At 37.1% G+C, this 72,089-nt stretch overlaps 3 pseudogenes; all 3 read left to right on the plus strand.

The window, feature by feature from the left end:
• Positions 1 to 5,315: 5,315 nt before the first annotated feature.
• On the plus strand, positions 5,316 to 6,273 carry LOC119509537 (annotated as a pseudogene).
• A 38,216-nt stretch (positions 6,274 to 44,489) lies between these two features.
• Positions 44,490 to 45,393, plus strand: LOC119509539 (annotated as a pseudogene).
• An 11,339-nt stretch (positions 45,394 to 56,732) lies between these two features.
• LOC119509540 lies at positions 56,733 to 57,689 on the plus strand (annotated as a pseudogene).
• The last annotated feature ends 14,400 nt before the right edge of the window (positions 57,690 to 72,089 follow it).

Below are 72,089 nucleotides of genomic sequence, written 5' to 3' on the forward strand. Positions count from 1 at the left end.
GTCATAGTATATAATTCTTTTAATGTGCTGCTGGATTTGATTTGCAAGTATTTTGTTGAGGATTTTTGCATCTATATTCATTAAAGAGTTTGGTTTATAATTTTCTTCTTTTGTAGTAACTTTGTCTGATTTTGATATTAGGGTGATATTAGCTTCATAGAATGAGTTGGGTAGCTTTCCATCCTCTTCAATTTTTTTTGAAGAGTTTGAGCAGGATTGTTATAAATTCTTTATTGAATGCTTGGTAGAATTCACATGTGAAGCCATCTGGTCCTGGGCTTTCATTTTTGGGAGATTTTGATGACTCACTCAATCACTTGTCATTGGTTTGCTGAGGCTGTCTATTTCTTCTTGAGTCAATGTTGGTTGTTTATGCTTTTCTAGGAAGTTGTTCATTTCATCAGAGTTGTTTATTTTATTAGCATATAGTTGCTTATAGTGTCCTTATAGTGTCTTCTCATTTTCTCCTTTATTTCTGTGGGGTCAGTAATTATGTTTCCTTTCCCATTTCTAATTGCATTCATGTGCAACCACTGTTTTTCCTTTCTTTCTTTTTTTTCTTTTCTTTTCTTTCCTTTTTTTTTTTTTTTTTTTTTTTTTGGTAGCCTAGCCAGAGGTCAATTATGTTGATTCTCTCAAAGAACCAACTTCTGGTTTTGTTGATTCTCCCTATTATTTTCCTTTTTACAATTTGATTTATTTTTGCTCTAATATTTGTTATTTCATTCCTTCTCTTTGCTTTGGGATTAGTTTGCTGTTCTTTCTCTAGTTCCTCCAGGTGGGCAGTTAATTCCTCAGTTTTTGCTCTCTCTTCTCTTTTAATATAGGCTTTTAGGGCAATAAATTTCCCTCTCAGCACCACCTTTGCTGCATCCCATAAATGTTTATATGTTGTGTTTTCATTGTCATTTGCCTTGAGGTATTTACTAATTTCTCTTATAATTTCTTCCTTTACATACTGATATTCTAAGACTGTGTTGTTTAGCCTCCATATAATTGTGAATTTTTAATCTTCTGCCTGTTATTGTTTCCGACTGCATTCCATTATGATCTCAGAAAGATATTTTTATAATATCAATTTTTTAAAATTTGTTGAGACTTGCTTTGTGACCTAACTTGTGGTGTATCCTAGAGAATGTTCCAAGAGCACATGAAAAGAATGTGCATCCTGCTGTTGTGGAGTGTAGTGTTCTATTAATGTCTGTAAAGTCTAGTACATTTTCCATATAATTCAGCATCTCCATTTCCTTGTTGAGCCTCTGGATAGATGTTCTATCCATTGATGAGAGCAGTGCATGGAAGTCTCCATCTATTATTGTAGAGGTATTTACTTCTCTTTTCAGTGTTTGCAGTGTTTGCCTCATGAATTTTATGGCACTCAGGCTTGGTTCATAAATATTTATGATTGTTATGTTTTCTTGATGAATTGACTGTCTCATTAATATATAGTGTCCTTCTTTGCCTCTTTTAATTGTTTTACATTGGAAGTCTATTTTGTCTGATATTAATAGAGCTACTCCCACTTTTTTCTGGTTGCTGTTTGCATGAAATATTTTTCCAACCTTTCACTTTCACCCTATTTTTGTCCTTGTGTCTAACATGAGTTTCTTGTAGACGGCGTATAGATGGGTCCTATTTTTTAATCCACTCTAACAGTCTGTGCCTTTTTAGTTTTATCCATTAACATTTAATGTTATTACTGCAAGGACAGTACTTTCTTCTACCATTTTGTCTTTAGGATTTTATATGTCATGTCTTATTTTTTCCTCTCTCTCCTTTTACCCTTCCTAATAATCTTCATTTCTACACTCTTCTCCAAACCTTTCTTTCCTGTCTTTTCCTATCAGCCTGTAGCACTCCCTTTAGTATCTCATGTAGCACTGGTCTCTAATTCACTATCTCTCTTACTGTCTGTTTGCCTGCAATTAATTTAGTCTTTCCCTCACTTTTGAAGGGCTGTTTAACTGGAAATAGAATTCCTGGTTGGAAGTTCTTCTCTTTCAGTATCTTAAATATATCATACCACTGTCTTCTCACTTCCATGGTTTCTGTGGAGAAATCTGTACATGGTCTTATCAAGCTTTCCTTGTATGTGATGGATTGCTTTCCTCTTGCTACTTTTAGAATTCTCTCTTTGTCTTTGACATTGGAAAATCTGATCAGTAAGAGTCTTGGAGCAGGTCTATTGGGACCTATTCTCTTTGGGGTAGTCTGTATTTCTTTAATCTGAAATTTTCTGTCTCTCATAAGAGTTGGGAAATTTTCATTGAGTATTCTTTCTATTATTCTTTCTGTTCATTTCCCCCTCTCTCTTCTGCCTCTGGGACACCCATAACATGTATGTATATTTCTGCTTTTCATGTTGACACTCAGCCCTCTAAGACCCTGCTTGTATTTTTCCATTCTTTTCACAATCTGTTCTTTTGTGTGTGTGAATTCAGATATCTGGTCTTACAATTCACTGCTCTTTACTTCTTCCTGTTCCCTCCATTGTCTTTTTCATCCCCTCCATTATGCTGTTTATTCCCATAACTTCTGCCATTTGTTTTTTCAAGTTTATGAATTCTTCCTTATGGTCATCCAGTGTCCTCCTTATATCCTTCATCTCTTTTGCTATGTCTTCCCTCAGTTCGTTGACTTGATTTTTGAATTGATTTTGATTTGTTTGAATATATCCAATTAATTCTTCCTTCAGTTCATTGAATTAATTTAGCAATAATTGCTTCAACTCCTGTATCTCAGTTGATCTATTAGTCTGCTCCTTTCGCTGGTCCATATTTTCTTGTTTCCTAGTATGGCTTGTTATCTTAAGCTGTCTAGACATCTGACTTCTTGATTAGTTTATTATGGCTTGTTTTCACTCTCTTACCTAGGGTTTTCTCATTGGTTTTCTTTGTTCTCTAACCTTTGGTGTTCAGTTCAGCTTATTCTAGACTTCCAACTTAGATTCTGTTGCGCTGATCAGGGTTTTTCATCTCTTGTGTTTCTGTTTCTTACCCTGCCTCTATGTAGCCTTTTTTGTGTGAAGTTATACTCAGTTATTGTCAACCCCAATCAGGTTTCCCCAGTCCAGAGAGGCCCAGGTCTCAGGTAGAGGTTATGGAGTATACAGTATGAGACCCTCCTGTGAGGCCTTTTGACTCTGTGCTTTTCCTACCCTGTGCAGCAGGTGGCACTTGCCAGCCTGCAGTTCCCCCACCAGTGTAAGGAGGTATGGAGCCTTTAGTTCTCCCAGTGACCCTGACCCTGTTGGGGGCTTGGCTGACTGAAGTTGGCTTATGAATTCCAGCTCCTGGGATCTGAGTTCCCCAAACGAGGGCTTTCACTCAAGCTGGACAATGCTCTGCTTTTCTTGGGGAAGTTATGGCCTTTAGTGAGTTGTCTCCCCCACTGGTCTTGTTGCTTTGTCTCTCAGAGATATCTTAGCTGTGCTCTTGCCTGGGCCCAAATTCCAAGTCTTTAAGGCTTTCTTTAATGGGCTCCATAGAATAGTTATTAAAAAAAAAAAAAAGATAAAAAATAGAAGAAAAAAGGTCCAATATAGACTATTTAAAGAAAAGTGCTTTAATTCCATCTTTGCAGTTCTGAGGGGCTATTGAAATGCAAAAAGACAAGGAGTTGAAGAGCAATTGAGGAGCAAACAAGAAATCAGAAAAAATGGCTTTTCAGAGAATGGGGCTGGCCCCCTGGGTTTGCATATGTGCCTGATTCTGTTTGAGCTTAGCCCTTCTCCAAATTATGCTTACCCCCAACTCTAAAAGTCTTCATTTTTGTTTTTGTTTGTTTTGCTGTTTTTGCTAGCCTTATCTCCTTTCTGCCAGGCTGATTGCTTCCAGATTCTCCAGTGTTTGGTCTCAGTTTATCTATGTTTGGGGTTTTTGTTCAGCAGTCTGGGTTTGTCAATCAGTTCTCCCTCCTGATTCCCATCACTGATGGCCCCTCCTTCCTCAGAAAAGATAAAATAAATATGTTCAATAAAAATGTTTCTCCATCTGCAAAACAGTCTGTTGTGCCTGGCAGGGAAGGTCACAGGCACCCTGGCCACAAGAACTTACAGATTTTTCTGATCTCAGCTGCTCCACACACTCAAGACTGTTGTATGATGCATGTCCAAACTCAGTTACCACAGTTCCTGGCTATCTACCAGCTGCCCCAGAGGAGTAACTAAAACCCATACGTCACCACTCTGCCATCTTCTGGTTGGTTTTCAGAAGTTAGTGTGAAGCCCCAATATATCACAGAATAATTGGAGCAGAGAATAAAAATTCCTTTGAGGGAGTGGGGAAATGTGGAAATACTAAACATCCCCACCTGGGGAATTCCTGATATTCTTGCAAGTATTGGGGACTAGAAGTTTAGTAGGCTGAGCCCCTGATCTTGGGGCTTGCCCTTTTGAAGTTTGTTACTGAAATGCTGAAGCTAAGCCTACTTAGAATTGTGCCTAGGAGTCACCCCTAGAGAACCTGTGTTTTTGGTGGAATTACTGCCCTCCCTCATATATGGAACATGACTCACAGGGGTGAAATCTCCCTGGCAATGTGGGACATGACTCCAGAGGATTAGTCTGAACCCATCATGAGATTGAGAAAGTCTTCTTGAGTAAACATGGAAAGAGAAATTAAACAAAATAAAGTTTTAAGGGCTGAGGGGTAGCAAATGGAGTTGAGAGGTCATTCTGTAGGTTATTCTTATGAATTATATAGATATCCCTTTTTAGTTTTTAATGTATTAGAATAGCTAGAAGGGAATACCAAAGCTGTTGAACTGCAATCCAATATCCTTGATTCTTGAAAATACTTATATAACTATATAGCTTACACAGTGTGACCATGTGATTGTGAAAATCTTGTGGATCAGACTCCCTTTATTGACTGTATGAGAAGATGAGTTGAAAAATGGGGACAAAAAAGTAAATTAATAAAAGGGGTGATGGAGGGTATGGGATGTTTTGGGTGCTCATTTTTTGCTTTTACTTTTATTTTTTGAGTAATAAAAATGTTCAAAAATTGATTCTTGTGTTGAATGCAAACTATTTGATGATACTGTGAACAATTGATTGTACGCTTTGGATGATTATTGAATATATCTCAATAAAATTGTGTTAAGAATGGTGAAGTAAGAGATTTGTGAGAATAAATGGGTAGTTGTGGGAGGACATTCCAAGGAATCATTTTCTAAAGAGCTACTATGTGTGAGGCCCTGTAGAGGAAACATTGTTGAGTAAGACATCACATTTTTCACATGGAGCTTGCAATATTCTCAAATTCATTATCGACTCTTTTTACTTTCTGGCTCTGACACCTTCACTGTAACTCATGCAAAATAGGAACAATTTGACTGAGTTCATCCTCCTGGGGCTCACACAGAATCCAGAAGAGCAAACCATTCTATTTGTCACATTCTTACTCATCTACTTTGTGACAATAGTGGGCAACTAGCTTATCATAGTGACAGTAATGGCCAGTCTCTGGGTTCTCCCATGTATTTTTTCCTGGAATATTTACCATTGATAGATACTGCCTATTCTACTGCCATTGCTTCCAAAATGATCATAGACTTGTGGTATGAGAAAAAGACCATTTCTTTTCAGGCTTGTATGTCTCAGGTGTTTATAGATCATTTATTGACTAGTGTCAAAGTCATTCTTCTGGTGGTGATGACCTATGACCAATTTGTGGCCATCTGTAAACTTCTTCGTTATTTGATCATCATGAATCTCCGAGATTGTGTTCTTTACTATACAATAGATGGTTTGGGTTGGAGACTTTCTGCATTCATTGGTTCTATTTATATTTATCAATCAGCTCCCTTTCTGTGGCCCCAATGTCATTGACAACTTTTTGTGTGATAAGTACTCCTTACTGAAACTGGCTTGTACTGTTAACTGTCTCCTTGAACTTTCTATGATAGTCAATGGAGGGAGGGGCAATTTGCACTGTCATCTTCTTCATCCTCCTTGGCTCCTTTGGAGTCATCTTATACTTCTTGAAGACTCATGGTTTGGAAGGAAAGCACAAAGCCTTCTACACCTGTGCATCCCATATCACTGTGGTCATTTTATCCTTTGCTCCTTGTGTCTTTTGGTATGTAAAGCCAAATTGTAACTTTCCCACTGATAAATCCATGGCTGTGTTTTTAACTTTCATAAGCTCCATTTTGAACCCCTTAATCTACTCCCTGAGAAATGCAGAAATGAAAAATGCTATGAGGAAACTTTGGAGTAAAGAAGTGAACCTAGTTGGAAGAGAGATGTATCCCTCACTCAAAATATGATATTCATTCTTTCACAGAAGTACGGAGTACTTTCACTGTCAGTAATCACATTATTATATTTTTATCATTCTATTTGGTTATTTAACCTATATTGAGACAGTTACAGCTTATAACATGTTAAATGTTAACTTTGTTATCTGTGGTACAGTGAAGACGATCAGACAGCATATGGTGGATTTTATGAACTTATGCTGACTGTCCTTTGGACAGAAAATTTTTCAACCCCATTCTGCAAATCTAGATCAATTGTCCTCCTCCAATTGTCCTCCTCCTCATTCATATTACAGTAGAGCCCTAGGATCTGCCTGCATTATATTAGACTTTTTGGGTATACTTTTTATAAAAATACAAGAATGTTAAACATTTTGGGAACAGATGGTTTTGTTTTGTTTTACACAAAAATATCCCTCTGATTCTTTGCAAACTATATGTTCTTAATGCCTTAAGTGATATATCAAAACCATCTTTCCCATTTATAATTTTATTGTAACAGTTTTGAGGATATAATGTATTACAAAGATTGTTTTTTTTTAAGGCTTTGGCCTTATATGTTTCCCTGTTGAGAAATCTATCCATAATATATGTAGTAAAGCATAAAATTGGAATTTTTCCCTCATCCTTTTCCTCTACTTACAATTGGATTCACTTAAGGGTACTTAGTGATATTAGTTCCTCTAATTTAAAGAATATATATTGAATGAATGTCAGCCGGTTAGTTTAATTTATCTTTTAGTGAAAGAAATCAAAGTTACTCTAGATATTATAATCAAAAAATAATGCAATAAAGGGAATTAGGAACTTAAGTAATTTTAGAAAGATTGAAACGGTTGGCATTTAAATGCTACAGTGGGTACAGACAGGATCAAGGATTCACTCCCTAAGCTGTGATCCAAAGATGAGAAGCATCCCCCAGTGGAGATGTCTTGGACATTGGGTTTTTGACACTGTATAGGACAGGTTCTTGTCACCCTCTGCCTCCAGTTCTGTGGCTCCAACATCATGGAATACTTCATGTGTGACATTTTCTCCTTGATACAACTTGCCTGCTTCAATACTTTCCTTGCTGATTTCTTGGTAGCTGCCACTGGAGGAGTAATCCCCGGGATCATCTTTGTAATAAAGTTGATATCCTAGGTTGTCATCTTGTATCCCTTCAAGACACACAGGTCTGCAGGGAGAGAAAAAGAAAAAGACCCTTACCTGTGGCTCCTACATCCCAGTTCTTGTCTTGCTCTTTGTGCCCTGTATTTCTATGTTTCTATAGCCAGTGGCCACCTTCTCCATGGATAAAGCCATAGTAGTATTCTATACCCTTGTCACTCCCATGTTAAACCTTGTTATCTATACAGTGAGAACATGGGGGGTGCCATTAGAATGTTATTAAACAAAAATATAATTTCAGATAGCAAATTATTCAATACACAGATTTTATTTCTATCAAAATCTTTACATGTTTACTACTTTAAAGCCCCTTCTTATTATTCATAGGAATAATCACTGTGATTATTCCTATTTTATAGATTAAGGAAAGTGAAGCTCAAAAAGATTAAACTGTTATCCCAATGTCAGAGGCAGAGCTACTACTCAGATAAGCATTTGTCAAATTCCAAATTCCATGTTCTTTCCACCATTTCAAAGGGTATTAGAAAAAAAGGCGGCATTTAGATCAGAGATTTTCTTGTATTGTAGCAAATTGATGGTTAAAATGGGAAATTTTGAGTTGAATAAATGGTACCACAATACATGTTTTAACAAAAATCTTTTTTTCTAACTGGGAGTCACATGACATATGTAATATAAAAGCAGCTGTCACTCACGAAGCCGTGTTGCCTACTGGTATCTAAGAGAATGTGTAATATAATGTAGAAAGAATACACATGCCAGTATTTGTTGAAACACCCTCTGTACACCTAATTTTTAAAATTATATTGGGCTGTTGTTCTGTTTGGTAAAAGATGTCGGTGATAATAAAAATGAATTATATTTAAACCAATCTGAAAAATTGTAAGGGCCTTCATATGGTCATAACAACCCTATAAAATTGAAATCTATTGCTTTTATTTTACAGAAAAAAAAAACAGAATGTCATGATGGTTACAAAACAAGATCATAGAACATGTAAGTCAGCCTTGAGCCCCAATATTCTTACTTCATATCCTGTGAACTTTTTATTATATAGAATTTCTCAGTGCTAGTATTTGATTATGGTTTGGTATACTAGAATATTTTTTGATTATCTGAAATAGGAAGTGATAATTTATTAGAATCAAAATCATTAGTAAAAAATAATGCAGATTTTTTTTCCAAAAATCACATGCCATTTAATGAGTCATTCTCAAATCACTGGAATAGATTTCAATCTTTTATGAGGTTGGGCAGATTAACCTTGTAAGTACATGTTAATTCTCTTATTTGACACTCTGTTTCATTCCACAGATTAAAGACGAGTTGAGACATTTTCACAGATGAAAATTTATATTCCTTATAATTCTTTGGATATTTTCACATCCCACGTAAGCCTTCTTTGGTACTTGCTATCACAAATATTATTATGGCCAGCACCATAATATTCAAATGTCTCATCAAAATAAGTTTCTTTACATGGTTTCAGACAGTTTTCTTGAGCTATTTTTCTGTCATGATATGTTGCTCAGAGTGATCACACTCTCTTGAGCAATCTAGCAGTTATCTTTCCCATTCCATAGGTGTATTGTGAGATCAAATTTAAATGGCTCCATGTATTTCAATAAGTGAAATTATTTTCATCATCATCAAATTAGTTTAACTCCACAATCAGAGCAATAAACAACTGCCCTGGGGCAGTACTGAATACTTTATCTGGTATGACATGCCTTTATTATAATAGGGTTCCTAACTGTCATTGCATGCATATCTGAATACAATATCTAAAAATTATGGTCAATATAAAGGATGGCTTGATAAAGAAACATAGTATTATGGTAAAAATTTTTAAATCAGATAGTTATCTACCAAAATGCCTACTTTTTACAATACCAAATATCCAGAAACTCTATACTAACCACATTTGTTACCAAATTTCCAAAATTATAGTGTCATTTGCTTAATTTGTAAGTGTTTGACTTTTTTTCTCTTGTTATTGTGATATGTCTTCAGATAGACTAAAAGATGGATTTGAAAATTAGAGATGAAATGCTGTTAAAGTTTTCCTCTGATGTTTGGTTAACTAACTTGAAATAATTGGATTGTTGGCAAGTTCTGCTAATAATGGTGAAATACCCCTGAGGTCTCATTAGCCACAGTTAAGAAACTTCACTTCAAACAGGATATGTGGTAGCACTTTTAAGTCTCAAGAAAAAGGTATTCTCCACAGGTGCCATTTATAAGTCAACAAAGAGACTTAGTGTAGCTGAGCTAGTTGACATTTTAAATCTTACAACTTGACTTCTTTCTGGGATAACTGACAGCTGCCTGGGGCCCTGGCATGGAGCGGTGTCAAACAAGTTCATAGGTTAGATTTTTTTGAGGATATCTTGTGATTATAGATGAATCCCAGATTTAAATGGACCTTAAAAATTAATATAACCATATCCTCACCAATTGCAGCCCCACCAATCTGAGGTTTGTATCTCTTTAGCATATCAAACATCAAGGAAAATAGAATCATCATAACCTCATCAACTTACAAGTAACATTTCAGGTTTTTTTCTCTTTTTTCCCCTATTGAGATATATATATGTGTATATATATATATATATAAACTTAGAATTACATTATATATTCAAGTTTACATCCATATTTTTCCTGCATAATATAACAAGATAAGAATTTTCTTACAATATTACACAATATTTGAAAACATCTCTTTCAAAAATTTCTCACTGTTGGAAGACATGCACTGTATTTTCACTTAACCATTTTTCCAATGTTGGACAATCCAGGCATTTTCTAACTTTCCACAACTATTAATAATTTTGTTGAATGTATTTGTCCATAATGATTTTCCCTTTTCAAAGCATTTTCCTTTATGGTGTATTCCTAGAATGAGGTTATTATTTTAAAAAAAAAAAAAAACAGAAAAGAAAAGAAAAAAATTATTTATATTGTTTCATGGCTATTTTTAAGTCACTTTCATAAATAATATCTTATTTCTACTTTTTGAACACCATGTTCTTTCCAGATGTTTTGGAGGTATCAACCCAGAATAAAATAATTTCAAAGAAGCAGCAGCACTTTGTTTTCACAACTGCATAAGATTTTCATCTTGGTTTATTAAAAATAAAACCTTTTTACCTCTTTTTTTTGGGAAGGGAAATAAATATTGTTTTCAGAATAACTTATATTATTTTTTGAAATTTTTCTTTTTTTTTCCTTTAGGGAATTTATGTCCCCAATTTGGAATAAGTTCTCACATTTGATAAATAATGTGATACCTTTAACCTGTGATGGATGATGGATGTGATGAGAAGATGGGAAGAGAAAGCATAAGAATGCATACAGCAAAAACTTAAAAGACTTAGGAAATTTATTTGGTAATAAATATGGGAGTGGAGATGTATTAACTAATAACAAGAACTTCTTGTGACTTTTTGTAGACAATCACATAAATTAAAATACATAGTGAGGATCCAATAAATATTTGTTGGATTAGTGAACATGTAAGTAATAGATAGATTATATAAATATGTGTGTTTGTGTGTATTTGCATATATAGTATTTTATCTATCATCTATTTATATATCATTTATTTTATCTAAAAACCTCCTTTTTTTTTCTCCAGGTTAACTTTGAAAATGAAGGCTCCCTTAGCTTGATAAGCCTTCATTGACTGCAGACCTTACCAAGAGTTATTTATTTTATTTGTGTAGTTCTTTTTTACCCCATTCCATTGAAGCTGTAAAGAGAATAATGATAAACAGAGTAGGAAGATGGGAACACTTGAGTGTTAGGTTGATGGGATGAGAAGCATTTATATTCTTATACATGGAGATGTAGGGAGTATGGCAATTCAACAAACATTTATTCATCAACTAATAAGTGCCAGACATTGCAGACACTACTGTGTGCACTCTACTCTGCACAGTGAGGAACAGACACAAATAGCATGTGCTGTGGTGGGGAGACAAGGTGTGTCTCCAAATACCTACAAACTTCCTTAATCTGCCTCTTATGATATTTCCTGAATAGTGGACAATGTCTTTCTTTCTAATTTAGAGCTATGAGTTCAAATGTCAGTTCTCCTGGAAGAGGGAATAACCCTTTCCTGTGTGCAACACTTTGGAGCTTACAAAATATATTGTGCAGTCACTATTAGTAGGCTCACAGAGGCAGAAGAGGGTTTGGAAGCTTATGTCACTGAAATGACTTAGCAAAGTCACAAAGAGGTAGAACATGGAGGAGGCTCCAGATCTTCTCACACATAAAGCCCCAAATTTTCTCAGTAGATTTTACATAATGTGGTGCCCTGTAGAAGATGTTTTACAGGTGACTAGTACTAGGTGTCTTAAGATAAGGAAACAGAACCATGGAGGAAGTGAGAATGAATAATTGAAGCAATTACTTGTGTGAAGGGTGCTAAAGATACACTCCACAATCATGATGACTACCCCATTTCTATACTATGAAATTCAGACTACAACCCTTCCACAGTTATCATTCTTTTTCTCTGTGTAGGTGATTCAGGCTTCAAGAAATTGTTGCTCCCTGAATGGATCACCTCATGCCTCCCAACAATGTGATTAAACTTATTTTGGGGACTCACACAGAATCCATTCTTGCAGAAAATACTTGTCATCATCTTTTTGTTCATTTTTCTATTTACTGTGCTGGCCAATCTGCTCATTGTCATCACTATCTTCCTCAGCCCCACACTTTCTGCTTCCAGGTTCTTTCTTCTTTCTCACCTACTTGTCTTTAACAGATGCGTCCTACACCTGTGTCACCATCCCCAAAATGATCACTGACCTGCTCTCACAGAGGACAAGCATCTCCTTGAGTGGCTGCCTGACTCAGCTCTTTATGGAGCACTTCCTGGGAGGATCCTAGATCATCCTCCTCATTGTCATGGCCTATGACCAGTATGTGGCAATCATCAATCCCCTGCACTATGTGACCGTCATGCAACAGGGGTTCTGTCACCTCCTAGTGGCTATGGACTGGATTGGGAGGCCCCTCCATGCCACTGTGCAGATTCTCTTCAGATCAACTTGCCCTTCTGTGGCCCCAGTGTCACTGACCACTTCATGTGTGAACTCTTCCCACTGCTGAATCTTGCCTGCACCAATGCCTACATGCTCAGAATGGCGGTGGCTACCAACAGTGGGGCCATGTGCTTGCTCATTTTGTCCATGTTACTCACCTCCTATGTCATCCCATGGCTCCAATGGATGGCACAAAGCTCTCTGCACATGTGGCTCCCACTTTACTGTAGTTGTACTCTTTTTTGTGCCCTGTATATTCACCTACATGCATCCAGGTTCCGATGTCTTTGTGGTTTGTTGAGAATAATCAACGGGTAACGAACATAGGTGAAATGGCTGAGAAAGCATTAGACTGTAAATCTAAAGGTAGGGGTAGAACCCCCTTTTTGCCACAGCCTCGTGGTGAATATATCATACTGAATTGCAAATTCAGAGAAGCAGCTTTAACTCTGCTGGGGCTTTTCCCGCCTTTTTTTTTTTTTTTTTTTTGCAGCAGGAGAAGTAGATTGAAGCCAGTATGTTAGGGTATTTAGCTATTAACTAAAATTTCATGGGATCGAAGCCCATCAATCTAGTGAGGACTTAGCTTAATTAAAGTGTTTGATTTGCATTCAATAGATGTAAGATGAGGTCTTGCAGTCCTCGTACAGGGGTTAAATATTTCATACTTGCTTAGGGCTTTGAAGGCTCTTGGTCTTTGCTATCCTAAACCCCTATTCTAGGATACAAAGTATTGGTGATAGGGGGATGATTGTTGCGGATAGGGTGATTAGAGTTGGTGTAAGGGATGATGGTGTGGTGGATTTAAATTGTCATTTGATTTTTGTGTTATTTGGCAGATGCAAATAGTGTGAATGATGTGGAGTAGATGAGGCATATGTAAAAGTGCAGGTTGAGTAGTGCCAGAATGGCTATTATTGTGGGTATGATAATTAGGTTGTTTTTTGTTATTTCTTGAATAATTATTCATTTGGGTAAGAATCCTGATAGGGGAGGGAGTCCTCCCATTGATAGAAGTACGGCTGCTATTAGGGTGGTTAGGAGTGGTATGGTGTTTCATGTGTGTGTGAGTGCTAGGGTGGTGGTTGATCATTGTTGGATGAATAGAAGGAATATTGAAGTTGTTATGAGTAGATAGATGATGAGATTTAGGGTTATTAGGGTAGGGTTGTATATGATAATGGCCGTTATTCATCCTATGTGAGCAATGGATGAATAGGCCATGATTTTTCGTAGTTGTGTTTGGTTTAGTCCTCCTCAGCCCCTGACTATAATGGAGAATTCGGCTATTGTAAGTAGGAGTGTAGGATTGATGGAGGTTGTGATTTGGCATAGGATTGAGATGGGGACTAGTTTTTGTCATGTTAGTAGAATTGTTCCGGAGAATAGTGGAGTTCCTTGGGATACTTCTGGTACTCAGAAGTGGAATGGGGTGGGTCCTAGTTTCATGGCAATGGAGATGGTGATAATGCATGATGCCAGTGGGTTGAAGATTTTTATGACTGTTCATTGGCTAGAGTATATGAGGTTGATTATCACGGCTATTATTAGAAGTATGGATGCTGTGGCTTGTGCGAGGAAGTATTTAGTGGCTGCTTCTGTTGATTGAGGGTTGTGTTTTAGTGTTAGGATGGGAATTATTGCGAATATGTTGATTTCTAGTCCTATTCAGATTAGAAGTCAGTGAGAGCTGAGTATTGTGATTATGGTTCCTGAGAGTAGTGTTAGTACAATGATGCTTAGGGTTATGGGGTTGATTAGTATGGGAAGGGTATAAACCAACATTTTCGGGGTATGGGCCCGATAGCTTAATTAGCTGACCTTACTATTAGAATATGGTGTAATGTGTAAACTACGGCTGAATCATCTGCTACCTCCATGCTAACGGAGCATCAATATTTTTCATCTGCCTATACCTACACATCGGCCACGGCCTCACCCGCATGTTAAATCCCATCATTTACACAGTGAGAAATGCAGAGGTGGAAAATGCCATGAGGAATCTGCTGAACAAGAGAGTAACTTAGGCTGTTCATAATTCCAAGAAAGTGATGACACGTAAAAACAGGGAGGATCATAACTTTGGTAAAATATGAAAGCAAATTATCAAATTCCACAGGTAATTGACCAAAGAGAGGATGGGAAACTAACATTTATGAGCATTTGTATGAGTATTTATGAGCTAGTGACTAGAAACTTTGCTAGCTGCTTTTGATTGCTTTTCAGTTACTTAACCAAGGCATCAATGTTCATGAATGATGTTCATATTCTAGGATATGCAATGGAAAGAACTGTAAATCCTTGTTTGATGATTCTAGGGTTTGTTTTGCTCCAGGGTTTCACTGATACTTTACCAAATTCTTCACAAATATGTTACTTGAGTGAAATGACTTTTCTACAAAACAGCCTCAGAACTTCTGTTATTTTGGCTCTGCCTTTGGTAAAGCAAAAAACGAAGTAATCCTAAAATGTATATGGGGTGAGAGGGGGAGGGAAGGGAATAGTTGAGGAGTGAAAGAACCACCAAATTATTTTTGTTGTTGTTACCATGAATCATTCAAAAGAAAAAGACTCAAACAATTTGGATTTACCTTTAATTTGGTTTACTTTCCTCAATATCATCGTGGTTCAGTTTTTCTAGAATATAAAATAATTTTTTTCCCTCTTACCAAGATCTGAGAAGCCATCTGAAGCAATAAGGGTAAACAATCCTATATTTAATCTCATCAAAAAATGGTAAGGTTCCAAAGCTATTGCTCCATAAATGTGATACATATATTTACATTAATTAAAATTTTTATCTATCTGGCATAAGCACATCAGTTAGCTGATTTATCCATGAACTAAATTTATAGTTCCAAAATTACTATCCCCAGTTACAGAGAAGCAATTTAAAGTCAAGTAATTTACTTGCCTCAGGTCACAAAACTTCCTAATTTCAGTCCTATTCTCTTTCAAACAAAACACATTTGTCTGTGGTATGTTTATGTCTACAGATAAGAAATTTATATTCATTCCTGATAATGTACTTTACCCTTCAAGAATGATGATGTCAAATTTGTTGCAGCCTTTTTTTCATATGTAGCAATATTTTTCAACAATAATATTTCTCTACACACCTAAAAAATATATGGTCATTCTACATTACCACATAGCAATTTATGAATCAAAACTTCTCTGATTATAACACTCTAATTTGTGTTACTTTTCACAAATATTCCCTTTCTCAAACTCTGTCATCCTTTGGGGCTATTTCCTCCATAACTTGTTCATATAGTAATGCTAGAACGAGATACAGCTGTTCTTTGGGGTGACTATGTGTCCTGGTTTATGCATGGCTATCTTCATAAAATAATAGAACCTGTTAAAAGTCTAGGCCTAGAGCTGGATATAATCAGCACTTAATCTATTCAAATCACCAGGGTTGCAATTGATTTTGAGAAATGTTTCAAGAGAATCTAGAGTAAAGGATTTGTGGTTCATTTTACCTTAAGACTGTTAGATGAGAGACGAGAGTAAGCCAGGGATAAGTATAGAAATTTGGAGCTAATGCCACCCTCAGACAAAAGGGAGAATTTGAAGAGGGAACCTAAGACCAATCATGCATCTTAGGGGAGAAAGTAAGTCCTGAATGAAGGAGTGAGAAGATTAATGAGACACAAATTATAAACTCTTAACAGCAAACTTGGAAGTATAGGAACTAAAGAAGGAAATGAAAGGCAATCTGGCATTCTCAATAGGTGGAATTTTACTGGGTTAGGAATAATGTTAAGGAGTTAGATATTTCTTTCCACACTTCATCAAACATCTCTCATGGGGAACAACTGTCATCTGTTTATACTTATTTCCTAAAAGTAAAACAACATAAAAGGAAGTCTGTATGCTTTCTCCTAAAGATGAATATGAGAAGCAATATTTGGATCTGACATGTGGATAATTTGTTTAATCTGCACATCCAATTCAGTCAAAAGAGCAGGGATTATTTAAGTGAGTGGAGTGAACTAACCATTATTGAAAGGCTAATTATGAGGAATGCACTTCGTTAGGTTCTTTGCATTCTTTAACACTCTTAATTCTAGCAGCAAGTATTATCAAAAAGGGCTTTAAAATGAGGCTTAAGGAAGTTATGGAACAATTTCAAGTCTTTTCAACTCTGCCCCTTCTACTCTTCCCACTTGACAATACTGTTATGTAGAATCATGAGAAAATATCAAAATACAGAAAAGATCCTTGGCTACATTTTAAAGAGTATCCTTGAGGCTTTCTTCCCTATTTTGGGGATTTCTACTGTTTTTTTTTTTTTTTGTTTTTTGTTTTTTTTTTCCCTTCAGATCTCCCTTGACCTCAGCTTCCCAGGTTATTCTTACTCTCTTGATTCCTCTTGTGTCCAGAAAAACCATCTGATATCTCATTCCCACAGATGTAATGCCTTTCATGAACATATGCATATTTGAAAAGTGGGATAAAATGGCTCAAAGAATGAATCCTTTATGGTTGAATTTCAGAGAAAGCAACACATGAATGAGAGTGGTGTTTGGAGGGTAAAAGGGTAATTCAACCATGGAAGTCATTGATCCTCTATTTGGGCATGAGAGTAGCACATTGAAGAGCTAAATAGTGTTTATTTAGGGATTTTCCCATTGTTATTCCATCCTGTTGTTTAGATATATTACTGGAATATGTAGTGAAAAAAATGGCTCCATGGTCAATTAAATTTCGGAAATTTTGAATAATTTCATTTATCAAAGAAATATTTTTCAGTGTGCTGAGTGATAGGAAGTTCTAGGGACTGGGTATACTATGTTGAAGAGTATGGAAAAGGGTCATGTTTTTATTTAACAAAGTCTGTGGGGAATAATGAACAAGTAAAAATATGATTAATATAATTTTGTTAGTAATAAGTATGATGAAAGAAAAAGACTGATGGAGAAAAGAAAAACTGGATTTTTGTGTAGTTGTTTGAAACAAAGCTAAAATTTTAATAAGGTGCATGTTTGCATGATGGTGTTACCTTTCCTTTTGTTCTACAAGTAAGTTAACTTAATACATGCATTTGTGATGGGGGTGATGTTTTCCACAAGAGGGTAAAATTGGGTCTTGGGGAATGAAAAAATCATACTGTTTTTACATATAAAGCACAAGTACACATAAACAGCATAGATAGGTATATAGCATATCTATGGTATTAAAATTTCTGACAGGGTTGATTAGAAAAAATGTCTAAAGGGATTACTTAGGGTGTGATAATGAAAAAATTGTTGAGAAAGACCAACCTGACTAGTGTCTAAATGGTTAGGCAACAAGGTGGAGTAACTTGAGAATGTTAGTAAATATGATCTGGTTGCGGAGGTCAGCACATCACCTATAAGGATTATATTCTGTAAAATTAAGAATCTTCCCTTTCCGGAGACTAGGATATAAGGTCATATATGTCAATGAACTGATTGTAATCTGTGAAATATATTGTAACTGTGGGATATTATTTTATTATTTAAGGTAGGGAAAGAATGAGGGATATAACCATCAATATTTCCAAATTGGAAAATCGTTACTTGAGAATATTATTTGTTGTGAATAAGAGAGAATGTAGTCTTATTTTTTCTTTCTGGCTGATATACATATTTTTAATCTTTATTAATGGTAGACAAGCTGTGCAGAGTGACATCACTTTTATAATTGTCTTAATCGGTGAAAAGAGCACTAGACTGGCTGATTGAAAAATTCAGTCTTGTTACTTTCTAAGTGGCCAAGAATAAGTTGCATTGCTTTTTCTTCATCTGTATTATCAGGTGGATGGAGCACTGTGTGACTATTCTGTTAGCAAAGAAAAAGGCTTATTCCTGGGGCAACTAACTGAATGGTTAATACCATGATTTGGTTTTGTGTTTGTGAAGCATCAGGTTGGCCTGGCTCCAGTGAAGCTGTACCCCTGGGAACAACCTGTCACTGCAGGGGTGGATGAGAATTCACTGAATGCTGATTAGCTCCTCAGTCAGTAGAGACCCAACCTCAGAGGTAAGCAATTGGAATGACGCAATCTGCACATTTTCACCACTTTTGAAACTGGCACTCTGCCCGCTTAGCCCAGGTCAAATAACCAGTGGAGAGCATCTTATTAATGATGTTTCTTCTAAGATGTGTATTGGAAACTTTTCAGATTAAGCTCAAAATATAGTTAAACAACAGACAATCTCATGAATGATTTTGTAAGTAAATTAGCTATCTTGCTTTTTTGGCAACCCAAGTTCTTTGGAAAATCAGGGCAGCTGTTTTAAATCTCTCTTTAAAATCACTAGAAATTCTAGTTCTATCAAACTAACTTCTGATTTAATGTCCTGATTTACTCACTTCCACACTTGGAATAACCAAATTAAAACCTAATGTGTCATGATTCCTAGTTCTTCTGTAAAAGAAGCTTCATGTGAGTAAATCCAAATGGGGCCAGACATTTAGTTACCTTGATATAATACTAGAAAATTTATTTGCACAATCTTCTACCTTCTACCTACTGATATCATTGGGTAACTGACTGGGTTTTTGGAGTTCACAGAAATAAGTCCAGACTGAGCTTTGGAGGTGGTCTTAAAAACTTATTCGAGTATTAAACAGGTTCCTATTAATTTGAGCTGATAATTTAAAATTGTTGAAATAATTGAATCAACTAAACTCATGCACAATTATATAATAATTGAAAAGTGCTGTTAATTGAACTCTTTTCTCTATTATACAAATTGTGGTCACATGACAGAGAGCCTTGAGCTATCAACAACTTTTAGTTTGAATTAATTTAATCTCTTTTGACAAATTATACCAAAGCAAGTGACTTTTGGCCTCTATTCATATCATTAAGTTGAGCAAATAAAAGTGTGTTTTATATTTCAGAAATGTCCTGTAAGGAAGGGGAGGCATGGAAATAGCTGGTGTTCTAGGATGGCTTCAGAGAGATGTTCTAATTTTCATTTCTCTCTCTCTCTCTCTATCACCTATCTTCTATCTGTTTATTGTTCATCTATGAATTTTCTACTTTCATTTTGTAGGAAGTTCCTTTAATTTTTATTTTTCTACCAAACACCTCTGAGAAAGAATTTATGCTGTATTTTTCTTCCTTTCTGTTTTAATTAGTTAATGATACTTTCTGGTTTTCATTTTTAATATAAAGGTGAGTTGAAATTTTTTATATACTGCTATACTGATATCTATACAAAAGCACATGTTTGTGAGGAGTTCTGCCTTTACAGGTAATGATGGTGATATTGGGGGTGATAGAGGTGATTTGCTTGGGAACAGCACGGTGAAATCAGGGAAGATTTTTTGGGACTAAGCTCCTTGCCCCAGAAGAATTCCAAGAAAACATAACACTTGTATCAACAATGACATAATAATTTCCATTCTACAAAAGTGCTATTGTAGATAATTCCATCACCACTAACCAGTTCTCATGCAAGATAAATTAGGAAAACTTACTGTGCCAGTTTGGATGTGTTATGTCCCCCAAAACACCATGATCTTTGATGCAATCTTGTGGAGACAGATGTATTAGTGTTGATTAGATTGGAATCCTTTGATTGAGTGTTTCCATGGAGATGTAACTCAACCAACTGTGGATGAGAACTTTGATTGGATAATTTCCATGGAGATGTTACTCCACTGATTCAGGATGGGTCTGAATTAAATCATGGGAGCCATATAAAAGAGCTGACAAATAGAAGGAACTCAGAGCAGCTGTGAGTGACATTTTGGAGAGCAACTGAGAGATGTTTTGGAGATGGCCATTGAAAGCAGACATATGCTAGCCCAGAGTTTGCTCTGGAGAAGCTAAGAGAGGAACAAACACCCCAAGAGCAACATTTTGAAGAACACACAGTTGCTGAGAGAAGAGCTGGAATACAGCACATGGAATCAGCAGACACCAGCCATGTGCCTTCCTGGCTAACAGGTTTTCCAGATGCCAATGGCCTTTCTCCAGTGAAGTTACCCTATTGTTGATGCCTTACCTTGGACACTTTATGGCCTCAAGACTGTAATTTTATAACCAATAAACCCTTTTATAAGAGCCAATCCATTTCTGGTATTTTGCATTCTGGCAACATTAGCAAACCAGAACACTTATCAACAGAAATAATCTGTTTAAAGCCCTTAATTAGAGACATGTATGATTGATGGCACATGTACTCATGGCATAGACTTTCCAAGGGACACAGGGCCACTGACTGTTCATTAATGATGACCCAAGGCACTCACGTATCATGTTGCTAGCACCATTTATTAGCCATGATTTACTGGAGAAATTATCTCCATAAGAAATTCAGACACAGGAAACACACATCAGCTATAAAGTCAAATCCCTGGATTCAAATCCCAGGTTTTGTTATGTATTAACTATATGGCCTTGAGGAAATAAAGTATTTCCCTCTTCCTTAGCAATACAGTGTGCTTCATTATAGCATTACAGCAAAAATGGGCCAATTAAGTGAACTGTGGTACAGCCATAAAATGGAATAGTATTCAGCAATTAAAATGGAAAATCCATAAATACTGAAGTAAAATTATGTACATGTAAATTACTAAATTAAAATGTCATGTAATAATACCACTTACTTATTATGATCATATTGCATATTTTATATAAAGTAAAATATATAAATGAATGTACATGTACAATACACCTTTATAAAAATGCATAAAACTATCATGCACTACAGTGTTTATGCAAGGTCAGTGAGTGCTTGTGGTTAGAAATGGTCCTTTGACTTTAAACTTTCTAACTTTCTATCCTTCTATCACTGATAAAATATTTTTCAAGGTTCATGCTTTACTTCTATAACTTATAAAAATAAAAATTTTAAAAACCTTCAGCTTTATTCAAACTATTCTTTTTTGATTAGAACTGCAGACTGTTTTAGAAAATGGTTTTTGAAGTTTTGACTTTTAAAATCAATTCAAATCTTGCATCTTGATAAGTGTTGAGGAGTCATGATACCCTGTTAGCATTGAATGGAAATGTACACATATTTGTTGGAAATCTAATGGAAAAGGATCTGTTTTAAAATAGCTGGTGATCAGCATCATTCTTCTTATTCTGGGAAAAGACTATGTGGTGCTTCTCTAAGCATCTAAAGGACTTAAGAATCATTAAATCCTTACAATCACCATTTCAGTTACATAATATTAATTTCCCAATTGCTTGAGAATAACTGAGGTAAAAAGAGGTTGTCAGGCATACATGGGTACTCAGAAGGAATAAATAACTATAGTGCAGAAAATCATGAACTTTACATAGAGTTAGTTAGGCACTGCTTCTCAAGGCACCCTGCACCTAGAAGTGTATGTGACTAAGTTTTATGATACACCCACAATATGGCAGTTAAGCTTACATTTTTGGTATAATTTAGTGTTTATAAGTTAAAACATTGTTTTAAACTATAATGCCAGACACTTTATCTGTGTGATGCCAAAACTCTGAATAAACAAGTGGGAATTCAAAGAATGTTTTATCTCCAGTCAATTCTATCCCTGGAAGGTCCAAGATGAAATCAGGTTTTTGTGATGTCAAAGTCCGTATTTTTTGACTATGCACAAGACATTTTCCCTTTCTCTCTTCATGCCTTGCTCATGCGGTTGCTCTTGATGTTTCCTTTCCCCTTTCTAAATTCTCATTGAAGGTTTAATCTTCCATCATCTTTGTTTTTTTTAACAAAACGTAGTCATTCCTGAGCATTCCCATATCATTAAGATTACCCTTATCTTCTAGACCAAACAGGGGATGTGACATGAAGTGAAATAAAGTTTCAGTGGCTGAGAGATTCCAAATAGAGTTGAGAGGTCACTCTGGTGGACATTCTTATGCACTATATAGATAACACATTTTAGGTTTTAGTGCATTGGAATAGCTAGAAGTAAATACTTGAAACTATCAAGCTGCAACCCAGTAGCATTCAATCTTGAAGAAAAGTGTATAACAACCTAGGTTACAAGGGGTGACAGTGTGATTGTGAAAGCCTTGTGGATCACACTCCCTTTATCCAGTGTGTGGATGGATTGGTAGAAAAATGGGGCAAAAACTAAATGAAAAATAGGGTGGGAGTGAGGGATGACTTGGGTATTCTTTTTTTACTTTTATTTTTTATTCTTATTTTTCTTCTTTCTGGTGTAAGGAAAATGTTCAAAAACAGATTAGGCTGATGAATGCACAACTATATGATGGTACAGTGAAAAGTTGATTGTGCAACATGGATGATTGTATGATATGTGAATATATCACAACAAAACTGAATTTAATTAAAAAAAAGAAAGATGGACAAAGCCATAGGGAGGCACTAGAAGCTGAAGTCAGCAAAAACCTGAAAGAGAGAGAGAGAGATCATAGCAATGTGACAGGAGGTAGAGATACAAGCCAAAGAACCCCAAGGATTGTGGCAAAGCAGCACCAGTGTGCCATGGACTTGAGAGTGAAAGTGTGGTTTTGCTGTTGCCTTGATTTGAGACTTCTGACCTCTAAAACTGCAAGCCAATAACTTCTTGTTTAAGCCAACCCATTGTGTGATATTTGTCATAGCAGTGTGGCAAACTAACATTATATTTAAGATTTTGATATTTTGTTCAACATGGATTTTAAAATTACTTTTGATGATTTAATGTATTATTAAAATATTTTAAATAATTAAAAAATATTACCCTCAATAACTTACAGGTTCTTATTAGATTATTGTTCCCCTTTTACTAGTTGTTGTCTATCTCTAGGTCCCATACATTCTACAATATAAAACGTTTATTTTACTTTTTTGCAGAGTTCACATTAGTGGTAATACAATATCTCTCCTTTTGTGTCTGGCTTATTTCACTCAGCATTATGTCTTCAAGGTTCATCCATGTTGTCATATGTCTCACTACCTCATTCCTTCTTACTGTCATACAGTATTCCATCGTGTGTATATACCACATTTTGCTTACCCACTCATCTGTTGAAGGACATTTGGATTGTTTCCATCTCTTGGTGATTGTGAACAATGCCACTATGAACACTGGTGTGCAAATATCTGTTTATGCCACTGCTTTCAGATCTTCTGGGTATATACCATGAAGTTAAATTGCTGGATCAAAGGGTAGCTTGATATCTAGTTTTCTAAGGAACTTCCAGACTGTCCTCCAGAGTGGCTGTATCATTATACAGTCCCACTCACAATGAAAAAGAGTTCCAATTTCTCCACATCCTCTCCAGCATTTGTAGTTTCCTGTTTGTTTAACAGCCACTCTTAATTGCTGTGAGATGATATCTTATTGTAATCATAATTTGCAACTCCCTAATACCTAGTGAAGATGAACATTTTTTTCATGTGTTTTTTAGCTATTTGCATTTCCACTTTAGAGAGATGTCTTTTTATAACCTTTGCCCATTATATAATTGGGTTGTTTGTACTACTGTCATTGAGTTGTAGGATTTCTTTTTATTGGTAAGATATCAGTCTTTTCTCAGATAAATTATTTCCAAATATTTTTCCCATTGAATTGGCTGCCTCTTCATCTTTTTTGACAAAATTCCTTTGAGTTACAGAAGCTTTTAATTTTGAGGCGTTCCCATTTATTTATTTTTTCTTTTGTTGTTTATGTTTTGAGTGTAAGATCTAAGAAGCAACCTCATAATACAAGATCTTAAAGATGTTTTTCTACCTTATCTTCTAGGAATTTTATGATAATGTATCTTATATAGAGGTCTTTGATCCATTTTGAGTTAATTTTTGTGTAGGGTGTGAGATAGGGGTCCTAATTCATTATTTTGAATATGGATATCCAGTTCTCCCAGCCACATTTGTTGAAGAGACTGTTATGTTCCAGTTCAGTGGATTTGGAGGCTGTTCTGGTTTACTAATGCAAAGCACCAGAAATTTGCTTTTATAAATGGGGTTTATTTGGTTACACAGTTACAGTCTTAAGGCCATACAGTGTCCAAGGTAAGGCATCAACAATCACGTACTTTCACTGGAGGATGGCCAATGATGTCCAGGAAACCTCTCTTAGCTGGGAAGGCATGTGGCTGGAATGTGCTCCATAGTTCTGGTTTCAAAATGGCTTTCTTCCAGGACATTCCTCTCTTGGTATCTGGGGGTGTTCTCTTAGTTTCTTCCAGGCAAACTCTGGACTAGCAAAAGTCTATCTTCAATGGCTGTCTACAAAATATGCCTCTCAGCAGTAGCAGCAAGCTCCTTCTGTCTGAGCTTTTATATAGGGCTCTAGTAAACTCATCAAGGCCCATGCTCTACGGGCAGGGCCACACCTCCATTGAAATTATCTAATCAGAGCTATCACCTACAGTTGTGTGGGTCACATCTCCATGGACTCTACCTAATACCAAAGATTCCAACTTAATCAAGATCAATATGTGTGCCTCCACAATACTGCATCAAAAAACATGGTGTTTTGAGGGGTGTAATTCATCCAAACCAGCACATTCCACCCCCTGGACACAAAAATGACATGATCTTTCCATATGCAGAATACATTCATGCAATCACAGTATCACAAAAACTTAAATCATTTCAGTAACAATAGGTAAGTATAAGATTCCACCAAAATCAGTTATAAGTATGGTCTGTCCTAAGGCATAATTCCCCTCTGGCTGTGGACCTGTGAAACTCAGAACAAGTTAGCTGCTTCCTATATAAAAAGGAGGAACATACATATGATAAACATTCCCATTGCCATAAGGAGAAATAGAAAGGAAAACAGGGTTTACGGGACCAAAACAGTTCCTAAAACCTCCAGGGCAAACTCCATTAGATTTCAAAGTCTGAAAGTCATTTACAGAATGATGTTTTATCCTTGCGGCTTGAAAGAGCAGGAGTCCAACCCTTTCCAAGGGCTTATATGGAAGCCTTTGTCCTCCAAATGCTGGGTGAGTGCTCCAACATATCCACACATTGGAGAGACCACGTTCTCAGCCCCACCCTCCTCAAACAGCGGGGTGCCATCTCAACTCTGCCTCTCCAGGGCAAGGCCTCTCCCCTCTCCAAACAGTGTGGTGGTGGTCAGGCTTTCCCCAATCCCTGGGGAATGTGCTCCACCCTCTCTGGGGTCTGGGGTGGCAGCACTCTTCCTGAACATCTAGGTGGAAGGCCCACCCTCTGCCTCCAGGGCAAACTCACCCTTTCCATGTGTATGGGCCTCTCCACTCTCCTTGGTGAGACTTCTTGAATCCAGACCTCAACCTCCATGGATCTGTCTTTGAAGAAATTTTTCCTTCAATTTATTCCTTCTTTGTTCCTTCCAGTCCAGACCAGCAGTGGTTTCATTTATATAGATATTGCAAAAATTTTGATGGCTTGGCATGAAGTATACAAGGGTCAAAACTGTCAGGCAATAGGACTTTCCACAAATCCTTTCTGGATAACTCTATCTCCAATCATGGCTTATATTGAAATGGCAGTTGAGTTCCATGTTTGGTTAAATCCTCATATGGGACTGTAGCTTCTGGGATCTTACTTTTTGGAAACCCAGAATTTTCCAAGCCATCAGTTTCTGGTTTCTTTAAGTCTCTCTCTCCTCTCACACTTTATTATAAGCTGCAAGTAGAAGGCAGGTTATGTCTTCCACACATAGTGTGGAGATCTCCTCAGCTAAGCATCCCAGATCATTGTTTTCAAATTCTGCCTTCCATTCACAAAGGACTCAATTTTGCCAAATTCTCTGCCACTTTAAAACAAGGATAGCCTTTTTTCCAGTTTGCAACATGTTCATCACCTCTGCTTAAGCCCTCATCACAAATATCTTAGGAGTCCAGCAGTCTCTTCAAAGCAGTCTAGGCCTTTTCTATCAAGCTCCTCACCATTCTTCCGGAATCTTCCCCTTGTCCATTTAAAAAGCCATTCCAACATGTTTGGTATTTTTAAGCTCAGCAGTACCCAACTTCTGGTGCCAAAATCTGCTCTGGTTTGCTAATGCTGCTGTTATACAAAACACCAGAAATGGATTGGATTTTATAAAGGGGGGTTATTTGGTTGCAAAGTTACAGTCTTAAGTCCATAAAGTGTCCGAGGCAAGGCATCAACAATCAGGTGCTTTCACTGGAGGAAGCCAAAGGCTTCCAGAAAACCTCTGCTAGCTGGGAAGGCACATGGCTGGCATATGCTCTGGAGTTCTGGTTTCAAAATGGCTTTCTCCCAGGACATTCCTCTCTAGGCATCTGGGGATGTTTTCTTAGTCTCTCCCAGGCAAACTCTAGACTAGTGAAAGTCTACCTCCAATGGCCATCTCCAAAACATGTCTCTCAGTAGTAGCAGCAAGCTCCTTCTGTCTGAGCTTTTATATAGGGCTCTAGTAAACTAATGAAGGCCCATGCTGAATGAGCAGGGCCACATCTCCATGGAAATTATCTAACCAGAGTTATCACCCTACAGTTGGGTGGGTCACGTCTCTATGGACACAACCTAATCCAAAGGTTCCAACTTATTAAATACTAATACATCTACCTCCACAAGACTGCATCAAAGGACATGGCATTTTGGGAGAAATAATACAACCAAACCAGCACAGGGGTCTTATCAAAGATCAGTCAACTGGAGGTCTAAGTGTCTATTTCCAAATTCTCAATTTGATTCTGTTGATAAATATGTCTACCTTTGTGCCAATACCATGTTGTTTTGACTGCTGCAGCTTTATATATGTTTCAAAGTCAGGAAATGCAAGTCTCAAACTTCGTTTTTCTTTTTTAGACTGTTTTTAACAAACCAAGGCATCTTTCTCTTCAAAATAAATTTGATAGCTAGCTTTTCCAAATCTACAAAGTAGGTTGTTGGAATTTCGATTGGAATTACATTGAATCTGTAGATGAGTTTGAGTAGAATTGACATCTTAACAACATTTGCCTTCCAATCCATGAACACAGAATATTTTTCCATCATTTTAGGTCCCCTTCTATTTCTTTTAGTAAGGTTATGTAATTTTCTGTCTCTGAGTCTTTTACATCCTTGGTTAAATTTATTCCTAGGTACTTGATTTTTTTTGTTGTTTTTTTGGTTTCTATTGAGAATAGGATGTTTTTCTTGAGTGTCTCTTCAGTTAGGTGATTTCTAAAGTATAGGAACACTACTGACTTATGTGCATTGATCTTGTATCCCACTATTTTGCTAAATTTGTTTATTACCTCAAATATCTGTGCCACTGATTTCTCAGAGTTTTCCAAATATGAGATCATATCATCTGCAAATAATGACAGTTTTACTTTCTCCTTTCCAAATTGGATGCCTTTGAATTCTTTACCTTCCTGGATTGCCCTGGCTAACTCTTCTAGCATGATGTTGAGTAACAGTAGTGACAGAAGACATCCTCGTTTCATTCCTGATCTTAGAGGGAAGGCTTTGAGACCCTCACCATTGAGTGCTATGCTGGTTATGGGTTTTCATACATGCCCTTTATCATACTGAGGAAGTTTCCTTCAATTCCTACCTTTTGAAGTGTCTTTATCAAAAAAGGATGCTGAATTTTCTCAAATGTACTTTAAGCATCCAATGAGAGAATCATTTGATTTTTCTCTTTTGATTTGTTAATGTGTTGTATTACATTAATTTATTTTCTTATATTGAACCATCTTTGTGTGCCTGGAATGAATCTGGGATGGTTAGGATCATGTGTCAACTTGGTCAGGTGATGGTGTCCAGGTGTCTGGTCAATCAAACACTGGCCTGACCATTACTGTAAGGACATTTGTGCCTGGTTACTACACCAGAAGGCTGGTTGCTAAACCAGAAGGCTGGTATATTAAATCTTCAGTCAATTGGCTGCAGCTGTGACTGATTGCATCAATGAAGGTCATGTCTTCAGCAATGAGAGAATTCAATAAGCTGGATTTAATCCAATCAGTTGAAGACTTTTAAGCAAGAAAGTTACAGGCCCTTCACTTCTTCAGCTAGCCAGTGAAGCATTTCCTGAGGAGTTCATTGAACACCTTCATTGAAGTTGCCAACTCACAACCTGATGAGTTCATCAAACACCTTCATTGGAGTTGTCAGTTTACTTCCAAGGAGCTCATCGAATACCTTCATCAGAGTTGCCAATTTGCCGCCTGGGGAGTCCATCAAATGCCTTCATCGGAGGTGCTAGTTCGCTGACTGAGGAGTTCATCATATGACTTCAATGCAGTTGCCAGTTTGCTGCCTGCTCTAGGGAATTTGGACTCATGCATACCCATAGCCTGGGACACTTATAAAATCTTATATTTATAGACACCTCTTGCTGATTCTGTTTACCTAGAAAACACTAACCAATATAACTTGATACCAGGAGTAATTCTTGAGAAATAGAAACTTAAAATGGGCTTTTACAATTGTTTTTCTACTCTGAATAAATTCAAAACACTAATGACTCCATTTTCAATAATCAAGATGACAGTGACAGTGCATGGCATGTGTTGGCAATGGAGATAAAAAAATCATCATTTGATTCTCCTAATCATACTCTTGTATGAAGCAAGGCTCTGAGTGATAGTGTTTTTGAGTTTTGCAGGGTTAAGAGGAACAGTGATGCTGGCTGGTTGCTCTTAGATATGCTGGATAAAGTTATAAGAGAAAGGGGTGAGCTGAAGACTTCAAATTTGAAATTTAAGTGCCAAATGATAGAAGTAAAGGTTTCTGTGTCTGCCCTGAAAGAAAATCTTATTTCCTGTGGCTGCAGACTTGAGATTTCTGAAAACCAGATGCAGAGACTTATTGTGCAAGTAGCAGATTTACAATGTAACTAAAATCTAAACCTTGAAGGGTGTTTTCTGTCAAAGTAAAGGCATTGATTGGAAAAGAATGGGATCCTGAAACTTGTACTGGGGACATATGGATTGATAATAACGGCAGTGAGGATATTGGAACCCTGGATTCTGTTGAGACTTTGTTAGATGTACCTGTAGTAGTCTGTCCTGAGGAAACAGCCCCCACACCTCCCATCTGCCCTGAAGAAACAGCTACTCATCCTCCAGCCTGCTTCCCAATATCCAGTCTTCCTTAAGGAGCCTGACATCCAACCTCTACCTAAAGAGATTAAAACTTCAGTGCCTGTTAATCCTGTAATCACCTCCCCAGGAAGCAGCCCTCACTCCTCTGTCTGGAGAGACTAATCCTGTTTCAGGAAATGAAACTGCAACAGAGTGTCCTGAGGTAAGTGGCTTGAGGGATACTTCTCATTCTTTTCATGACCCACCCTCAGCACCAGTCTTTGCTTCAAGACCTATAACTACAATAAAGTCCCAACAGGTCCCAAAAGGTGAGGTATGAAGTATGTCCCATGAGGAAGTATGCTATCCTCCAAAATAACTGTATGAGTTTTCCAATTTATACAGACAGAAATCAGGGGAATATGTGTAGATATGGATATTAAGGCTGTGGGATAATCATGAAAGGAATATAGAGTTGGATCAGGCTGAATTTATTGATATAGGCCCCCTAAGCGGAGATTTTGCATTCAACTTTGTAGTTTGAAGGGTTAGAAAGGATGTTAACAGTTTGGGTGGTTGGCTAAAACATGGATCAAAAGGTGGCTGATGTTACCTGAGGTCGAAATGCCACAACTGCCTTGCTGTAACATCCTGGGTGCAGGCTCATCTCCAGGAGTCATTTCCTTCATTGCTGGGGGATTCACACCCCTGGGTGTCATGTCCCACATGGGAGGAGGGCAGAGAGTTCACCTGCCAAGTGGGCTTAGAGAGAAGGGGCCACATCTGAGCACAAAAAGGCTCTCTGGGGGGGGGGGGGCATTCTTAGGCAGAATTATTAGAGGCTAGGTGGGCTTAGCCTCTCCCTTGCAGCAACTACCCTCAAAAGGGAAAGCCCCCAGATTGAGAGCTCATCCCACCAAATTGGCAGTCCTCAATATTTGTGGGAAAATCAGCAATAGCTCAGGTGGGGAAGTCCAACACTCCTGCATTTCTCCCCAGCACCTTGGTGGTGGTGGGGGGGCAAAAATACACTTGCAGTGTCTCCCCATATCAATCTGGGATGTGTCAGGATTTCACCCAAGCCTGTACAAACTCACCAAATTGCACTTATCATTCACTGCTCCCTGCACCTATGATGTTCAAACAAACTTATCATGCAAGTTAAATTATCTAGTGTGTTACAGAAAATGTAGATCCTGGACAGAAAAGTATCTCCTCCTTTGGTCTCACACTTAAGTTGTAGTTTTCAAGCCCAGTCAGTATCATCCTTTACCCTTGGGCCTGATTTGCCTTAGTCCTAACCATATCCTGTTCATTCCTATATCTAATTAAAGTCTGAGGTCTTTTTCAGCTCTTTCAACAGTTGCCATATGGGTAATACTGACATTCATAGCTGCCAGGATCTAGCTCCAAGCCTCAGATGCCAGACAGATACCCAAAATTCCAGAGACCAACCAGGTTATACACAAGGAGCTCATCATCTCAGGATTTAGAGATAACCTTGACAACTTAGGAATAGACATGACTGCTATAAGAGCTTATGTTCTAGGGACCATAACAATAAGCATTTCCCTGATAAGCTGTGCCCTAACTGTGTTCTCAGAGTTTACACATTATAGTTAGTCCATGTTAGTGAGGCTTTATACTGTTTGTCCTCTTGTTTATGGCATGCTTCACTCAAGATACTGTACTCAAGATCCATTCACCACATTGCATGTCTCACAGCTTCACTCCTTCTCACAGTTGCTCAATACTCAATTGTATGCATGGTATGCATTCATCACAGTTTACCATTCTCTTCATTAGCTGATGCACCCTTTGTCCACCTCCACCCATTGCAAATTGCGAATACTGCCTCCATAAATCCCAGTGTGCAAATGTCCAATCATGTCCCTGCACTCAGATCTTCCAATTATATACCACATAATGAGTTTGCAGGACCTCATATCCCCCACATATCTAGATTTTTGTGGGACCACCATCCTGTCCTCCACATAGGCTACCCATTCTATTTCCCCACAAACAGTGGATACATTACATCTCTGTCTCCAAATTCTCTGTAGCACTTGTGTCCATCTGTTTATTTTTTCCCTGCAATTTTATAGGGATATATTCAAATACCATACAATCATCGACAGTAAATATGCCAGTTTGGATGTATTATGTCCCCCAAAATTCCATGTTCTTTAATGCAACCTTGTGGGGCAGATATATTAGTGTTGATTAGGTTGGAATCTTCTGATTGTGTTTCCATGGAGATGTGTCCCATCCAACTGTGACACCTTTGATTAGGGTGTGACTTCTCGATTGAATGTTTCCATGGAAATGTGACTCCACCCCTTCAGGGAGGGTCTTGATTAGTGAGTCCTATAGAAAGAGCTCACAAACAGAAGGAATTCAGAGCAACTGAGAGTGACCTTTTTGAGAGGAGCTACAGCTAAGAGAGACATTTTGGAGATGACCAACAAAAGCAGACTTTTGCTGACACTTTGCTCTGCAGAAGCTAAGAGAGGACAAAAGCCCCAAGAGCAACATTTTCAAGAAGGCACAAGAGCTGATAGAGGAGTTGTAACAAAATATGGGATCAGCAGAGGCCAGCCACATGCCTCCCCAGCTAGTAGAGGTTTCCAGATGCCAATGGCCTTTCTCCAGCGAAGGTACCCTATTGATGATGCCTTACCTTGGACAGTTTATGGCCTTAAGACTGTAACTTTGTAACTGAATATAACCTGTTTACAAAAGCCAATCCATTTCTTGTGTTTTTAAAATGGCAGCAATAGCAAACCAGAACAGATTTTGGTATCAGAGCAGTAGGGTGCTGCTGAGTTTGCAAATACCAAACATGTTGGAATGGTTTTTTAAATGGATAAGGGGAAGATTCTGGAAGAATGGTGAGGAGCTTGATAGAAAGAGCCTACATTGCTTTTAAGAGACTGTTTTGGAAATATGGACTCTAAAGATCTTCTGATAAGACCTTGAGCAGAAATGATGAATTTCTCTTTGCCAACTGGAAAAAAAGATGAACCTTGTCTTAATGAGGCAACGAATTTGGCAAAATTGGGTCCTGGTGTCAAACGGAAGGCAGAATTTGAAAGTGATGTGCTGGGATACTTAGCTGAGAAGATCCCCAGACTATATATGGAGGATGTAGCCTAGGTTCTCCTTGCAGCTTATAGTAAAATGCAACAGGACAGAAATAAGCTGAGAAATGAATTCTTGGTCACAAAGAAACCAGAAACTGATAGCTTGGGAAAGTCTGGGCTTCCAGAAAATGAGACCCCAGAGACTACAGCCCCACATGAAGTGTTTTTTTTTTTGTTTTTTTTGTTTTTTTTTGGATTGATTGTATTTTCCCCCCAATTCCACCCTATTTTTAACACCTTGCAATGTTGATATCCATTTGTTCTACCTCATGTAAAAATGTATTTGTACCTTTTATTACAATCATTGGGCACCCTAGGTTTCCCTGAGTTACACAGTCCCAGTCTTCATCCTTCATCTTTTGTTCTGGTGTCCCACATGGTCCCAACCTTCCTCTTTCAATGATGCTCACAGTCATCTTTGTTCACTGTACTTACATTCCTTTGCTACTATTTCTCAAAATTGTTTTCCAAACCTCTCACTCCTGTCTTTTCCTTTCTGTCTGCAGTGCTTCCTTTAATGTTTCCTGTAGAGCAGGTAGCTTGTTCACAAAAGGTCATTGTCTGTCAGAGAATATTTTAAGCTTTCTCTCATATCTGAAGGATAGTTTTACTAGATATAGGATTCTTGGTTGGTGGTTTTTCTCTTTAAGTATCTTAAATGTATCACCCCACTTCCTTCTTGCCCCCATGGTTTCTGTTGAAAAATCCACACATAGTCTTATCAAGCTTCCTTTGTATGTGATAGATCACTTTTCTCTTGCTGCTTTCAGGATTCTCTCTTTATCTTTGACGTTTGATAATGTGATTATTAAGTGTCTTGGTGTAGGCCTATTCAGATCTATTCTGTTTGGGGTATGCTGAGCTTCTTGGATCCATAATTTTATGTCCTTTATAAGAGATGGGAAATTTTCATTGATTATTTTCTCTATTATTGCTTCTTCCTCTTTTCTCTTCTCTTCTCCTTCTGGGACACCAATGACACATAAATTCTTGCTTTTTGTTTTGTCTTTAAGTTCCCAGAGACATTGCTTATATTTTTCCATTCTTTTCTCTATCTGTTCTTTTGTGTGTAGGCTTTCAGGTGCCTTGTTCTCCAGTACCTGAGTGTTTCCTTGTGCCTCTTGAGATCAGCTGTTGCATGTTTCCATTGTGTCTTTCATCTCTCATGTTGTCCTTCATTTCCACAGATTCTGCCAGTTGGTTTTTTGAACTTTCTATTTCTACCTTATGTGTATCCTGTGTTTTCATTATATGGATCAGCTCTTTCACCATATCTTCCCTAAACTTTTTGCCTGGAATGAATCTGGGATGGTTAGGATCATGTGTCTAAACTTTTTGAATTGACTTATCAGTTATTTCAATTCCTGTATCACAGTTGAAGTGTAATTTTGTTCCTTTGGGCCATAACTTTGTTTTTCTTAGTGTAGTTTGTAGTTTTCTGTTGTCTAGGCATGGTTTCCTTGGTTACCCCATTCAGGTTTTCCCAGACCAGAAGGAAGAAATATTCAGTATCTGGTTTCCCTGAGGGTGTGTCTTAGCAAATTGGTACACTCTGTGATGCCTCATGTCTCTGTGCTTTTCTGCCCAGGAGGTGGTGCCTGTTAGCCTGTAATTCTTGACTAGTGTAAGGAGGTGTGGCTGTTTTCCCCAGGCTCTGGGATATGATTCTGGAAGGTGGGTAGTAGACGTGGGCCCCACCCTTTCCTCTTAGAGAGGACAGACCCTATAGGGAGAAGTCATTAGCATTTCAATGGTCTCTCTCTGCCTGTGCTGTCTCTAAGGTTGTCTGGGTTTCAGCACAGGAACTGAAAATGGCTGAGGCTTTCTCCACTGAGCTGAAAAAGAATCAGAAATTTTCCTTCAGAGCTAGTCTGAGGTGATCCTCTGTCTCTCAAAGGTCAGTCATCACCCAAAGCCTCTGTCTGCTTGTTGGGGTTCATAACTCATATTGAACAGTTCACCCTCACTAATTAAAACCCCAGTTGGAGCTCAGCTGAGCTATATTCACTTGCTGTGGGAAAGCTTCTCTCTGGCACCATGAGGCTTTGCAGCTCAGACTGTGGGGAAGGGGTCTCCTGATTTGAAACTGCAGTTTTTACTTACAGATTTTATGCTGTGGTCTCAGGCATTCTGCCTAATTCATGTTGGTGTATGATGAGCGGATGGTCTTGTTTGTCCCCCCATGGTTACTATGGATTATTTACTAGTTGTTTCTGTTTTTTTTTTTTTTTTTTTTCAGTTGTTCCAGGGGACTACTTAGCTTCCACTCCTCTCTATGCCACCATCTTAGCTGTTCCCTCCCACATGAAGATTTAACCAAACATTGAAGCCAACCACCATTTCAGTACAAGCCAGGATTGGAGATGGAGTTATCCAGCAAGGTTTTGTGGAAAGTCCTATTGCCTGATGGTTTTGACCCCTGTACATTGCATACCAAGCCTACAGAATTTTTGCCAGATCTTTATAAATGGAACCAGTGTTGGTCTGTACTGGAGGAGGTGGAGATGAAACAAATTGAATGAAAAATTTCTTCAAAGACAGATCCATGGAGATTGAGATCTGGAGTCAAGATATCTTGGGCAGGGAGAGCAGAGTGTCCCACAAACATGGAAAGGGTGAGTTTGCCCTGGAGGCAGAGGGTGGGCCTTCTGCCTTGATGCTCAAGAGGAGTGCTGCCACCCAAGGTCTCAGAGAGGTTGGAGCATATTCCCAAGGATTGGGGACATCCTGGCCACCACCCCTCTATTCAGAGATGGGAGATCCTTTGCCCCAGAAAGGCAGAGTCCAAGTGGTACCCTGATGTTTGAAGAGGGGTGGGGCTGAGCAAACGGTGGTCTCCCCAATGTGTGGATACATTGGAGCACTCATCTGTGTTTGGAGAAAAAAGGCTGCATCAAACGCCCTTGGAAAGGGTTGGACTTCTGCTCTCTCAAGCCCCAAGGATAAAACCTCATTCTATATAGGACTCAGACTTTGAAATCAAATGAAGATTTCCCTGCAGGTTTTAGAAACTGTTTTGGTTCTATGAACCCAGTCTTCCTTTCTGTTTCTCCCTATAACAATTGGAAAGTTTATCCTATGACTGTCCCTCCTTTGTATATTGGCAGCAGATAACTCATTCTAAATTTCACAGGTCTACAGCCAGAGAAGAAATTTGTCTTAGGACAGACCACATCTGTAACTGATTTTGATAAGATTTTGTACTTACCTATTGTTACTGAAATGATATCTTTTTAACATTGTGATGGGATGAATGTATTTTGTATATGGAAAGATAATATCTTATGGGGGCCTAAGGGGTGGAATGTGCCTGTTTGGATATATTATGTCCCTGAAAAGCCATAATTTAATCCAATCTTGTGGGATATTTGACTGACCCAACTATAGGTGATAATTTTGATTAGACTATTTCCATGGAGGTGTGCCCCACCCATTCAGTGTGGATCTTGATTAGTTTATTTGGAACTTTTAAAATAAGTGACACAGGCTCAGACTCTTGCTGATGCTTAGAGATGCTTGGAGATGCAGACAGAAGAACATTTGGAGATGCGTAGCTAAGGGATGCTAGCCCAGAGTTTGCTCCAAAGAGGCTAAGAGAGAGAAATCCAGAGACATTTAGAGAAAGCCATTTTGAAATGCAACCCAGGAGTAAAGGAACAGCCGATGCCAGCCATGTCCTTTCCAACTGACAGACGCATCCCAGACACCACTGGCCATTTCTTCAGTGAAGGTATCCTCTTGATGCCTCTTGATCCTCTGGATGCCTTAGTTGGGACATTTTTATGGCCATAGAACTATATATTTGTAGCCAAATAAATCCCCTCTTTCAGTGTCTGCCTGCCTGAAAATATTTTGATGTCTCCCTCATTTTTGAAGCACAGATATGCTGGGTATATAATTTTTTGCTGGCAGTTTTTCTCTTCCAGTATCTTAAATATATTATACAAGTGCCTTCTTGCCTCTGTGGTTTCTGCAGAGAAATCTGTACATAGTCTTACTGAGCTTCCTTTGTATGTGATGGATCACTTTTCTCTTGCTGCTTTCAGAAATCTCTCTGTCTTTGTCATTGGACAGTCTGATCAGTAAATGTCTTGGAGTAGGTTTGTTGGGATCTATTCTGTTTGGGGTACACTACACATTTGAAACTGTAATTTTATGCCTTTCATAAGAGTTGGGAGATTTTCAGTGATTATTCCCTCAATTATTCTTTATGCCACTTTTCCCTTCTCTTCCCCTTCTGGGATACCCATAACATGCCTATTTATGCACTTCATGTTGTCATTCAGTTCCCTAAGACCCTGCTCATAGTTTTCTATTATTTTCCCTATCTGTTCCTTTTGTGTAGGCTTTCAGATGTTTTGTATTCCAGGTCATTTATCCACTTATCCTATTACCCTTTTTTTTTGTCCTCTTCAAATCTGGTGTTGTAAGTCTCCATTGTGTTTTTAATCTCTTCTATTGGGCCTTTCATTCCCATAAGTTCTGCCATTTGCTTTTTCATACTTTGGATTCCTCCTTATGTTCACCCAATGTCTTCTTTATATTTTCCATCTCTGTTACCATATCTTCCCTCAGCTCATAGAATTGGTTTTTGACTTGATTTTTGAATTGATTTAGGAGACCTGTTTGGTTATTAATCAGTTGTTTCAATTCCCATATCTCAGTTGAAATGTTAGTTCATTCCTTAGGCTGATCCATATTTTCATGTTTCCTAGTGTGGCTTATTTTCTTAAGCTGTCTAAGCATCCAGTTTTCTTGATTAATTTATTCTGGAGCTCATTTTCACTCTTTTATCTTGATTTTTCTTGTTTGGCTTTGTTCTCTATCTCTTCTTTGGTATCCAGTTCAACTTATTCTAGACTTCTACTGTAACTTCGGTTTAGTTAATCAGTTTTTCAGCTCTTGATTTTCTGGTTCTTGCTCTACTTCTATGTAAACTTTTTGTGAGAGAGTCTCCTCAGATATGATTGTCCCCAATCAGATTTTCCCAGTCCAGCCAAGCCCTAGTCTCAGGAAGAGAGATGGAGTTTCCCTGAGAATAAAAATCTACACATTGTCAGATCCTCCTGTGAAGCCTGTAGACTCTGTGCTTTTCCTATTCTGTACATCAGGTGGCACTTGTCAACTTGCAGCTCCCTACCAGTGTAAAGAATTGTCATAGGTGCCTTTAATTCTCCACACACCTTTTCCCTCTCAGAGGTGTGGCTGAGTCAATCTGGTTTCATTTTCCAGGCCCTGGGAAATGAGTTCTCTGAAGGAGGGCTGGCCACCTGAGCTGGGGCCCCCTCCTGTTTTCTTGGGGAAGTTATGCCTTTAGGGAGTTGTCTCCCTCACTGAGCTCATTGCTCTGTCTCTCAGAGCTATCTTAACTCTGCTTTTGCATGGGTCCAGTGGCCAACTGCAAATCTTTGAGGCTTCCTGTAATGGGCTACTTGGAATAGTTATTTCAAAACAGACAAACAAAACCAAGAAAAAAATAGAGGGTAAAAAAGAAGGTAAAAGAAAAGAAAAAGAAAGGCTTTTCCTCAGCCCCCATACTTTGTCAGCCCCAGTATAGACTATTTAAAGATAAGCACTTTAGGCTAGTATCTCTTCCTACTGAATAGTTGCTGTGAGACAATTTTAATTCCACCTTTGCAGAGGCCAGGTTGATACAGAAGCTCTGATGTGCTATTGAAATGCAAAAAGATAAGGAGTTGGAGAGAAAGAGAAGAGAAGAGGAAACAAGAAACTAGAAAAACCTGCTTTTCAGAAAAGGACCCAAGCTTCCCAGATTTGCATATGAGCCTGATTCTGTTTGAGACCAGCCCTTCTCCATATTATGTTTACCCCCAACTCCAGAAGTCTGGTTTTTTGTTTGTTTGCTTGTTTTTGTTTTTCCTAGCCATATCTCCTTTTTGCCAGGGTGATTGCTCCCAGATCTTCTCATGTCTCATCTCAGTATATCTGTGGTTGGAGCTTTTATTCAGCAGTCTTAGTCTGTTAATTATTTATCAACAGGAGCCTTTGTGGGCCTCCCTCCTGGGTCTCAGTACAAACTGCTTCCTCTTCTCTCAAGAAACAGCTACAAAAATGTCTGCCATGCCTGATGGGGAGATGTGCCAGCCCCCTGACCAGGGGAACTTACAGGTTTCACTGCAATCTCAGCTGCTGCACCCATCCCAGACTATTGTGTGATGCATGACTGATCACAGATATCTCTGAGGTGGCTTTTCCACAGTTATTGGCTATATACCAGCTGCCCAGAGGAGTAACTAAAACCTGCACCTCACCACTCAGTCATCTTGCCCCACCCCTCTGCAAATACACTTTTACTCTCTGCCCATATCACTCTGGGATGTATCAAGATTTCACCCCAGCCTGTACAAACTCATCAAATCCCACTTCCCTTTCATAGCTCCATGCACTTGTGGTGTTCAACCTCATAATATAAGTTAAATTATATAATGTACTACAGAAAATATAGACCCTGCACCAAATAAACTTCTCCTTTCTTGGTCTCACACAGAAGTTGTAGTTTTAAAACCCAGTCAGTATCATCCTTCACCCTTGGGCCTGATTTGCCTTAGTCCTAAACGTATCTGCTTCATTTATATTTCTAAGCAAAGTCTGAATTCTTTAACAGCTCTTTCAATATTTGCCTTATGGGCTAATCCTGACATTCACAGCTGCCAAGCTCTAGCTCCAAGCCTCAGATGTCAGAGAGATACCCAAAGTTCCAGAGACTGACCAGGTTATACAAAGTAGCTCAGTGTCTCAGGATTTAGAGGTAACCATTACAACTCAGGAAAATATGTCACTGCTGTAAGAGCATATTGTCTAGGGACCATTACAATAAGCATTCCCCTGATAAGCTGTATCCTAAGTCAGTTCTCAAAGTTTACACATTATAGGTAGTCCATATTAGTGAGGCATTAAATGCTTACCCTCTTGTTTATGGCATGCCTCACTCAAAATGCTGTACTCAATATCCATTCACCTAGTTGTGTATCACAGCTTCATGCCTTCTTGAAACCATTCAGTAGTCTATTGTATGCCTAAACCACAGTTCACCATTCTTTTCATCAGTCAATGTACCCTTAGAGACCTCTGTCCATTGCAAATCATGAATACTGCCACCATATACACTGGTATGTAAATGTCCATTTATTTCCCTGTTCTCCAATATTCCAATATACATCCTACAGGGAGGTTGCAGGACCTTGTGACACCCACATATATAGCATCTTGTGGAGCCACTACACTCTTCTCCAGATAAGCTACACCATTCTACTTACCCACCAACAGTGAATACATACATCTCTAAGATCTCTTCAGCACTTGTGTCCCTCTGTTTATTTTTTCCCTGCAATTTTATAAGGATATATTCAAATACCATACAGTCATCCATAGTGTGCAATCAATTGTTTATGTATCATCATATAGTTGTGAATTCATCACAATTAACACTTAAATATATTCATTATTCCAAAAAAGAATTGAAAAAAAGAATAAAAAGGATAAAAGGAAAATTAAAAATAAGATAAAATATAGCCACAACAAAAGGGGAAGAGGCAAAAAAAGTAAAAAGATGAAAGAAAGAGAAAAAGAAAGAAAAAACGGCAACTAAAAAGCAGCAAAAGTTAAAATAAAGTAAAATAAAATAAAATAAATAACTTAAAATAAAATAGACAACAACACTAATACCAAGAATCCCATACCTTTCCCTTATGTCCCACTCATAGGCATTTAGCTTTGGTGTATTGCCTTTGATACAATTAAAGAAAGCACACTGCGATGTTACTGTTAACTATAGACTCTAGTTTGCATTGATTGTATTTTCCCACATTACCCACTTTTTAACAGCTTGTAAAATTCACATACATTTGTTCTCCCTCATGTAAAAAAAAATTTGTACATTTTATCCCAATGATTGACCACTTTAGGTTTCACTAAGCTATATAGTACTAGTCTTTATCTTCTATCTTTCCTTCTGTGGTCCTACATGCCCCTAAACTTTCTCTTTCAACCATACTCACAGTCACCTTTGTTCAGTGTACTTACATTATTGTGTTACCATCTCTCAAAACTGTATTCCAAACCTCTCTCTCCTGTATTTTGTTATCTGTCTGTAGTGCTACCTTTATTATTTCCTGTAGAGCAGGTGTCTTGTTCACAAACTCTCTCATTGTCTGTTTGTCTGAGAATATTTTAAACTCTCCCTCAGTTTTGAAGGACAGTTTTGCCAGACGTAAATTTCTTGGTTCATGTTTTTTTCTCTTTCAGTAAATTAAATATATCATACCACTGCCTTTTCACTTCCATAGTTTCTACTGAGAAATGTGCACATAGCCTTATTGATCTTTCCCTGTTTGTGATAGATTGCTTTTCTTTTGCTGCTTCCAGAATTCTCTCTTGTCTTTGACATTTGATAATCTGATTAAGTGTCTTTGCATAAGTCTATTCAGATCTATTCTGTTTGGGATTTGCTGAGCTTCTTGGATCTGTAATTTTATGCTGTTCATAAGAGATGGGAAATTTTCAGTGACTATTTCCTCCATTATTGTCTCTGCCCCTTTTCCTTTCTCTTTCCCTTCCAGGACACCCATGACATGAGTATTCATGTGCTTCATGTTGTCACTCATTTCCCTGATATGTTGCTCACATTTCTCCATTCTTTTCCCCATCTGTTCTTTTGTGTGTAGGGTTTCAGGTGTCCTGTTCTCCAGTTCATGAATCTTTCCTTCTGCCTCTTCAAATCTGCTGCTGTATGTCTCCATTGTTTCCTATATCTCTTGTGTTATGCCTTTCATTCCCATAAGTTCTGCCAATTATTTTTTCAAACTTTCAATTTATCGCTTATGTTCACCCAATGTCCTCTTTATAGCCTTCATCTCTTTTGCCATATCTTCTCTCAACTCACTGATTTGATTTTGGATTGATATTTTAATTAATTTAGGAAATTTATTTGACTAATAATATTAATAATTAGTTCTTTCCATTCTTGTGTCTCAGTTGAAGTGTAAGTTTGTTCCTTTGACTGGGCCATATCTTTGTATTTCTTAGTGTGAGTTTTCATTTTCTGTTGTCTAGGCATCTGGTTTCTTTGTCCCAAACAGATTTTCCCAGACCAGAGGGGATCAAGTCTCAGGAAGAGGTTGTATTCAGTATTGCATTGAGGATGGTTTTGAATCACAGGCTGATAAGTTTAGATGAATACTAGTAGTCAAAAGGGAATTATGATACAGTTATTGATTTTGAGACATGAGGGCATTAACATCCATTCCTGTGCATGTTGTTTAAACATACTTCATCAAGAGATGGCTCAAATAAATCTTACCTGGAAGTGTAAACATTCAATGCAGATAAGACCTGAGCTGCTGGGTTTGAAATGGAGCAGAACACTTGACATGGCTCTTTTGAACCCCTGATTTTACACTCAACCATAACTACCTCATACTCCCAAGAAGAGAACAAAGGTCCAAAGTGACAACTGATGTAACAAGGTATCTTAAGGAGATGGAGTGACAATATGGAATAAATTCAGTTATTCTGATTTCCAAGAATGTATTTCTTCTACTTAATGAAAATTGTATAAGAACTATTGAATTCTTGGACTCAAGATAGGAGAGGTTGGTGTTAGTCCACATTGGAGATTTGCAAAGAGTCCCTTAGAAATGGTTTACTTTGTATAACAATGAGGAGGATGTTAGGAATGAGCTTCTGAGTATTAAGATGAATCTTAGAGAACATGTAATTGATATCCCTATTTTAAAGCCATGTCCTCTAATATATTCCAACCAAGTGGCAGATAGTCTCTGCTTAAATACCACTGGTAAAGAGAAGTTTGGTACATATGGAATTATTTTTTTAAACAGTTTTGTGATAGTTCCCGCCTGGGATGATATGGAAAATGACATAATGCACATGATGGGCCAACCACATTGCTGTCACACAGTGAGCTGAAAAAATGGGTGTTTTATTGATATTTTATTGTTTAGAATCATTTGTTCCATTTGGAAACACTGCTTAACAAGGAAGATTGGAAAGCATGATTTGCATTGATTCAGTCACGTGCACAGATGTTATCAGTTAAGATGCAGATATAGGTCTTCCTAGAACAGAGAAAGAAACCCAAGGTTTTATTTTCTGTAATCAACAGCACATCTGGAAAAATGATTAGAAACATTTGGAAACAAAGTCAACAAATGGGATTTCTAAATTTATGTTTAGATTATTCATGTATATAATTAGAATATGTTAGAACTGTGCATTAGATCTGTATAATTTTCTTGTTAAATGAAATGAGCACAGGAAGCATAAATCTCTCATTGGATTGATAAGAAAATGAAATTATATAAGGAAAAATAGTGTTTCACACATATTGAGCACTCTACATTATCATAAGAGAAGCAATATAGCATGTTATTGATATTGAGTTTAGTGACCATGAAAAGATGGATTTGAATTTAGCTTTGGTTTTCTTAGCCACAGTATTTGTGCCAGTTTGGTTATATTATGCTCCCTCAAAAGCCATATTCTTTAATGAAATCTTGTGGGGGCAGATGTATTAGGTTGGAATCTTTTGAGAGTTTCCATGGAGAAGTGGCTTAATCAACTGTGAGCTAAATGTTAAATTATTTCCATGGATGTATGGACTTCATGCAATGAGGGTAGGTCTTGATTTAATCACTAGAGTCCTATAAAAGTGCTCACAAACAGAAAAAGCAGACATCAGCTGAGAGGGACACTTTGGAGTGGAGCTAAGAGCTGATACAGGTGCCAACACTTGGAGATACTTGGAGGTGTTTGGAGATGCTAGCCCAGCATTTGTTCCAGAGCAGCTAAGAGAAGGCCCTGGCACTTAGATACACAGGAACTGAAGAAGCTAAGAGAAACTCAGAGACATTTTGGAGAAAGACATTTTGAAATGCAACCTGGGAGCAAAGGATCAGCAGAATTGCCAGCCATGTGCCTTCCCAGCTATGAGAGGTGTTCTGGACTCCATTGGCCATTCTTCTGTAAAGATATCTTCTTGTTGATGTCTTAGTTTGGACACTTTTATGGCCTCAGGACTTTAAATTGGTAACCAAATAAATCCCCTTTTATAAAAGCCAATTCATTTCTGATATTTTGCATAACAGCAGCATTAGCAAACTGGAACAGTATCTTTTGTATAAAATTAGGAAAATATCTCACAGGACATTCCATTGCCTGAGACAGCACAGAGACCCATTGAATATTAGTAATATGTAATAATAATGATGATAATAATAATGATTTTAATAATAAGTCAATTTGGGAAGGGAGAAATGTAGTTGGGAAGAATAGAGAATAGTTCTTAATAAGTATAGAGCTCTTGGAATATTACCTATCATCTTGTAGGCTTTCAACTAGTATATTCTAGGTGCTCAAAAAGTATATGAAATAAATGAATGAAAAGTAGTACGAAATATGCAAGGCCTTAAGTGTGTCTGGTGATAACTGAAGGTCAGCAACCCACTTTGGATTTCCCCAAAAGCAGAAGCTGAGAGAAGCTGTTGTACGTAGCTGTTCCCTTTTGCAAAACCAATTGGAGGTGAAAGAGTGAAAAATGGAAGGAAAGAAAGTTAACCCAAGATTTTGTTCATCTGGTTAGCATTTATCCACTGGTTCTTATCTCCTAATGGTCAAGGGTTTCCTTAGGAGGTGTTAACTCCCTCATATTTCCAGGTATGCATATGCACTAGAATGATGAAGCAGGGTCTACAAAGTGTCTCAAAGAGCAAGTGCCAGGACAGAAAGCAAGAGATGATCTCATGAAAAGAGATGTTGTTGGGAGGATCTAGTAGAATTGAGCTGCTGCCAGGCTATAATTGTGGGTAGCTGTTTGCTGTAGTAATGGAGAAAAATGACAGGTCAGGAGGGTGTTAAATGGCACACCCACACAAAAATCTATCCAAGGCACTGAATGATTATTAATTAAAAATAGTATTGCTTTTGCAGATTTTCTAGCTCATAGCTATGTGCTTACAGGAAGCCACAGTAAATACACAAGACTCTGTGACATAATTCACTCTTTCGGGTATTACACAGAATCCAGAACCACAGAAAATATTAACCACTGTTTCTAATCATGTATGTGGCCACAGTCGTGGGAAACCTACTGATTGTGGTAACTATGATCATAAGTTGGGGTGTAAGATCACCCATGTATTTTTTCATTACCTCCTTGTTCCTCATGGATGTCATCTACTCTTCCATCATTGCCTCCAAGATGATTGTGGACTCCCTCTCTGAGAGCACTACCATCTCCCTGGAAGATTGCCTGACCCAGCTCTTTGCATAACATTTCTTTGGTGGTGTGGGGATCATCCTTCTCATTGCTATGGCCTATGACTGCTATGTGGTCATCTGTAAGCCCCTGCACTACCTGAACGTCATGAGTCCTTGGGTGTGCTGTCTGTTGCTGGGAGCAGCCTGGGTTGGGGGATCTATGCACACAACATTATAGCTTCTCTTTATGTACCAAATATCCTTCTGTGGCCCCAATGTCATTGATCACTTTATGCGTGATTTGTTTCCATTGTCGAAACTGGCCTGCATGGACACCCAGGTCCTGGGCCTCCTCCTCATCCTCAACACTGGGTTCCTCCTCTGCTCCCTGAGATCTTGCAGCTCTGAAGGGCAGCACAAAGCCCTCTCCACCTGTGGCTCTCACCTCACAGTGGTTATCTTGTTCTTTGTGCCCTGTATCTTCTTGTACATGAGGTTTGTGGCCACTTACCCTGTAGACAAGGCAATGGCTATGTCCTTTACAGTTGTTGAACTCATGTTAAATCACTTGATCTGTACCCTTAGGAATGCAGAGGTGAAAAATGCCATGAGGAAACTTTGGGTGAAACAAGTAACCCTGGGTGCTCAGTAGCTAACATGCTGGGAACAAATCTTTCCTTCAATAACAGCGAGGTCTTACCCTTGACATTCACTCACATCTATTGTGCACACAGCAGCCAGGGGCATCTTTCATGCCCATAAATCAGGTTATGATACAATACCCTGCCTAAGCAGGTTATTTCCAATATCTCCAGTACATTTTGTACTCTATCCCATTTCTCACAAAGCTTTGACAATAGTTTCTTGTCTTTCTTTTCTTCCTTCTTTCTTTCTCTTTTTCTTTCTTTCTTTTTCTTTCCTTTCTTTACCTTTCTTTTGAACAATGCATGCTTTTCCTAGTATATTAGTGTACTAGCTGTTAAAATATATAGCATACAATCAGTTGGCTTAACAACAGGAATTTATTGACTCACAGTTTCAGAGGCTATGAGGCTCACTTCCTCCTGTATTTGGTAGCTTCTTAACGGCCAGCAGTCTTCGGGTTCCCTGACATTTCTGTGACATGGCAATGCACATGGCAGTGAGTTCTTCCTCTGAGTTCTGTTAATATTCAATTTATGGCTGCTCCTTGTGGCTTTTTCTCTGTGATACAATTTCCTTTGCTTATAAGGACTTCACCCATATTGGATTAAGGCCTGCATCATTCAGTTAGGAACACCTGACAACATCTTCAAAGGTCCTGTTTACAAACAGTTTCACATTCACAGTGCCAGGGGTTGGACCTGGACATGTCTTTGTGGGGGAGATGATTCAATCCTCAAGACCCAGTTCAAGCCCTTTGTTCTCTCTTCTCTCTGCTAGATTTCTCTTTCCTGGATGAATCACCTGGAATGAGTCCTCTAATTTTTCCCATTTTCAGATGAATTTCACTCCTCAGAGAAGTCTATCCTCATAGCTTTCTCTAGCTTGTCATACCTTTTATACCTTTAATATCAGTGATCACAAAGTATAATTTAAAAATTTTGTTGACTTTTATATTTTCTGTTTTTCCTACAAAATTATACTCCATGTTAGGTTAGGGATTATGTTTATTCATTCATGTGACAAATTCAGTATTTAAAACACTCCAAGTTACTTAGCAGGTGCTTAAAAATATTATCAAATGGGTATAAATCTACATGAGATTTTTGACATTTTAAAATTCAATGGTTAGGAAAGAAGGGGAAGTTAAACACACATAAACACTTTAGGGGTTAGAATCTTCCCATTTTGCACCCTGCAAACTGTCCATTTTGGAATAAAAAACAATATTTTAGGCATTTCTGCCCTTAGATCTGGGCAAGCAGGGACCTGTTCTCAGTGCCACACCTTGAAGTTACTTCCGAGAAATTTCCCAAGTTCTCCTCTATTGCCTGGTACTGGCCAGGTTCTGCAGTGACTCTTCCAGATGGGTGGGACACCCCATCCTGGAAAAGATCCTTGGGCCCTGTCCCTCTTTCTACCCTTTAGAATTCTTTGGATTCTGTACTAATGATGCTCTCCTCAGCCCTGTGTCAGGGACTTTGTTTCCAGGAGGGTGGCTTGGCAAGCAAATGGCTTCTGCAGGCTGGCTATTTATTTAATTCACAGGGTTGCTCTATATTGGATTACTAGAATAGTGTTGACATTCTGATTTTGGGTGACAGAGGACAACTTCAGGGATTTAGGCTACAAATGGTCCCCTGCTGACTCTGAGCCTTGGGCTAGGTGTGTGGACCTTTATCAGCTCTCATCTTTCCATGTTACAACAGTGGTGCTGACTCACATTTATAGTACTAAGGGTGGTGAGGGTGGGGCAGGAATTCTTTTCTGCAATGCATCCTACCAGCTGGCACCTAGGGCAGTGGCCGCAGCCCTTCCACAGTCTCTTTGATATTTTTAAAGCACTTCTCTTAGGATGGCTACTCTTATCTCCTTCAATGGCCTTCAAGACCATTGTTCTGCAGTGCTTACTGGTTTTCCCAATTGATGCCCTGTATGGTCACTGATGGATATGGTGGCATTGTTCTCTCCTGTTCTGGTCTTAAGCCATGCATGATGAGGGATACATTTCAGGAATGCAATGATTATGACCTAAAGAGTTCAAGGGAAGACATGTTTGGAAGTTGTCTGGTTCTACACTTATGCTATAAAATTATGAGCAGACAACTTAACATGACCAGGAGATGAATTATTGTTCTCATCTTCCTAAATACTGTGATCATCAGAATTACATTTGCGGTCATCATCAAGAAAGTAATCCTTGAAAGAGTCATTGGAAGCCAGTACTTATGGGTCATCTGATAGTTGATACAAAATCAAGAGTGATGATGTAAAGAGCATTAAATAAATGGTATTAAGGACTTGTTGAGGCATGTTATGGATTAAAATGTGTCTCCCAAAATATATGGTCAATTCCTAACCCCCTTTCTCATGAATATGACCCCATTTGTAAACAAAATCTTTGAGGATGTGATTAGTTGAGTCTACACTGGATTACAGTGGGTCCTAATCCAATGTGACTAGAGTTCTTGTAAGAAGAGAACTGGACACATTCAGAGAGACACAGGGGAGAAGTCCCTGTGAACAGTGAGGAACACTGAGGAGCACCAGGGATTGCTGGTAACTCCAGAAGCTGGGAGGAGGTGAGGAAGGATTCTCATCTACAGGTTTCAGAGAGAGCCTGGCCCTGCTGATACCTTGATTTCAGACTTCCAGCCTCCAGAAATAAGAGAAGTAAATTTCTGTTTTTTTATACTGCCAAGATTTTTCTGGTGTTACACTGATACAAAGGCATTGTTTCAATCCAAATAGGCTTGGAAGAGAATGGGGAGAGATGGTTCCTGGACCTCACAGTAAGAGAGGGGCATGGACACTAGGCACTCTTAATGTGCTCTGACTGGACAATAAACAAGTATATAAGAACGTCTCCCTACCCACAAGTCTAAACCTGTATCAATAAAAATAATGATATCTCACATTGTCCCATGAATTTTATGATATGTTCTTTAGTCAAATTGTTTATGTTGTATAAATAAAACTTTTATGTAAGCAGATTTCTTGCAAAAACTCTTTCTCTGACTCTGTACACACTAGAGGAGACTTTATCTTAGAGACATCAATTCTGTGATGAATTAATTAAATCTCAAAGAAAATTATGACGTATTTTTCATGGAAATTGATACGCTTATTCTAAATTTTATATGAATGTGTGCTTGTGTTTGAATAGCCTTGATAATAAAAAATGAGAATAGAGAATAATCCATTCTTTCTTACCAATTTAAAATTCATCATTTATTAAATAATGAAATTTACACTAATTTCTTGGCAACTACTTCTGTTCTTTAGTATTCTTTACTACTGGGCCTATAGCAAAATATTTACATACCAGAATTTTATGATGTGTTCTGATATATAGTGCTCACCTCTTCTTAACTCCTTAATATGAGTATTATAATAAATGTAGAGAGGATCATTAATTCTGTAAAGCACCATGTAGGAGCTATTAAAATACTTAAACCATCTGCAGAGAGAGGAATACAAGTTCCTAAAGTACAGATAGGTCAGAGAGGAACTGAATATAATGTGAGATAAGCTATAACTTTAACTGGAGAAAGTCAATTTCCAAACCTGGTTCTTTGAGATACAAATTTTCAAAACCTTTTCATTGAGATGTGTGTGAAAACACAGTGATCAGTGCCTAGAGTCTGAAACCACACTGCCTAGGGTCAACTCCACCCCCCTGCCCATTAGTGATGTAACATTTAACACATCTCTTGGTATCTCCATGATTTATTTTATTCACCTTTAAATCAGACATTAGAACACATTCTACGTTTCAGAGTTGCTATGAAGTTTAAATAATTTAATATGTGTAAGATGCATACAGAAGATACATGTACCCAGTACCTTCAACAGAGAAGTTCCTATGGGTTTTCTGAGAAGTATTTTCAAGTTTTTGAAAAAAAAAAAAATTCAAATTTTCTATTTGTCCATAATAAAGCTGCACAGCTCTACTAAAACAATGTGTTCCTTCCCTGACTGGCTGAAAGCCTATCAGCACTATGGATACGCTGGCTTTCTCAGTGGGATCAGAGGATAGGTGGACAGTTCTAAAAATCTTTAATAATGAAAAAGAGAAAAATGAATAAAAAGTGCATAACAGCAAAAATGAAAGGAGTCATGATGAAAGGAAAGTAGGAATATAATAGGTCTTTGTGAAAATGTAAACTATAAATAGTGATAATGAAAATTGCAAGTTAAAATTTCTATAATTTCTGTAACATTTTGCAGTTAGTCAATAAGGAATTAAATACTTAGGGCATATTGTTATGTGATAAGTTTAGAGCCAAGCACTTTCCCATAAATCTTTATCTATTGTAAGAGATAAATTGGTTCATCTTAAATATCCAATTCAGTTCAGCCTTTTAAAGAAATATTTGGGACAGTAAACATGATTTCCAAATGCTTCTTAAACTGCATGCTATTTAGTCTTCTGTTTATGGATAAGGCTGCCTCCTGATCAGGGGTGCAAGTATTGAGCATGAAAGTCACTCCTGCTCTCATTCCATGCCAATCACTAATAAATTGCAGTTATCCCATCCTCAGAGCTTCGATGTGGCTTCAGAATTACTCTCAACAATTCATTCCAGGAATCCTCCATTAAATGGTCAGATTTGGCACTTGAGACAAAAACTACTTGTCTCCCTACCAAATATGGATCTATCTCTTCCTCCACTCTGAAGCTCTATGTTTTATTATAGTTTTTAATTGCAGAATGTAACATAATACATAGAAATAATAACTTTCCAAATGCAAGTTAACAAGTATTAGTGAGCAAATTTCAAAGAATATTATGGGTTACAGTTCCACAGTTTCAGTTATTTCCTCATTTTGAAGTATAACATACATACAAAGAGACGATAGCTTTCAAACTACAATTTAACAGGCAGCTATACAACAAATTTCAAAGAATGCTGTGGGTTAGAGTTCCACCATTTCAATTCTTTCCTTCTAGCTATTCTAATACCCTAGCAACTAAGAAAAAAAATTACTTGGAGATTCAGTGGGAATGTGGAACACAGATTCCAGGAATGAGCCTGACCCTTGGCATCAATGGATTAAGAGAGCCTTTTTGACCAAAACAGGGAAAAGAAAGTCAGTAAAATAAGGTTTCAGTTGCTAAGAGAATTCAAACAGAGCTCTGGCTATTTTAAAGTATTTCATAATTTATTGCCATCTCAATTCTGCTGAGACTCCCACTACCACCTTCAAATAATTTTATGGTCAAAATGATGAAAGAGGCACTTAAAATAATTTTGCATATGAATTCACCAACCTGCTGATTACTATGATACTATCATAAACTGGTCTGAGATGTATATCTCTTTCTCATTGCAGATTCTATATGCTCTCTGAGGTAGTTTTCACCTTTTCCTTTGAACCATATAAAACCTAAGCTTTATAACTGAGTTCATCCTCCTGGGGCTTTCACAGAATCCAAATGTTCAGAAAATAGTATTTGTTGTATTTTTGTTGAGCTACATTGCAACCACCAGGGACAACTTGCTAATTGTGGTGACCATCACCAGTAGCCTGACATTCCTAGAATCCCCTATATAATTATTTTGGTTTTCCTGTCCTACCTGGAATTGTGGTTCTCCTATGCCATCACCCCAAAGATGACTGTGGACTCCATCAATGATAGGAAAAGTCATCTCTTTCCAGGATTACATGACCCAGCTCTTTGCTGAATAATTATTTGCTGGGGTGGGGGTGCCTGTCCTCATGGCCACAGCTTATGACCTCTATGTGGCCATTTGCAATCCCTTGCTCTACCTTTCTAACATGAACTGAAAGTTCTATGGCATTCTAATGGGGGTAGCCTGCATTCTGAATTTGTGACACAAATTCTCTTTACTTTCCAGCTGCCTTTCTGTGGCCCCAATGTCATTGCTTACTTCATGTGTGACTTTTACCCATTATTGGAACTTGTCTGCACTGACACTCACATCCTTGGCCTTTTGGTCATTGACAACAGTGGGTTTATCTCCATCCATAAACTTCTCCTTGTCACTTATCTCCTATGGTGTCATCTTACTGTCTCTGAGGACTCCTAGGTCTTAAGAGCAGCAGAAATCTCTCTCCAAATGTGGATCTCACATTGTTATGCTTGAGGTTTTGTTATTTCTCCCATGCCTGTTTGTGTATGCACAATCTCCTTCTGTTTAGTCCTTTGACAAAGTGGTGGGGTCATTTTACACCATCCTAACTCCTTTTGTAAATGTTTGCTTTACACTTTCAGGAATAAGGAAGTGAAAAATGCCATGAGGAATGTGTGAACAGACTGGTAGTGGATTCTGATGAAAAATTAAACATTAAACAAATTCAAGATGAGGAAAGAAATCAACATGGCCTTAGACAAAAGCTTTATGGGGGATGGACTTTGTAAGACAGGACTAATGTAATGTAATAGAAAAAGTATTAACATGGGGTTCAGGAAATGACATTTCTAGCCTAGAGCAGTCATCAACTTTGAGTTGGTTATTCAGTATCTTTATATGTAAATTAAAAAGAGTTGAATGTTATCCTTCTTAGGATATAATAATTAAAAGAAAGAACTAAAGAGAGGACACAAATTACCTGACAGACTGCTTACCACTCACACCATACATTGACAAAACTTGATCCTTTGTGGAAGAAGACAAAAAATATCTTAGAGATTAAGAAAAGAAACATCTTTAAATTATTTCAATGAAAAGAAGTTAATTTTTAATATGCTGATTTCAGTGAATATAAAGGAAAAACGGTCAGGGCCTGAGAAGGACTGAGACAGGACATTCTCAAACTTTGGATGAATTCCTCTTGTATCAGATGAACACCGAAAAACAATCAGCTGTGGGAGCAGAAGAGAGCAGATCCCATAAAAGAGTGTATCCCCCTTATGTGATGTGCATCCCTCAATTGGGCATAAGGGGACTCATGAGGGAGCACTTTACTTGCAAAACCAGTACCAAGCACTGATTTCAGAGTCATTTCTCTTTCAAAGCAGATGAAGAGTTTCTTTCATAAGGAAGTTTTCAGAAACCAAATTGAAAAACTTCCCCTATTTTCACAGCCCCTCTCTCCTGTACCTTAGACCCTGTTGTTTGTATAACCCAGCATTTCTGGGAAGGAACCATGTGAATTTGGGCCACAGGGTCCTCTCTGTCCATAAATTCCCCACTCTACATAACCTCCAGTGATAAAAAGTATCTCTAAATCACAAAAAAATTATAGTTTGCTGGACTTCATAAATCACTTTCTGAGTTAATTAAAATTGAAGATATGAAAAATACACTTACTAGAAGACATCTCTTTGCTCTTGAAGTAAGTTTTTCAACCTGTCTGAAATATTTTCTTCATGTTGCCTCCTCAAGACTGGTTTGATGGACTCCATAATCAGTCTCTCCCGAAAAAAAGATGGAACTCTTGGAGAATATTTCCAAAATGGAGGATTACAGTAGTCCAGGGTTCCCAAGCCTTCCCTGGCCTCAGAGTAAAAGTATACTGTCTCTTAAAATCCTCTCTCCTCACAGAAAGAGAGAGTAAACACAACATTCTATTCTTTAGAGTTCTGTCATTTAGGAGTTTAAGGTTAGTGATGATGTTTCAGGAACACTGTGTAAGATAGGGCTGCACTTCTGTACCCTTGTTCTGGGTTTTCAAGACCCTTGGTGACCCTAGGTTATGTCCCACAGCTGTGCACTCCCTCTGGTTTGGGGGCAAATGATAATAATGCAGGGGGTCAGGGGAAATAAACTGTCATGAAAGCTTGGTCAGATTGCTCTTGCTAGCACCTTTTTCTCACCTTCCCTCTGCTCGCTATCACTCTACTCTCTTCTTCCCTGACTTCATTCTGTCTCACCCTTTTCCTCTCCTTTACTATTATTCATTACATACCTAGTTTTCTGTTTTTCTAATTGTCCAACAACAAAATTTACAAAATTGATTTTGGGGCCAAGAAAAGAACTTAAGTTGTCAGTTAGCATCCTCCTCTGCTGCTTCACAAATGTTCTTTTCTAGGATGAAATTCACATGGATGGTTGGGATTTAATGTGTTTTAGGACACATAGTATAGATGCTAGAGGGAGAGGATATCTAGTAACTGTCCTAGTTGTAGCCCAACCTTACTTAGCAAAACTCTCTGTATAAAAGGTGAAGCCTTGTGTGTAAGAGAACAAAACAAAGGCTCACAATTATTTGGTAAGAAAATGTACAGGTCAAATAAAATAACAAAAAAGAAAACCTGTACAGATTTTAAGGTAATAGTACCACAATAATATGGAATTTAGCATTCTCTACTCAATTCAGTCAGCAGATTTAATAAAGGTCATAGTTATATAGGTGTACAAGGCATAAAGGTAGATGTTAATTTTCAGGGAAAAAAAATATAGAAAAAATTGGGCATAAATTAAGACTTCTGGGACCAGATTCATTTGAACTGTTTAAAATTCAAACAAGTGGAAGGAAAAATTAAGGATGTTAAAGACAGAAAATAGTATTACAAAATAATGGCTAAATTAAATATTAGAGCTCTAAGGTGATATTGCTCTAAGACAAGTTATACAGTGTTAAATTGTTACTTTCCCATTTTCATCACCTCAAATTTTCTCTTTGTTTATTTAAAACAAAACAGAGTTGCATGATCTGGCTTTCATGGATGTCTATTAGCTGTCCACAAATGTATACAAATCAATTTTTGGTTTAATGAGTATAGTTTTCAAAGAGAAGCTCACCTTCTCTTCATTTCTACATTTACCTGAAGTAATGTGTGCCTTTCCCTTACAATCTTTTTCTCACTATTCTCACTTAACTGCTCCTCTTCTCACAGCCAAGGACACCAACTTTTTGTCTTTAGCCTCCCTTATAATCAACTATTTTGAAAGTAAGTTATAATTAATTTGTTTTCTCTTTTATACTCTTCAGAGATAATTGGAAATGCTTTTCAGAGTTTCTAGTTTTCATAATATAACTAGTATTATCACATTAGGTAATATTGCAGCTGGACTTCAAAAATCTTGCCATTTTATTGTGATTATGTAGCTTTATTAAATTGACAATTTAGTAACTATTTTTGAAATTCTCAACAGAGAAACCCAATACAAGCTTATTGAATACTCAAGTTCCATTGAATTGTGTCAAAAACTTCAGTTTTACGTATTTAAAACCAAAATTTCACTTCTTTCTCATTTTTGTAGCTTCACTGACCAATCAATCCATTCTGTAGGAATTGCTCACCTTTTGGCACCACAATTCATTTGTTACTTTGAAATACAATTTGATGTATTTCTGGTGTAATTAATGATCTTATCTTGAAATATGTTATCCCTTCATTTCAGTTGTGAAGAAGATGAGGACATCTTTCTATCACAGCCACAGCAGATATGAGTAGCTTCTTAGGAATATATAATAGCTCACTTGTTGCTGTTGTTGATTCATGGATGTATTTGTGAATTGTCAGAAAAAGGAGGAGTATCTCAAACTCATATTAAAAGAAATTCCAGATCATTTGAGATCAACATTTAAAAGCATAGGACAAAACAAAGATGTTGACTTTGCTAATTGAAGTAATAAAGTTCAAAAGGAGAATTTTTTGATAGATTTGACTCTATTTGATAGATAAACTGAAAATAAAACAGGGAAAAGAACAAAACTTAAAGATACTAAAAAACTGACTTATAACTATTACACATAATTAAGGAAGATAAAATATAACAAGTAAAAATATGGAAAATATAGTACACTACCCCCAGAAATAAAGGAAATATATGGTATAATTAAACTTTATTAGCAAGGAGAAGGTAATATCACATTTGTTTTTTTTTAGAAAACTCTACCATATTTCTATAGTTGCAGAAACATGGATAATAATGATACAGTTTTTACATAGAAAAGGATATTTAAACAAAACATATAAATGTGTAACATGAAAAATCTGGAATATAATGTAAGGAATTAACTGTTACCTCTGGAGAGTGGGATTGGGAAATAATGACTTTTGAAGGACACTTTTATGTTTCACTCTAACCTACTGTAAACTATGGATATTTGAATATGGAAATATATTTATTCTATTTTAAAAATAAGTCTAATAAATTCTGCTAAAACCAAATTGGAAGGTTACTAATAATTATGTAAATATTCATCTCTTTTGATTCAGTAATTCCATTGAAATGTATTTTGATATATTATTAAAAATACAGAAAATTCTTCAAATGAGAAAAGACTCATTCAAAAAGTTTTTTTAATAAGTGAAAATTTGAAAACCCGTCTTTGGTATTAACAGATATTTCTATGTGAATTTATGACTGCTAAAACACATAATTGCATAACAATCCCCTTAAGTTACAAGGAAAAAAAGGCTTTTAACAATCCAAAACGAGAATTAGAATATATAGTAATTTTACATGATTATTGCATAATATATATAAAGAATGAATACAGAAGAACAATGGAAAAATATCTGTATGGAGAAATTCTGAAATACTTTTAAAATTATGTTTCAAGAGAAACAAAAATCAGAAGAAAATAAAACCTCTGAAAGATAGTGGTAAGAATCATAAGAGAGTGAAGACCTTATCCAGGCTATATAAATGTATAAAGTGGTACATCTAGCTGGACCTTAGGATGTGAAACAATGTCATATATCTAGCATGAGTAATGGATGATACCACTTACATGGTAATTTCCCTCAGTAATACCAGGCTCAATAATTTATGCAAACATCTCATATGTCTTGAATGAAAATGAAGGCAAAACAGCCACCATGAACCAAAAGTTGCAAAAGTTATTTTTTCTTAATTTATAAGTCAGCCAAGATACTGAAGAGGTCAAGAATAATGGATACAAATAGGTGTCCAGATCAAGAAATATTTTCCTCAATAGGGAATTTCTAAATTTAATATTTTTGAATTCTATAAGACTATTGTTTTCCAGTCATTGAAACAAATATCTATGCACATATATAAAATACACAGACACATGCACTTAATAAAGTGTCTATTGGAACCTCTAATTTTCACAGGAATTAAAAGTTTTAAATCATTAAAATGACTTGCTTAACATCATATAACAAAGTCAGCAATTTTCAGAACTTGGTAGAAAACACAATCAATCACCTGCTTGTTTTTGTCTCTCACCCCTAAAATCTTGGTTCTACCCAGGTAGTCTCTGTAGCTAAAGAATAGGAATCAGCATTAAAAAAAAAATTTCCATGTGACTGTAATGCATGAAAACCCTTTGCCCATCAATTAGAACTGTAAATTAATAATTCAGAGTCCAATTCCATTGCTCCTCCCAGATCAACATTTTCTCCATTTTCTTTGCAGATAAACCATTTGAAGCCGTGTCATTTCCTTATCTGCCGCAACCATGGGCCTGAATAACAGTGTGAATGAGTTCATTCCATTTGGGTTAACACAGGATGTTCTAAAAGAGGAGATAGTGTTGTTTCTCTACCTTGCAACTTTGCTGGCAAATTTACTGATTGTGATGACCATCACAATAAGTCAGATGCTTGGGAGCCCCATGTATTTCTTCCTTTTCTACTTATCCTTTGCTAATGCCTGTTTCTCCACAACCACAGCACCCAAGTTGATTAGAGATGCTGTGTCTGAGAAGAAAGTCATCTCCTACAGTGAGTGCATGACCCAGGTCTTTGCAGTTCACTTTTTTGAGTGCATGGAGGTCTTTGTTCTCATCCTCATGTCCTTTGATCACTATGTGGCCATTTGTAAGCCCCTGAGATACACAGCCCTCATGAACAGACATGTTTGTGGTGTGTTGGTGAATCTGGCCTGGGTGGGATCTCATATGCATTCTTCAGCACAGGTTATCTTAGCTTTGAAATGACTCTTCTGTGGCCCTAATGTTATCAATCACTTCTTCTGTGATATGGAGCCTCTATTGAAACTTGCTTGCATGGACACTTATGTCATGAATCTACTCATAGTCTTTAATAGTGGGGCCATATGTATAGTGAGTTTTATAATACTGATCATCTCCTATGTTTTAATCTTATGTTCTCTCAGTAACCAGAGGGCAGAAGGAAGAAGGAAAGCCCTCTCCACCTGAGCCTCCCACATAATTGTGGTCACCTTATATTTTATTCCATGTATATTCACATACACTCACCCTCCAACCACATTTCCTGTGGACAAAACAGTGGCAGTATTTTTCACCATTGGCACACCCTTGCTCAACCCTCTTATTTACACTTTGAGGAATGCAGAAGTTAAAAACGCCAGGAGAAAGTTATGGTGTAACAAACTGATTGAGGTGGTAAATGGTGGATGGCTCCACTTGCTATTTCTAAAATTATTTAAATAAAATTGATTGATACAGCAGAGAAAATGTTCCTAATCTGATGTGGAAAGTATCTTTTCTCAGTAAAACTTCTGGGGAAATAAAGATTTAGAACAAAGGGGACACATTTTATTTTGAGCTGGTGTCACACAGAGTGACAGAACGTCAATTGCAGCAAGATTTGTGGGAACCAATGCCCAGTACTCAGTTCTGTTTTCTGCATTGCAGCCTGTGAACTATATCCTATTATGCCTATATCTTTACCTGCCTCTTAGTACATTATTCTGGTTTGGGTTTTTCTTCTCCATGTTTTGAATCCAAGTCTAAGAATTTGTCCCTGATTTCCATCTAGTGTGTTTTGTTGGCTAATCAATCAGTCCTGTCACTTCTGAATTTAGATCATATTGTCTTGCTCAACTTTCAGCCTCAAGTCACTGCAAGAGGACCATAAATATAGGTAATTAAGCACTTGTTTGATGCTTGGTTTCTTTTTGCAACATCCTTAAATATGGCCTTTCATCTTCCTCTTAAACATGTTTATCTTTTTTTCAAACAAGTACAAGCCTGACTATAGTAAGCATTAACTGTATTGAGCATAATCTCTCATGTTTTAATATTTTTGTTCATCATGTTAATGCTTATCAATTTTTAATATATAGTTTTATAAACTTTTTGTAACTTAAGTCAATAGATCTGCACAAAATTTTAGGCTGGTGAATTTTTGATAATTTTATAAAATTGTGAGAGCTATATTATAAAAATCAGCATTCATGGAAGGAATTATAGATACAAAAAAGCAAAAACTGATGTATTAAAAAAAGCTTTTCAATACCATGTAACATACCAGTGCACTTCATCCAAAGAGAGAAGAAATTAACTGAAGTGAATATAGACCAGAGTATATCAAGGAAGTAAAATTTTTCATTAGATATCAGGCACAATTTTAAGATAGTGAAGTGTTTTGCTGATCAGTAAGTAAGTCTCTCTGGCCAGTCTGCCTGACAGGTGCATTTCTGTGTTAGGAGGGATGCTTTGGGCTATGGCTACTTGAAGCTATAACCAATAATGTCACTTGTTCAAATTCTATCTTCATAAAGAAAACATTCTCTTGTAATTGGATTTCCTATAGAAACTTTCCTTTGTGGATAGAAAGGTATTGATCAATGACCAGGATAAGCATTTTTGTATTCTTGATTTAGATTTTTCATAGCAGCTCATTAAATTTACAGTCTGGATCAGGGACTCTTTACTAATGAGTTCAGGCAACAAGACTGCATCCACTATGGATTCCTGGGAGGAAAATGAAGAGGATTGCTTTCATATAGATCTGAGGACTGTACTCTAAACTGATGAATTAACGTATAAGATGCCAGTTTGGGAGGCTTTGTTTGAGAATCGCTCTGAGGGGCTAAGTCCACATACTGACCTTCAAACTCTGATGATTTAAATTTGGAAAATTTACTTAAAACCCATATTCCTTTCTGGAAAATCTCTTAATCTGCAAGTACAATTGATGATGAGGCAGAATTTTCCTTATTTGTGATTTAAACTATCAACAAGTCACATGACTGTTCACAAGCTTACTAATACTATTCTTTGCTGTAGTTTAGCATTGCTATATAGACCGAAGGGAAGATTAGAGATTAAAAAAAAGACAGCGGTGAAACAAGAAATGGTGATGGAGTGAAGATGATAGAGGGAAGAAAATTCTTCATCTTATACTTTAGGAATCTCCTCTGGACACATGCATTTGTGGAAAGACCATGAGGATCAGAAGTCTCCTTCTTCCCCATACTCCCCCCTTTATTAACTTTAGCTTAGATTTCTTGAACACACATGTATTTAGGACATTAAATATCAGAGTAGTAGTTTCATTCCCAGTTTTAAGTTATAGATTATCAGTTTCAAATCAAGGATTCTTATGGCTTTATGTAGCATCTCTCTGATGATGATTTTCAAATTTATATCACCACCCGAGAGTTCTCACCTGAATACCCAACTTTGTATTTAACTAAATACCTTCAATTCTTTCTCTATATACTTAGTAGGCATCATCACAATTATTTACCAATTATTTTTACCTTAAACTTGTTCTACATTCAGTCTTCTGCAGGCAAACCATCCTTCCAATTGCCCAGGTTAAAACATTAAACTTGAAAAATATTGGTGATATCATAATTCACATCTAAAATTTGGAAAAAAAAATGGCCTTCAATACAATTCCAGGATATGATATATTTTCACACTAGTTTCCTTTCCAGTTTTGTCTAACTGCCATCTTCTTTCACCTCAATTGCTGTTATAGACTGATAATTCTTCCTGCTTCTATTTTTTTCTTGCTGAATCTATTTTCAGCACAGTAGCCAGAGACTCCTTAATAAAATTTGAGTAAAATCAGACCACTCCTCTGCATAAAACTCTGTTGTTGCTTCATTTGATTCACAATGAAAGCCAAAATCCCCACAATGATTTTACTTTCTGCTTCATCTTTGTCCTATTTGTTGCTCACACCTTCATTCTCTTGTCTCCAGCCACACTGGTTTTTTTCTTTTCCTTGACCACAACAGCCAGGCTTATACCTTGAGGCACTTTGTTCCACCTGTTTTCTTTGCTTAAAGCACTTTTCCAGTAATGTGCTTGACTAATTGCTTGCTCTCTCTAAGACACTGCTCTAAGTCTCCTGTCAATGAGGCTCCTGTTCCACAGAAACTGTGAAATTACATGAGAATTTTGTAAGCTACTAAATTTGTGGCATTTTTTACATAGCAATAGATAGCTAATACTGTATCTATTTTGGCCTATTCTCTAATTGCATTTCCTAAGCAAATTACTAAACTCATTTTTGGTTTATATTCCAGACCCCTTTTTATTTGGTTAAATGAATGAGGCTATGCAAGGCTGTCCTTCACTGGATGTCAGAAGCAGATTCCAATGTGTCCAGCAAATCTGATGATCATAGCATGATATGTAGTTGCTCCATGGTGGAATCAATTTCTGTTACATTCTTCCTATATATCCATGTTTATGAACTTCAAACTCCAACATTATACATTTTTATGGTCAACACAAACCTAAATTATTAAGGGGAAAAATACTCAAAATGCTGGGGAAGGAATTTCATCTTTGTTTTTGACTTAAAGTGTTGGAAATTGAGATACCTTCTCAGGAATATAATATTATTACATGAAGATGACAGTGTTATAATTTATGTTTTGAGTTATGTATTTATTTGGTATTAAGACCAGGCTTCTGTAAGAGGGAGAGCAAGCAATACAGTTGTTTGACATGAAGAAAATTTATTCTTTTTTATGTGACAGTCACATATAAACCGTCTAGGTCAGCAGGGCAGTGCATCATCTCTTCTTCATTCATGGACTCGGGTTCTTTCCTAACTGTTTCTTTGTCCTTCCCTAAGGCCTTCATGTTCAACATGTGATCTATGTGTTAGCATCATCAGCATCACAGAGTTCTGGGTTCCACCCCTGTATTAGTGAGTCATAATTTATACTTAACACCAGGTGATTTGTAAGTACACCACAATTTGTAAATTATTGTCATTCAGTACTGTAATGTACAGTTGGACTTCACTGTATTAATCAAGGTTATCTAGGGAAACAGAACAAACAGGAGATATCTGTAAATATGAGATCTTATAAAAATGTCACACACAACTGTGGGGACGTAGAACCCAAATTCTGTAGGGCAGGCTGCAGCTCTGATGAAGGTCTTCAACGAACTCCCCAGGAGAGGCTGGCTGGCTAAAGAAGTGAAAATTCTCTCTCTTCTCCCTTAAAAGTCTTCAACTGTTTGCATTAAATGCAGCTGACTTTATTCTCTCATTGTGAAAGACACTCCCTTCATTTTGTAATCAGCTTCATATGCAATCAATTGACTAATCATTTAATAAACCAGCCTTCTGGCTTATTAACCAGCCACAAATATCCTTGCAGTAAATGGTTAGGCCAGTGCTTGCTTGACCAGACAACTGGGCACCGTTACCTGGCCATGCTGACACATGAACACAACTATCACACTTTATGTGTTTCAGGAGGCATAAAGAGGAAATGGACTATAGGAGTACACATTCAACGTTTTAGATTTCAGCCTGTAAATTATATAAATCCCTTCTGACTATAGACAATTGACAAAAACTTAGTAACAGAGTTTCACCTAGCTGCAAAGGGACTGGCTATTTTCAATAAAACATGCCTGCATATATTTTTTAGCATGTGTATGGCGAAGACAGCTTGATGTCCGTTAGTTGTGTGTTTGTGTGTTTTTTTCCATTAAGAATATGTGTTTGTGTTGACTGACCATCAATACTTAGAACTTTGGAGTATGAAGGTCATGGACTCAGGTAACCCTGTTACTGTCAAAGGGGAGAATGGATTTCAGTGGATATCTAACAATCTCTGACACAGGCACTGGCACAAATAATATCCACAGGAGCATTTTTTTCTAAAAATTCAACTCTATTTCACAAATATTTATTGACTCTTAATTATGTACCAAATACTGTTCTAGGTATCTGTAAAAATATGAAACTTGAATCTCTGTTTTCATAGCTTCCATTCTCTGTGAGTTTACAGGATTTGAAGAGATTGAATGAATGTTTCTCAAACTAGGAACTGCTAGTTAAAACGTTTTTATGATGATATTTTAAGTTCATACTTTAAATCTGCTACATCTCTGGACAAATTCCTTTTTATCTTACCTCCTGTCCCTCCACATCCCCTTTTGGGGAATCCTCTGGATCTTGGGTCAATAAGAAGCAGAATCCCCTACATTCCCATCTTGTTATGTGAACTTTCCCCTTATCTTCTTGCTTTTTCATTCTCCCCTCTGAATGCTGCTTCTGCTTAAGTGGGGGTTGTCTTTTCTCCTACAGTTCTCATCAATAGTCCTGGAGATGACATTTTTGTCAAGTATGTTAAAACATTTGCATCTGTTATTTAAAACTTGCTCACAAAGACAATTTCAGGCCAGATGGCTTGAATCACCAACCATTCCAAACATTTAAAGAAGAAATACACAATTCTGATCCCAACTTTTCCAGAGTTTTACCTAGAAAGAGAGAGAGAATAATGTTTCCAGCAAAACCTCCATATCCAAAAGGCCAATAGACTATTAAAAGGTGCTTAATCAAAGAAAGGTGCTAACTTTGTTAGCAATCAGGAAAATACAAATTTAAACTTCATGGGATATGACTATACACCTCTATATACTCACCAGATAACTCAAAACAAATTTAAAAGACAGATAATTATTGACTGATGAGGACGTAGAGCAACTGGAACCCTCATACATTGCTGCTGGAGATTCAAATCACTGCAGTCACTTTGGAAAGATCTTTTCAATTACTTACTAAAGGTGAACATATACATATACAATGACCCAGCAATGTCATTACTAGCTGTAGCCACTAGGATAGCATACATATGCTCATCCAAAATCAATTGAAAGAAAAAAACAAAGCAAAAAACTGGAAACAGCCCAAATATCCATCAATGGAAAAATGAATAAACAAATTGTGGATTAGTCATATAAAGAATATTATAAAGTAATGAAACTCAATAATCTATAACTACACAAAACATGGATAAGTTACACAGATATATTCTGTGTGAAATGCCATATACAGAATGAATGTACTACATGATTTCAATTATAAAAGTGTCAAAGCATGATGAAACTTAGCCATGTGTGTAAAAATCAGTTTAGTAGTTACCCTTTAGGACTCAGTTACTAGACAGGCACTTCAGGATTTTAGGATTCTGGTTGTAATGCTTCTCAGTCTTGGTGCTGTTTACCTGATGTGTTGATTTTGTGACATTTTATTTACCTGTATTTTTGTTGTGCATTTTTCTATATATAAGTTACAAGTCAATAAAATTTTTGCCTTAAATAAATACAAATGAATACATGAAACACATTCTAGATCATCCAAACAGCTATTTAGAACCATTTACTTCTATTTGCTACATGATGGTACAAATATTGCTTGGACCTACAGCAGAAAAAGAAAAGATCATATGTAGCCTTGATAAGTTCAAAATCACTGATTATAGATAGAACTTGGATTTCACAATATTTCAGAAAGACAAAATTAGAGGCGGTGTGGGAGTGCCAAACTCAAAAGGGCTTCTTGTAATCTTCAGAATCTCACACTTGCCACACATATAATTGTATATGAGATGCAAGCATTAGGTATTTACACCTATTTTAATATTTGTATGTAATTAGCAATGTTAAAATCTATATAATTTATGTTAATACCAGGGTTCCTGAGGAAATTTTATAAGTGGTATAGAAATTACAGGTTTATGGATCCTTAGTCTATACATCGAGAAAAGGTGTACTTAGGTAGTTTGTACAGTTATCTCATGGGTGAATGTATAGAATATTTAAAAGTGAAACTTAAGCCTTTAATCTTAGCTTTGATCTCTTCCAAGACTGTGGATAACAGGATGTAGAGAGGGGACATTTTAGGGAAAAGAAATGGGAGAAAGGATTAAGTTTGTACAAATGTAAGAATATAGAAAACAGAAGGAAGCCTGAAACTCAGTACTTTCAGGGCAGGGTGCTGGGGTGGGGGTGGGGGGATGGCGATCAGTAAAACCAAACAGACAAAAGAAAACCAAATCTAAGGTTCTAGTCATAAGTCTCCACCTTAATTAACTCATGAGTGGCCCAGGCTCTGGTATGGTTGGGCTTGGGAGTGGAGTCATAACATTCATTTAAAATTTGTCTCCAAGCTCAGTGGTTCTTCTTAAGAGAAAACAATAAGCTACTATAATGGGCATCACTGCAGAGTCAAGTGATATAGGCAAGGGCACTCCAAATGATGGGACTTTTGGGCAGTCTGTTCTGGTCTGGCAGAATTAAGGATAAAGCAGGTTTGGGGACATGATGTTCTCCAAGACAGTTGCCATATTTGCTTGGAGCAAGCCACAATTATAAGATTACTGTTTATTGGATGTTCTTACCACCAGGCACTTCTTCCTCACCTTCTTTTGTCACACTAATGTGCACATATGAAAGTAACAAAACTAGGTATAAATATATTATGTTCTCCTTGGAAGGAAAATACTATTCCAGAGTTGTCTTCTTCCTTTGCTGTTTACAGGGAAATAAAAATAAGCCTTTGCCTGTGAAAGGAAGAAGTTATTGCAAAAACTAAAATGTGATTCATTGAAAAGGGACATGAGACTCTTTATGGTGTGATGGAAATATTCTATACCCTTACGGTAGTGTTGGTTACATAGGTGTATATGACTTTGAAAACTCATCTAGCTTTATGTTTGGAAATGGTGTTTTGTTCTATGCAAATTAAACCTTAAGAAGTCAATTTAAAAATAAATATGTGTTAAATAGTTCTTTTCTTTTCTATTTCTTTTCCTTCCTTTTCTTGTTGGCTAACTGCAAAATTGTTATAGAAATTATAAAAATTTTAATTAGAAATTTTCATTATCACTATTTACATTTTACATTTTCACAAGCAAGAACCTATTTTATTACTACTTTCCTTTCATCATGAATCCTTTTATTGTTGCTTTTATGCAGTTTTTAATCATATTTTTATCATAGAATATAACATATATACATAGAAATGATAACTTTCAAAGTGTAATTTAACAAGCAGTTAGAAAATTTCACAGAATATTATAGATTATAGTTCCACAGTTTCAGTTATTTTCTTATTGTGAAAAATAACATATATACAAAAAGGTAATATCTTTCAAAGCATGATTTAACAAGTAGTTATATAGCAAATTTCCAAGTTGTTATTAGTTATAGTACATAGTTACAGTTATGTCCTTATTGTGAAATATAACATGTATTCAAAAGGGTGATAGCATTCAAATTACAATTTAGCAAGTATCTAAAGAACAAATTTCAAAGGATGCTATGAGTTACAGTTCCATCATTCCAATTCTTTCCTTCTAGCTATTCTAATAACATATCAACCAAGAAATCATTTTTCTTTTTTTCATTATTAAAGATGTTTAGAGCTGTTCACCTATCCTTTGATCCCCATGAGAAAGCTAATGTCATCTACAGTGCTGATAGGCTTTCAGCCAATGAACAAAGGAACACTTTTAATAGAGCTGTGCAGCTTTATCATGGGCAAAGAAAGAATTTGAATGAATATTTTACAAAAATTGAAAGCACTTCTCAGTAAACTCATAGTAACCACTCTATTGCAGGTACTGGGTGCTTACATCTTCCGTATGCTTTACACATATTAAATTATTTAACCTTCATAGCAACCCTGAAATGTAGATTGTATTATAATTTCTGTTTTAAAGATGAATAAAATAAAGCATGGGGCATAATGGGACCTTTAAATGTCACATCACTGATGGGCAGTGGGATGGGGTTGACTTTGGGCAGTATGGCTTCAGACTCTAGGCACGGATCACTGTGTTTTCACACATGCCTGAATGAAAAGGTTTTGAGCTGTTGTATCTCAAAGATACAGGTTTAGAATCTGACTTTCTCCAGTTAAAGTAATAGCTCATTTCTTACATAATTTTCAATTCCTCATCAACCTGTCTGTACTTTAGGAACTTGTACTCTTTCCCTGCAGATGGTTTCTTTTCTTCTAATACCTACTGCATGGTACTCTACAGAATAAATGGTCCTCTCTACATTTATTATAAATCTCAAAATAAGGTGTTAAGAAGAGGTGAGCACTTTCCACATTCCTCAAAATAACTCCAGCTAATTTTGATTCACTATTTGAAACAAAATGCATTTGTGGAATTATGTATTAGAACAGAATAAATATGATAATTTATTTATTTTAAAACAATGGACTAAATTACAATGGAAAGATTGACAAATTGGGCCATGTAAAAAAGAAAAACATTTACAGAAAAAGAGAAGTCAACACACATGGAGAGAAAGCAAAATCATAATAGTGGTGACAGTAGAGCTTGAGGCTATCAAGTGTTTATTTTAAAACAGAACTTGTTTTTTTGTTTTTTTTTTAAATTTAATCTGCATAGTAACCTTACTAGGTTTAAAGTGGCTTGTCCAAGACAATGGTTAGTAAATAATGGAGCTCAGATTTGACTCAGGCCATCTGGCTTGGGCTGCTGAATTCTTAACTAAGGTACATAATACTTATTTGCTAGATTAATACACAAGATTCAAAAAGATGAAATGGCAAAAGTAAAATGATTCTGAAAGGGGCAAATTTCCAGAAAACAAATGCATAAAAATATGCATTTTTGTTGGTAATAAATTTCTTAATAAAAAATAATTTTATTACTAGATTTAACCTTGTGAAATGAAATAATGTCACAAGATGGTCTATTATTTCTATGCATAATAGTTTTTAATATAATTTTATTGAGATATATTCACACACCATATACTCCATCCAAAGCATACAATGTCTCACAGTATCATCATATATTGTGCATTCATCAACACAATCTTAGAACATTTTCATTCCTACATAAAAAGAAGAAAATAAAAATGAAAAGGAACACACAAAATATCACATACACATTACTCCCCCTGTTATTTATATATATTTCTGTCTATATTTGATTACTCATCTGCCCATACACTCAATAAAGAGAGTGTCAGTCACAAGGTTTACACAGTCACATGGTTACACAGTATAAGCTATATAGTTATATAATCATCAAGAATCAAGACTACAGGATTACAGTTCAACAGTTTCAGGCATTTCCTTCTAGCTATTCTAAAACAATAGAAACAAAATGAATATATAATGCATAAGAATAATCTCTGAACTGACCTCTCCTCTATGAGAAATCTCTAACCCACTGAAACTTTATTTTATTTCATTACTTTTCCCCCATTGATCAAGAAGCCATTCTCAATCTCATGATACCAGAGCCAGGCTCATCCCTGGGAGTCATATCCCACATTGCCAGAGAGACTTACACACCCAGAAGTCATGCTGCACATAGGGGGAAGGATATTGAGTTTACCTGCAGACTTAGAGAGAGAGACCACATCTGAGCAACAAAAGAGGTTCTCTGGGGGTGACTTTTAGGCATAATTACAAGTAGGCTTAGCTTCTCATTTACAGCAATAAGTTTCATAAGGGCAAACACTGAGATCCAGGGCTTGACTCTCTAAATAAGGAGTTCTTACAGTTGCAAGAATATCAGGATTTCCCTAGGTAAGAAGTTTAACAGTCCCGCATTTTTCTCCAGTCCCTCAAAGGGGCTTTGCAAATACATTTTTATTTTATTTTCTGCCCAAAATACTCTGAGATGTATCAGTGTATTACATTAACCTGTATAGAAGAAAAAGATCTCATTCCCTATTCTGGGTTCCATGTAATTATGTTGTTTACATAAACTGACCATACAAGTTAAATTAGATATGTGCTACAGAAAATATAAATTTTGTATCAAAAATATCTTAAATAACAGTTGAAACTGAGGAATAGCTGTGACTGCTGTAAGAGCTTACAATCTAGGAACCTTCACAATAGGTCTTAATGAACATTCTGTACTCCTGAATCATCAATTAACAATCTCTGCCCGTGTCCTATCTCCTCATAACTTATGCTCTCAAATCAGCCTCACCTTTGCTCATTATAATTCATTTATATTAGTGAGGCTTTACAATATTTGTCTTTCAAACTCAGCATAATGTCCTCAAATTTCATTCACCTATATGCATACCTGAAGACTTCAGTCTTTCTTGCAGCCACTCTGTTGTATGTATACACCAGTTAGCCCTTCCATTCACCTGTCCATGTACCCTTAAGCCACCTCCATCCATTGCAAATTGTGAATACTGCCACCATAAACACCAGTGTGCAAATACCTATTCATGTCCCTGCTTTCAGTTCTTCCAAGTATACACTAAAAAACAGAGTTGCAGGATCATATGCAACCTTATACTTAGCCTCTTATGGAACCACTACAGTAGCTGCACCTTTCTACTTCCCTACCAACAGTGACTAGGCATACCTCTCTCTCTCCACATCTTCTCCAGGATTTGTATTTTTCTATTTGTTTTTAAATGCAATTCTATTAAAATATATTCAGATACCATAGAGCCATCCAAAGTGTACAATTTTTCACAATATCATCATATAGTTTGCATTATCACCACAATTAATTGTTGAACATTATCATTACTACAAAAAGTAAAAATAAAAATAAAAGTAAAAACACAGTTCTTTTTATTTTTTAAAGCTTTATTCACATACCTTACATTCCATCCTAAGTGAACAATCAAGATCCCAGTATAATCATATGATTTTGCATTGACCACCAAAATATATATGAGAACATTTCCATATCTTCCACAAAGAAAGAAGAGGAAAAAAATAAAAAGTAAAGAATAACAAATTAAAAATGAGAAACAATAACAATAAAAATAATCCCATGCCCTTCCCTCTATTTGATATTTAGCTTTGGTGTTGTCTTAGTTTGCTAATGCTGCAGAATGCAAAACACCAGAGATGGACTGGCTTTTATAAAAAGGGGGTTTATTTGGCTATACAGTTACAGTCTTAAGGCCATAAAGTGTCCAAGGTAGCACATCAGTAATCAGGTACCTTCACTGGAGGATGGCAAATGGCGTCCGGAAAACCTCTGTTAGCTGGGAAGGCACATGGCTGGCGTCTGCTCCAAAGTTCTGGTTTCAAAATGGCTTTCTCCCAGGACATTCCTCTCTAGCAAGCTTGCTCTTCTTCAAAACGTCACTCACAGCTGCACTGAGTTCAGTCTCTTTGAGTCAGCATGTTTTATATGGCTCCACTGATCAAGGCCCACCCTGAATGGGTGGGGCCACACCTCCATGGGAGTATCCCACCAAAGTCACTTCCCACAGCTGGGTGGGGCACATTCCAAGCAAATCTAACCAGCACCAAAACATCTGTCCCACAAGACCACAAAGATAATGGCATTTGGGGGACACAATACATTCAAACTGGCACAGGTGTATTGCCTTGGAACAATTAATGGAGGAATATTACAATGTTACTGTTAACTATAAATCCAAGTTTGTGATGATTGCCTTTTTCAATACACCATTCCATTTTCAACACCTTGCAATGGTAACATTCACTTGCTCTCCTATCATAAAAGCTTTCTTATATTTGTATATTTAATCACCATAATTGTCCACCCTAAATTTTGCTGCATTACACAATCTGATTTATCCTCTATCTTTCCTTCTGGTTTTATACATGTCCCTAGCCTAACTCTTCCAACCAAATTCATGCTCAGCTTTGTTCATCATACTTACAATATTGTGCTTATTTTTTCTCTTTTTACACTCTTTTCCGAACCTCTCTCTCCTGACTGCCTATCTGCCTGTAGTGCTCCCTTTAGAATTTCTTGTACAGCAGATCTCTTATTCACAAACTCTCTCAGTGTCTGACAATATTTTAAACTCCCTCTCAGTTTCGAAGGAAATTATTGCCAGATATAGAATTCTTTGTTGGCAGTTTTTCTCCTCCGTATCTTAAATATATCATACCACAGCCTTTTCTTCTCCATGCTTTCTGCTGAGAAATCTGCATATAGTCTTATTGAGCTTCACTTGTATGGGATAGATCATTTTTCTCTTGCTGCTTTCATAATTCTCCCTTTGTCTTTGACATTTGACAATCTGATCAGTAAGTATATTGGAGATGGTCTCTTCAAATCTGTTTGGAGTTCATTGTGCTTGGGTTTGTTCCTTTTATTGGGCCATATCTTCATTTTTCCTAATGTGAATTGTAGTTTTTTGTTGTCTAGGCATCTGGTTTCCTTGATTACCCCAATCCAAGTTTTCCAGACCAGACAGGCCCGGGTCTCAGGAATAAGGTGTAATCTATATCAAGTTTCACTGAGGAGCATGTTGTCAGACTTTCTTATGAGGCCTCTAGACTCAATGTTTTTCCTATCCTGTCCAGCAGGTGGCACCTGTCATCCCACAGCTCCCCACTGTGTAAAGAGGTGCAGTCCCTTTAATTCTCAGTTAGCCTGGTTAGGACTGAGGGTGTCAGAAGCCAAGCTTAACTCTTTCTGTTTTTTTTTTTCTTTTTTTTCCCTCTAGGCCCCAGGGTCTGAATTATCTAAGGGAGGACAGACACTTGAGTTGAGTCCTGCCCCCCTTTTCTTAAGGAAGAGGCACACTTTAGGGAGTTATCTTCTACACTTGAATTTCTCCTTTGTCTCTCTGACTCTGTTAACTTGACCCTTGCCTGGGTCAACAGTGACAACTGAAAATGCCTGAGGCATTCTTTAATGAGGTACTTAGAGTGAGAGGAAAAAAGGAAAAAGAGCAAAAGCTGCTTTTCAGAGTCAGTCCTCAGCACCCATCCCCCCCCCCCCCCAGTTTCACCAACCAGTGTGTTGCCCCTTGGGACAGTCATTTTTCAGTATTCTGAGCTCAGCCATCTCCAAAAGCCTCTGTTTTTATTTTTTTTTTCATCAGCTCTGCCTGTTCTCTGCTGGGAGGAACCTCAAATTCTTTTCTTCTTTGCTCCCATTTTATCTGACTTGTACCTTGTTTTCAATAGTCTAAATTTGTTAATTAAAAACACAATAGGAGCTTGATTGAGTAACTTGCACTTGCTCCAGGTAACCAGCTTCTTTTTTGCAGAGGGAAGTCTTTCACCTCAGGCTGCCCTGCTGGTGGGGGAGCGGTGCAAGCTCCACAGTTTGGGGGGCTTTACTTACACTTCTTATGCTGCAATCTCAGGCTTTCTATCCATTTCAGACTAGTGTATGATGCATTTCCAGTCATGTATGTCCCCCAACAGTTGTTTCAGACTATATTCTTGTTATTCCTGGCTATTTCCTAGCTACTCTAGAATACTAACTAAATTCCACACTCTCTATGCCACCAACTTGCCCTGCTTGTTCAGGAGTATTTCTTTTCATGTGCTATATCTTTAGTGTTTAGAGAAACTTTTTAAAGCTAAGTCTAAATATTTCCATTTAAGTGATGGGGAGGCTTAAACTCAGAGATTGTAAATGACTTCCAAAAATCCTTTTAGATCCTTCCAGTGCATATTTAACAAAAAAGGTCAGGAGTTTGGGTATGATTTACTACAAGAAGTTTCTGAGATACTTGGTGCCCCTGGTTGCCACTAAGCCCTTCAGAAAAAGTGCAAAGCACAGACAACGTACTCTTGCCATTCTTCCATCTCCGTTTTGTCTCCCAACTTTCTCTTCCACCCCCACCAGACTTTCCACCTTTTCCTCATTGAAGGTATGATGTGCAAAGCACCTAATTCTTATGTCAGAATTGTGGATTTTCATATGGTCTCTCAAGAGAGAAATTTTGTAAGGTAACCTGTCCTATTTTGAACAGCTTGCAACTACATTCAAAAGCAATAATTGAGCATTCTTCTTTGTTTATGCTCCCATGCATATTTTTAAAAATTAAAGGAGAATTAAAAAAACAAGTATGTGAGGAGGGAGCAAG

This window comes from Choloepus didactylus, chromosome 14 (genome assembly GCF_015220235.1).
Source record: "Choloepus didactylus isolate mChoDid1 chromosome 14, mChoDid1.pri, whole genome shotgun sequence".
Taxonomy (NCBI): domain Eukaryota; kingdom Metazoa; phylum Chordata; class Mammalia; order Pilosa; family Megalonychidae; genus Choloepus; species Choloepus didactylus.